The 68,144-nt window shown below is 35.9% G+C and overlaps 1 protein-coding gene across 1 annotated transcript; it reads right to left on the bottom strand.

The window, feature by feature from the left end:
* Positions 1–8,174: 8,174 nt before the first annotated feature.
* UBE2K (ubiquitin conjugating enzyme E2 K) lies at positions 8,175–65,562 on the bottom strand. The gene is made up of 7 exons (XM_036908505.2): positions 65,355–65,562; positions 30,851–30,944; positions 26,815–26,873; positions 19,183–19,265; positions 12,619–12,718; positions 9,969–10,097; positions 8,175–9,651 (listed from the first exon to the last, which is right to left on the bottom strand). The coding sequence occupies exons 1-7, from the start codon at positions 65,415–65,417 to the stop codon at positions 9,577–9,579; spliced, it is 603 nt and encodes a 200-aa protein (XP_036764400.1). The 5' UTR covers positions 65,418–65,562; the 3' UTR covers positions 8,175–9,576.
* Positions 65,563–68,144: the final 2,582 nt, after the last annotated feature.

The following is a 68,144-nucleotide window of genomic DNA, read 5'->3' as shown; positions in this document are numbered from 1 at the left end:
CTACACCTTTCTCTAGTTGGTGAGTTTTCTATTGCCAGTTCTTTCCTTGCACCCTAATTAATCTCCATGTAATTTCATACATGATTATCAGTTACTTTCTTTCATTTTGTTCATCTTCCTTGGGACTGTTTTATCCTCTGGCCCTCTCAGTACTGGATAGGCTGCTCAAGGTTGTTGCACAGCTGGCATTCTGGATTTCCCTTCATTCATTCAAACCACCAGCTCCTGTGTTCTACCTCAAGATTTTCTTTTGCACAGTTTACTCCTCCATTTTGGTGGAGTATATCATGCCAGTACTTTGCAAGAAAAGGACAATGGAAGACAAAAATTTTTAAACCTGAATATATGAAAGTATCTTTCTTCTACATTGACATCTCACCTTGGAATAGAATTATTAGAAATAATTTCACTCAAACATTTCATCATTGATTCATTGTCTCCTAGCTTCTCATATCTGTTTAGAAATCTAATGCCAATTCTTACTAGGGGTCCATTCCCCACACTCCAATCCCATTTTTTTTTTTTTTTACTTTCTCTTACTTTCTAGTATTCTCAAACAAAATATGCCTTACTATGGATCTTTCTCTATGCATTGTGCTGGGTGCTTGGTGGGCTCTTTCAAAGTGGAAAAGACTGTCCTTTACTATCCTTGACTATTTTCTTGACAGGTTGCTTCATTCCACTTCAAGAAATTCCTGTTAGATGTTAGACCTTCTGGAGTGGTCCTGTGCCTTAAAAAAACAAAATGAAAATTTGTTTTCTTTGTATTTTAAAATACTTCTTGTACTCTTTAAATTCTAAATGGTAGAACTAATTTTTAACTTGAGCCATATTTACTTTACAAAACCTACTTTTCAAATAATTCTGTTCTTTTTTCATGGATGCAGTATCTTTGAAGAATATTTCTGTTTCCTCTCCCTGCATTGTTCTTGTTTTGGTCTTGGTCATTAGTCTACTAAATGACATACTATATGTTGGGACAATCTTCAAAAATCTGCTTATTCTTGAGTTTCTTCATACTCTGTTCACTGGGTGGAGACTCAGTTTTCTCACTGGAAAATCTTCAAATATCTGAATTCCTTTGAAGGTCTTTTCTCTGAAAAGTGAGACCACTGTGTTCCTACAGAAAAGGATTCTCCTTTCTCCTGAGACTTAACTGTCAATATTCAAGAGGTAAGAATTGCCTATACAGAATTTCAACTGATCTTCATTTTTAATCTATGACTAGTAATCTGAGTCCAAATACTTGTTTCAAATTTTCAAGGAAGCAATTCTTCTGTGGTAAAAGGATAGAAAAAACCTAGCTACCTACCTAATGGGGTAAAAAGGCAAAGATTTCAACCAATCTCCACTCCCAGCCTAACATGCCATCCCCATATTCTGCAGAATCTGTTTTCTCCCTTTTCTCAGTTTGAGTTTTAAGGAGCAAATCAGCTTACTTCTAAATAAGCACTCCTTCTGCAGATGATTAGATCTGAACTTCCTCTACTCTTCTATTCAGTGTCTACCCATCTACTTCCCATCTTCCAGAAGTATTTTGATATTTTGTGTTCTCTTCCATTCTGTCCCTATAGATTTCTGCCTTTAAAAAATATATCATTTCAGTGAAGTATTGGAGACTGCTACTATTAAAACATTTGTGGTACCCATCATGTTTAATCAAAAATCAGCTTGATTTGTAATAGAGAATAATCTACACATCGAACAAAGCAACTGATATGTAAAATGGTAGCCCTACTAGATGGCCTATTTATAACCATTCAAAATATTTATATAAATAATTTTTAATGAACTGTCACTTTTAAAAGGTGAATACTAACAATTATACAGTATTAGCTTAACTGTAGAAACAGTGTATCAAAGAACACTCCTAAATACTAAGTAAATTCTCTGAAGCAGCACTAGAACTTAAGACTTCCTGAAATGGGTATTCTCATCACTTAAACTGCTTTTAAAAATAAAAGCAGAAATGACACACACACACAAAAATCTAAATAGCTGTGGAAAGTAATGAAGAGTATAATCCTTTGTTAGAGAAGCAGGCTCCTCAAAGGCCCAGGGAAGAAAGTATTAATCTACTGAATTACAGTGAAAGCACTGGGGACACAAGGTAGGCCTGGTGATCTGAATAAATCAAAAGGATTATCACTTAGGGCCAAGGTTTTTGGTTGCACTCCCTACATGGATCTCTTCCACACAGCACTTTTTCCCTTCCTACCCTGTCCTCCACAAGTTCACAACCTTGATCTTCTTTTACTACATCTTACATTTCCTTTCTTTCATACTCTCCATCACTTCATCTTTTAATTACTACTCCAATCTAGGTATCAATCTCATTTTTTTCCTTATCCCTACCTCAGTTCCAAGGAAATTTCTGCCTCAGTGAGTAGGTGCACCCTACTTATGCACATCCTATCACCGCCTTTCTCAATGCTTCTGTGCATGCAATAGTTTTCCTTCAACGTAAATTCCATTACTGATCTTCCTCAACTTAAAACAAAGTAATGTCCCCATAAATTCATCCGGAGTTGAAAATACTGTTATGTAGAAAATGTATTTAATACATCTGCCTATTAAACATCACAGCTTAGCCTAGCCTACCTTAAACATGCTCAGAACACTTACATTAGCCTACAGTTGGGCAAAATCATCTAACAAAAGCCTATTTCACAATAAGGGGTTGAATATCGTAATTTATTGAATGCTGTACTGAAAATGAAAACCAAATGGTTATATGGGTACAGAATGGTTATATCAGTTATTTACCCTCCTGATCACATGGCTGACTATGGCTTGCTGCTATTAACCAGCATCACAAGAGGGTATCATACCGCACATTGCTAGCCTGGGAAAAGTTCAAAATTCAAAATTTGGAAGTACAGTTTCCTACTGAATATCACGGTCACATCATCAAGTTAAAAAAATCATAGGTCAAACATCTTAAATTGGGGACTTCTGTATTAAACAAAGATAAAGAATAGGGATAAAAATAGGGAGTCATGAGGTACAACCTCTAAGTGATGGAACACAATTGTAATGAACTTACTGTTACAAATGAAGCCTAGGGTTACTTGAGATAAGCATATTATTTAGTGACCTGGAGGTGATCTAAAACAAAACAAATCAGAGGGATTTAAAGGCTATTGTCTGATTAGGAAGAGGATCATTATTTTCCACTATGAACCCTCCACTACTAATTTTTAAAAGTGTGCATTATTTGGAAAAACTTTTTTTTTCAAATGAAAACCAGCCATGCTAATAATCTCTCAGCAGACTATTATCCTGAATTTCCTTTAAAAGCTTTTGTACTTTACCTCTATGATACCTTAATAAGAGTACACCTCTCCTCATGTAACACAGAAGTATGACATAATACAATTTAAAAATAAGTAAAATGCTTAGAGCCAAATAAACTTTGTAGTTTAGGAAATAATTTTCTATGGGTTCTATTAATCACAAACACTTTTACTTACTCTATTATTCCCAAAACAGGAAAGTGTTTCGTGCATGCAAAGCAACTTTAGCAGAACCGTAAATACAGTGAAGCTAGTTTACCAAAACATGCTGTTCAATTCATACCGTAAGGACTAGCCTGGGTACACTTTTCTTGGGGTGAAGCCCTAACTCCCACCTAAACTGGTTTTACTTTTCATGACTGCAAATGTTCCCTCCACATTTCCTATTTTTAAGGAAAACAGGAATAGCATTTTAGGCCTCAAAATACTACCAAGTTTAGTAGACACATACAAATAAATATCATGGTATTTATATTAATAATAACCTATAACTGAGTATCCAACTCATTTAACAACTCATTCTTCTATTTAAAAAAGGGATTGAGACTGGAAGGTACCCTTTTCTCTTCAAATTCTGTAATTCTATGAATATGGTTAGGAGATACCAGTAAAATGTCATTACTCTTGTTCCTCAATATTGCTTAGGAGATCATTTATCAATATAATTGTCAATAACAATGAATATCTATAGCAAAGGTATATATTTACATATTAAAAGTGAAGAACTGAGGAATAAATACAGTAACTAAAAAGCTGAAAGTTAGTTATGTAAATAAAGAAAAGACACTACTAGTTGCCCTTAAGTTAGGTATATTCTATACAAGCAGCAAAGCTTTTATGCTCTAAGGGAGAAACAAAGTACAAGGTATATTGACTCAGTAAGAAATAAAATATACTTTTTCAAAATTTTGTCCAATTTTATGCAGTGTTCACCTTGTTTTACCTATGTATATAAAAAGAACACGCTCTATATTATAAACTGAATATTCAAACAGCTTGGCTTTGAATTTGGTTCAGTATCTTATTAAAAGGTAATTTAAATAGGCAGATTAAGAATGATAACATCGTGTTTTAATGACTAACTCAAGTTAAATGGAGTAAAATGAACATTACAACATGAATACATAGGTCGATAGTATATTATAGGGCAGTATTAGCGAATTCATGTTATTCACTGAAAATCTTTAATCCTCGATGATTAAAACAAAATGTACCAAGTATACTACCCTTTAAATCTGACCATCTTTTCCTAGGAATTGGCATGAGAGCTCACTTAAATTCCATGTTATCCTTTATTTTTAATACATAAAGATCCAGCTTGCTCCATGAAAAGAGCACTTCACACTGATTTTCCAGTCAGAAGCAATCATCTCCATGCTATAGAAACTCATAAGCCTGCTGAAAGCTGGTTATGAATGCTCTAGAGACACAAAAATGGCAATCAGTTTTGTCATGTAAAATAACTAGTACAAATCCTAACCAATACAGCCTCTTCTAGTTATTAATGGAGGAAGCAGTAATCCAAGGATAGTAACCTAGGACTTCCTGAAAGAATTCAGAAATTTTTTTTACATTCTGTAACAGGCCCTTTCTGTAAAAATGTATGTGCATATATGAAATCAGAATAAACAGTATTACCTTCAATATCAACTAGCTCTCGATTACTCTAAATTTTGGATTAGACCCTAGACAAGTAATGTTCTATTTTCAAACTAAAAAACTTTAAAACAATTTCACTGCATTTTTCAAATTCCAAGACCGCATTTTTCAAATTTCAAATTTCAAGGAATAATTTATTGCACTTACATGTTCATAATTATTAAAGTACTGTGGAGGCTTCACTGCCTGTCCATAGAAGAGTACCCAGAAAGAAGATGTAAACCATTGTCAGGGGAAAACATGCATGCATTTATTTTTAAGAATTCCCAGTAAGGGGGGAAAAAAAATTCAACATCTTTAAAAATGTGTTTATTTTTTAAAAAATCAGTTGTGTACAAAAGTGTTTCGTAGTTTTTAATTCTCAAGACAAATACCCAACCCTCCACCCACAGCCCACCCTGCTTCAGTGGTCTTTCTGGTGACCCACCCATTTTCCCCTTACAGGAAGTTAATGGCTCAGAATAGGCCCTCCTACAGAATTTATCACTAACAGACTGTTTAGAATAGAGATCTAGAGAAGCTAACAAGCAAGGTTCTTTCTCAGTGAGGTTAATGAGAATCCCTATAATGGCAGTAGACTTCCAGCAGACACCACAACAAAGCACCATCAATTGCTGAAAGCTAAAAAATAGATATTATTTTCAATAGTATTTCATTTTCTATTGGAAAAGCCTTTAAATTACATTATTAAATAAGTCTCTTCCCCCCAAAGAAATAGTCTAGCTTTTATTATGATGCCTGTAAAAAGTAGGTAACAGCGAGCACACAAGGATCATTTAACAGCACAGTGCATTGATTTGTATCCACTCAACTCCTAGAACCAAAGTGATAAGCTGTGCCACACCTGATTGTAGCAGCATGGTTGAAATAACCAAGCAAAAGGTGACACATTCACAACTTATTTAGGTGATGATCACAGGTTTATGAGGGTAGTCAGTTCAATAAAGCGGCAAGAGAACAAAAGGGACAAGGGAGATAGTGATATTCCCCTACCCTTATGCCACAAGATTTTTGATCCATATTGCAACAGTGCAAATAGAGTATGTAACATTAACATGTAGACACTGCAGAAAAGTAACATTTGGGGAAAAGGCTCTTTATCAGTAAATACTTCAAGTTGCTTTTCCCCAGTGATAGCAAATAACTGATGTTAAGCATTTATTTTAAACTGGTAGTGAAAGCATGGAAATTAAAAATTTTTTAATCAATGGTTTGCACCCCGGTATTGAAATTTCTTGAACTAGAAAAAGTGATTAATACAGCATCATTTTGTAAAAGTCAATGAAATCAAGTTAACTGTAAACAAACGGCTTCCTTTTTCATAACCAGACATTATTTCTATGTACAAGAAAGTGTACCTGGCTCCAAATCTTCCCTGCCCAAATCCATCTTAAATCTTTAACAAAAAAGATGATTTCTTGTATTGCTACAAGGATTGTGGAAACATTATCATATCCCTATTGCAATTTTAAAAGCTCAAATCAGATATATACTTATAGCCAAGATTTGCTTTTCACATTGATAAACTTATTAAGCAGCTGAAACAGTAACATGATATGCTGCATTCTGTAGTGCATAAATAAGCAATATCCACTTTAACTGCCAATTCTTTTCTACAGATATGTAAAAATTTTGCATAGGTTTAAGCGTCACCAACAATCACAAATGTGACTTTCCCAAAAGAAAAAAAAAGTCAGTCTTACTTTCATTTCAGATTACTCACTCTCCTCAAAAGCAAAATACTCAGAATCCAAACATACACACACACACACACACACACACATACATACATACATACTTGAAGGTGTTATTGTATTTAATTAAGTAAACCATAGTCACAATTCCAAACATTTTGGAGTGCCAACTCAGAGCATCTAATTTAGTGCCAAGTTCCTCAAATATTTATATGCTACTTAACTGTATACTTATTTGGGTCCCAAATTGCTACCCCTTCATTCAGCAATCTGTACTGAAATACTATACCACTAAATATTTGTTCTTTTAAAAGTCAGGCACATACTCAAGAAACACACCTGATTACAATAAAAGCTTATTGGAGTATCAGTGACTTCCAGAAAATCTGCCTACCCTAAATGAGGTATCACTATATATATTTTAAGAATAATTTTTGAGGCCTTTAAAACTGAAAAATCAGAAAACATTGAGAATTATAGAAATAACTTCCATCAGGACACCTTTTCCCTAGACCTGCACTTTTAGTGTCTCTTTTTCCCCAAACATGTAAGACCTGAGGGAAAAAGCATCTGCCTTAATTTCTATATTTGAGGAAATAAATCTATCTGTAGAGAAGTGAGGAAACAAAAACAAGATAGTGGGAAATATACCAGGAAAGGGAAGAGGGATTATCACATGAAGTGTACATGAGGTAAACACAGTTTTGAAATGAAAAATCCATTACAGAGAACCTCTCATACCAAAAATTATACTTTTCAATTTTCTGGGCACTGGAGATGTTGAACTATAGTTAGATAAGTAGATACCCTATGAGACTAATGTACATAAAAATCAAAGGCAAGGTATGGCTGCCCCCAAGAGCTAAGTATATAATGCTTGACCTTTAGTAACTTCTGAGCTCTTGCTCTCCTTTGTTTAACCACAGGACAATTATATATATTATATACCCTGACAAATTCAAATAGCAAATGGGGTACATGTGTCTGATATTTAAGATAATCCAAATATTACTAATATTTACCAAGCTGCCCTCTACTAAAAAAAAGAGAAAATTAATTCTAACCAACAATGTAACAAAAATGTCCACATTTTCACACAATCCCAGCCTTACTTCAAAATATAAAGTACAAAGTTTTAGCTATTTAAAATAAATAAAGAAAAATCTTGTTTCCTTTGGCATCTTTAGAAAGTTAACTAAACTACAACAATTAAAAGGAGATGATTGTATAAAGGAATTTATGTTTAAGCAAACATATGGGGAAAAAAAACAGCAACTTGTGTTGAGAATGCAGAATCAACTATAAGAGTTTACTACTGATTAGGAAAGCCTTACAAGTTTTTGGAAGAGCCTTCACATCTTTAATGTTACAATATATTTAATAATGGTTCTTTTATTGCTTCTAAAGATAATTGAAAAGTCAAATGAAATTATGCTGAATTTGTAGCTCAAAATTATTTTCCAAACACTTAATGATTATAATTTTGGATTAATTAACACTTGAAGAAAGAAACCTTTTATAAATATGACTTTGAATATACACCTTACTTTAATTCATTCTGATCCCATTACATTTTTGTTATTTTTGCATTGGTCTTGAAAATTTATAAGAACTGTATTTCTATGTATAGAAACTGCCTGCATAAGCCCATCTCAACTTTAGTAAAATGGTCACATTAGTGTTTGAGCTTGCAAAACTAGGAAGTTTCAAACTTTTGAACTTAAAATGAAATGTAACTTTAATACGAATAGAAAGTCTGACTATGTACAAGAGAAGGTTAAGTTTTCAATTCTCATATTATCAGAAACATCATAAAGAAAGCTAGATTTATAACACACATCTATCCCTATGTGCATCTGGAGTATGTACAGTAAAACACCAACACAGCTTTCATGGGTCAATAGGGGGAAATGCAAGCAAGAGTGACTTTCAAAGTATATGATAAAGCAATCACCATAAAGGCAAAATCAGTCTTAAAAAAAACTGCTAACAGATGATTTCACCCTTGCAAGTTCTCAAAGAAAAATTTCATCAGTTTAAAAATAGAAAGATGTCAAATTCACTGAAAAATTAAGTTGGGTTCTGTCATTAAGTCTTGGGAATACTGCAACATCAAATATTTACTGTTTTTGCAAAAGAAACAAAATTGGCAGCTCCATTTTTACTTGCTTAATTAGGAAAGCTCTAAGAGTGAAAAGCTGTGACAAAACATTCCAAATGGCCAACCGAAAAATGGAGCAAGGGATACGGTCCCTTGGCACATTTTCCCACCAAATATAGAGAAATTTACTATTAGAATATTAGCTATGTGTGATAAGAGGGGAAAAATACACATGGTGTCCCAGTCTGTTGACAAGGACTAAAAGGCTCTGAACAGGTCACCATCTTCAATTCTGGATAAATCTCATTTGAGAATTATCAAATGCTTAAAATGGTGGTCTTTTCAGCTACCCTTCCTAAGAAGTCAAGTATACAAGCATGCAAGTAAATTCACAGGCACAGAGGATCCATGTTAAAAACAGTTAAGGTAGCTGTGATGCAACACCAACAATATGAATGGTCCTGACACACTCAAAACATTATCCTAATTATTCAATGAAATCCTGAAGCAAACTCTTGCTAGTCTTGGTACACTGCTAAACACTAAAGTAGCATGTTTTTTCCATGGTTTTAGCTTAGCAAGGAATTTTTACACTATTAAGTAAGAAAAAAAAATTAAAGTATTTCCCCTTTTTAAATTTACACAGATGTTTAATTAGCTTTATTTACAGAGCAGTATTTTTTTTTTTCAGTCTCCAATGGTGCCTAGGTAACATCATTAGGCAAGAATGCCAGTTAAAAGAAATCTATGCAGAATCCTAAAAATAACAGATGTTGATGCTCCTCAAGAAGGGGCAAGCTTGATTATATCAGCAGCTCTCTATGCCTCAGTTACTCAGAAGCAGTTCTGTTGCAGTCTCTACATCCCAGGATTTTGAAGACAAGGCCACTATTACTGCATTCTGCAGAGGAGAAAAGGGAACAAAAAAAATCACATCTCAAGGAAATATCTTTGAAATACTGAAACACTGTCTATAGAATGAAAAATCGTTCTTCATTTTTTTCTTGAAGCTGCCTTGCAACTGCAGTATATAAAAACCTTCTAAAACAAATGACTGATATCAGCGAAAGGAAAAGAAAAAAATCCCTGATTTTAACAAAATTTGTTTATCAAAATGAGATTTAAGAGTATTTTTGAACCACTTTTGTCAGTCAATGATTTCCAGCACTTACTTAAAATCAGTAAATATATCAAATCAACATGCTTTTATGTACTTACCCTATCAAAGCCCATAGCACATAGGTTTTCTATTTTTTTGGTGTATTCTGGACTAGAAACTGGTGCTCCAGCATACACATGTGCCCAAAGTCGAGCTGTCTGTTTGAACATTTCAGGATTTTGTTTGTACTACATGGGGGGAAAAATTGACATGAAAATGCAGTTGTAATATTCAATATACTAACTCAGATTTTAACTGCCTAAGAACCTGCTTTTTCTAATTAAAACTAATTTACATTTAAAATGTGACTGATTCACTTTCTGCTGCAAACTATGCCACTTGGGGTAAGACTGTTTAACCTGGAGCTATGATTCACAAGTTGTACTGACAAAAGAAAAACAAAGAAAAGTAGCATTTATCAACTTTAATCACCAATTTCAACAAATGTTAAATAGCAGAAAACTAATACTAAGTAAACTGATGTATTTAAAGATGTTTCTAAACAATATGCAGTGGCAAACATTATACAACTAAACAGAATTTCTAACTTCTAAAATTATGTGGGTATTAACTAATAAATGTAATCAACATTTTTATTAACCACTGCTCAAGCTAGAATACAACTAGGTTTTGCTGTTTTGCTATAGCTGTACCAGTATACGATTCAAGAAAACCCCACATGCAAAGTTCTATCAGTGCACATGTTCTGAGATGATTATGAATGCACCATTACAGTACTTTTAAAAAAGCAGGGCTTCCCATATGCATAGGAAGGAGGTAAATTTATTCTCAAATATTCTGGGACCACCATTACTTAATAAAGCAAAATATAAATTTAAAATAACTATTCAATTCACTTTAATATTTCTTTTTAAAGTATTTTATACATACTGAATATTTTAAGACTGATAAGCTTCTATTATATATTAAAATGATAAATCTAGCTTCTACCATTAATTCTTAACAAGTCAAATTACTGAATTGATTTTAGAGCTAAAAAGACACCTCTGAGTCTAACCTTAACCTCTGAGGCTCAAAACTCTAAAGGCTAAAGCTAAGACTCAAGTTATGCGTCTGTCCACCAAAAACAAATGAATAGCACATTTTTATAGCATGTAAAACCATCATTCTAAGCACTGAGACAAAAATTAATAGCATATATTAATAAGTATATACATACAACAAGGAGTATACAGCTTTTCAAGGGAAAGGAAGAAGTTTGTTAAGAGGCAAAGTTTCCTCAAGCAGAAGAAACACAGCAGATTGGATAAAAATGGTGATAGAAATTGAGTGCCATCCAGAAAAAGCACGAATCTGAGGAACAGTAAGAATTTAGGAGATGAAGTTGGGTTTTTAAACAGTTCAAATCATATACAAACTCTGCAAACTAAAGAATTTGGACTTACAATGTAGGTGATAGTAGAGCTACGTGTAAAGTAGATACGTACTTTATAAAGCTAACTGGTTATCAGGGTAGAAGATGGGGGAAGGAGGAGGCTGAGGAAGGGAGCACTATACTATTGTAACAGGAGGAATGAGATATTTTTTAAATGTGAACTAAGGCAATCAGAGAAGTATGATGGAGATTCTGGGAATGTTATCAGTAAGGGAAAAGGAAATAGAAAACTTGATTGGGTATTTAATTTGTGTGATTTGGATATTTAACTAAATTGATGTTATTACAGAAGAATGGACAGGTTCACAGGGCTTGAGATTTTGCATTTAGTTTTGGAAATGTTCTGCTGAGGTATTCACAGAACATTCATATACGAGCTATTCAGTTTCACATAAGCCCAGGAAAGGTCAAGCTTGAACATGTTATATCATCAGTGTGGATATGATCATCCAAATGAGTATAGATAATGGAAATAAAAGGAACAATGCCAGAACCAAGTAACTACATTTAAAAAGGAGAAGGAAAAAGATGGAAGTGTAGGATCTGAGAAGGAACAACTACCACTATAAAGACGGGAAAAGAAAAGATTAGTTAATCTCAGAAATCTAGAGAAGAAACAATTTCAAGGTGGAAAAAAAAAAAAAAGAATGCTCAGTAAATGTTACTGGCTTAAAATAAGGATTAGCAAACTTTCTTCAGGACCAGATAATAATTATTTCAGGCTTTCAGATCACACCATCTCTGTCACAACTATTCACTTCTGCCACTTATAACTAGAAAGTAAACAAATGGGTATGGCTGCGTTCCAATAAAACATTATTTACAAAAAAAGTCAGTCTGGCTGTAATTTGCTGACCTCTGCTTTAGATATGGGAACTGAAAAATATTCCATTTGGCAATTATTAAAGGCCTTGGTAACCTTTACCACACCACTTCAGTGCCACAGTAGGAGCTGGTTAAAATTATTGCCAAAGAGGGATTACCAGTGAAAGGAGGGACACAGATGGATACACATGATAAAGCACAAGTACTAAAAAGTTAATCATAGGTCTAAATGGTAAATAGGTGTATGGGTGTTCACCGTGCAATTCTTTCGACATTGTGTGCTTGAAAATGTATTGAATTAAACTACATGTTACAAATCAATAAACTGGCTTCACTATTACATCTGATAAAATCATCATACCACAAGAAAGGAAATCATTTCCAAGTTCAGTTTCTGTGGAAGTATATTCATGTGTTAACATTGCAAACCACTAAAGGAGAGGCTCATAGGTAAATGTAAGAAAGTCTTTAAAGAGCAGCTATCTTACCTGATTTGCTACTACTGCATCTTGTGGGTCATCTGGTTCTGCAGCTGCCAGTAGTGCTTGCAATGACAATAATACCGTGCGGAGAGTCATTGCTGCTGCCCTAAAATGCAAGATAGGGAAATATTCAATTTAAGAATGCTCTGTATGATAAAAGCAAAGTGGATGCTTTCTGGAAAACAAATAAACATAAATACTGAGTTAAAAATCATCTAGATTTATCTTAATCATGTTATTATGTATCTGCCTATCGTTATTTTTTTTGCTTAAAATATATCACTTAATTCATGCTTCTAAATGTTTATAAAGCAAATATTTATCTCAAACACGGTATCTACCTAACCAGTGAGGATTCTTAGCATTTCTGTTAAAAATTTGTTTTGACCAATAGAGAAATATTTGTAAATATAATAAGCATAATAGTGAAATATTTAAAATGTGAAAAATACTAAACAATATGCTCATTTTTATCATACAAATCAGATAGTTCTAAGCCAGTCTTTTTCAACTGGGTTCCTCATTTCAACCAAAGAATAGAGAAAATTACTGAGTAACAATTTTGTCAGTCTTTCCCAGGATGGTACATAAATACTACCATCCTAGATGCTTAGAAGATAAGTTAATTTATTGCCAACAATGGCTATTTTAAAAGCAGTCTCTCTCACAAAGTGTGGTTTCCCCAACCAGTAACATCAACATCACCTGAGAACACGTAAGAAAAGAAAAATCTCAGCCTCATCCCAGACCTACTGAGCCAGAAACTCCAGGGTAGTGTAACAGGTATTTCAAGTGATTCAGATGTAAGCTAATGTTTGTGAGATACTGATTGGGTGCATTACAGCTTAAGCTAATTGAGAAAGGCTGTTCTAAACCACTGAAATAAAATCAGTATCACATCTTAGGTCTATATTTTATATACTAGGGAAAAAAAATTCACTACTTTAGATAAAGTTCTTCATCTAAAATACTATCAGAGTAAGACTTTTTATTGATTGATTTATTCTTTTAGAGGAGCTCCAGGAGTAGGAAAAATTTGGCTTTGATGCTTAAAAATTAGCTGAAATGCTAAACTAGCATTAAAAAGAATAGGATTTTAAAAGCTTTTTAATCTATTATAGTTTTATTAAATGGAAATTTCTAATTCTGAAATAGGCCTGGGCTAACGAAGTTGTTTTTCTAGACTAAGGTTCTAAATTTCCTAAGAGCTGACACAAGTTATCTTCAACCAATAGCTATAACATTATTAGAATGGACAATATTCTTTTAAGACAGGAAGCAAGGCATACAAATGCAAATTTAGTCCTTTTAAATATTCACACTAGTTCTGCCATTATCACTATAACAAGGTGAAATCTTTCTTAGAAGTCCACTACTCTAATTTCATTTTATGTTTGGGTAATTTTAAAGAGAATGTTTAAAGGCACATGCACATCAAAAGCTGCCTAGATGTATCATCATGAAGCTGACTTAACTCAAAAAAGAACAAAAACGCAAAATATTACAGAATCAGAATATACAAGGTTAGCTAGCTATTCTAATAAACCAGTGGACTTAACAAGCATCCTAACTTAAAGATCCAAGACATAATTTTAAACAAAATCTTAGGTCATATAATTTTTAATAGTCATTTCTTTCAAAGAAATTTATCTGAATACTGAAGAAAAATCTTCAAAGAAAACATTTCATACTCAAGCAATTATTAAACTCACAAAATTATTTTAACTTCAAATAAAAACATGAAAGCATTATAATAAAAGCCATCTAAATCTTATAAATCTTAGCGAAACCTAACATCCTAGAACTAGTTTTCTATACATCTCATGAAGGCAATGAACATTTTTCTTTAAAAATTCAGCTCTCCAAAGAATGAAGCTGGACCTCTGCCTTATACCAATTCAAAATGAATCAAAGACCCAAACCTAAGAGCTAAAAACTTACTAACACTCTTAGAAGGAAAGCTTCCTGAAATTGGAGTTGGCAATGATTTCTTGGATATGACATCAAAATCACAGGCAACAGAAGAAAAAACAGAGAATAAGTCTACATCAAATTTAAGTACATCAAAGTTAAAATTTCCTGTGTAAAGAGAATGGTTAGAAAAAATAAAACTTTCTGTGCAAAGGACACAATAAAGTGAAAGGCAACCTACAGAGTGGGACAAAGTATGTGTACATCATGTATCTCATAAGGGTTAGTATCTGGAATACATAAAGAACTCTTACAACTCAACCACAAAAAACAAACCAATTAAACAATTAGAAAGGACTTAAACAAGCATTTCTCCAAAGATACACAAATAGCTGATAAGCACATGAAAAGATGCTTATTTAACATCACTAATCATTAGCAAAATGTAAATCAAATGAGATACCACCTTACACCTATAAGAATGGCTATTAGCAAAAGAAAAAATAAGAGTTGCTGGCAAGCATGCGGAGTAATAAGAATCCTTGGGCATTGTTGGTGGGAACGCAAAATAGAGCAATCACTACAGAAACCAACATTGTATAATTCCTCAAAAATATTAAACACAATTTCCACATAATGTAGCAAATCCACTTTTGGATATATACCTAAAATAACTGAAAGCAAACAAATATTTGGACATCCATGTTACAAGAAGCATTACTCACATTAGCGAAAAGGTGGAAGCAACCCAAGTTTCTGTCAACTGATGAACAAAAAGTGGTACATACATACAATGGAATATTATTTAGCCTTAAAAAGAAGAAAAATCTGAGACATGCTACATCATGGATGAATTCTAATGACATTATGTTAAGTGATACCAGAAACAAAAAGACAAAATATGTTAAGATTCATGAGGTACCTGGAGTAAACTTATAGATACAGAACATAGAATGGGGGTTGTCATGGGATGGTGGCAGGGCAGAGGACTTTCTGAGCACTGAAAACACTCCATATACCATAAAGATGAATACATTTATTTGTCACACCCTTAAAATGTACAACACCAAGAGAACAAACCATAACATAAACTATGGATTTTGGTTGAATGGGATGTGTCAATGAAGCTTGATTAGCTATAGCAAAATCTTAATAATATCACATAGGTAGCTTTATATATATGTGTATCAACAAGGCAATAAACATTTTTCTTAGAAACTTGATCTCAAATCAATAAGCACAGTTAATATGGCTAAATATTCATACAGACTCTATAGGGCCTTTAACATATAGAACAAGCATGAGAATTGTTTGTATTGTTGACCAAGTTTCCTGTTAAGGATCTTCTAGACCACTAATAAATAATCGATGCTTACCGAAAACACTGAATGCTATTCAGGAGAATAGGAGCTCTTTTGTTATAATATTTTATTAAGGTATAATAAGCAAAGTAAACTGCTGTACAGCTAGATGTATTTTTATATATGCATATACTCCATGTGACCACAACCTACATTAAAATACTAAATATTTCCAGCACTCAAAAAGCCTCAGTCTTGCCCCCTCCCATTCACACCCTCACCTACCTCTACTACTGCCCTAATTTCAATTACAAATTAGTTTTGGCTCATCTTGAATTTAATAAAAACAGAACCGCATAGTATATACTCCTTTGTGTCTGGCTTTTTGTCACTCAACATGTCTATGAGAAAAATCCACATTATTTGGGTCAATATACCTTTTTTTACTGCTTATACAGTGTTCCACTAAATGATTATACCGTTATATATCCATTATCTTGCTGACAGGCATTTAGATTATTTCCTGTTTAATAAATCTGCTATGCATATTCTTGCACAAAACTTTTGATAGACATAAGCATTCATTTCTCTTGGTACATACCTAGGAGTGTAAATGCTAGGCCATACTGAAGTTGTATGTTTAGCTTTGATAGACAGTGATGGCTGAACCGAACCATATTCCTTACCAGCACTGCATGAGAACCACATACAAGTGTGTAGTGGTATGTTATTGTGATTTTAATCTGCACTTCCCTGATGACTAATGATGCTGAGCATAGCTTAGTGACCATCTAGATACTTTCTTAGCACCCGTTTGTGTCTTTCAGAAGGGCAGTATCATTGAGTGCAATTTGTATGTGCTATCATTTTCTTCCCCAGGTAAATAGACATGTTTAGTCTTAACAGGTGTCAGTGGAAAACATTAGAAAATAGTTTCCACATAGGGTAAGTTAAAGAGTTAAGAAATAAATCATACTAACATAACTTGTTAAAATATTGGAGATAAATCACCACACACATTTTAATAAGAGACCAAGATTAACAAACTGTTTTACAGGATACCTGTCCCAGATAATTCAGTGTTTATTCAATTTGTTTTTCCTAAGATTACTACCCTGTAGTTTTATCAAGTTCCAGTTTTGAAGCCTAAACATTCATGCTTAAACATGGATATCCACTGACTGTCAACTGTATGTCAATAAAGCTTGTGAGGAGAGAGGTAGGGACAAACCCATGGATATCCAATCTCACCAATTTTATCTGATATGCCTTTGATATCTTTTGATATTTCAGTTGTATCTATATAGATAAATAGATAAAAAACAAGATTAAATTCAGCAATTTCACCTGCCTTAGGAAACTGCAAAGTGTTTAGGTATAAAATTTCAAGTTCTCTCCCTATATATTTATACCAAAATCTTTCAACTACCTATAGGAAGATAATCAGAAGTGGTAGTGCTGCTGGCTTAACTCTAAGCAAAAAGGGAAGTTAAGTGGAAGATTTTAGTCTAGAGTTTTACTTGTTTTTAAAGAGGGGTGACAGGGGAGGGAGTATCATTATGGCTGCTGAGAATAGCCTGAGTAGGGCAAAGTCAGAAGCAGGAAGGCAGGCTACTGCACCCATCCAGGCAAGAGTTAATGTGAGTTGGACCTAGGTGGTGGTAGTATAACGGCTGATAAGATTTCGGAGGTTTGCAATAGCATCTGTATACAGGACACAGGACACGAGAGAAAGAAGAACCAGGGATCGCAATAAGATTTTGACCTGAACAACTGTAAGGACGTAGTTGCTAATAACTTAGATGTAGTTGCCAGTAAGCAGGTTTTGGGTCGGGGAAATGTCAGTTCAGTTTTCAACATGTTTCAGTTTGAGATGTTCATTACATACTCAAGTATAAATGTTAAACAGTCAGGGAGGTGAGTCTGGAGTTCAGCAAAGATAAATTCGTGAGTTGCTAATACATAAACAGTGAAATTATGCCATCAGATGAGCTCACCAAGGAAGTGAGTATAGATAAATGGAAAGGAGCAGAGGTCAAGATTTAACCCTGGGGCATTCTCACATGCAAAGTTCCCAGAGATGTGGGAAGAACTAATTAAGGAATGTAGGAGTGGGCATAGGAAGGGGAAAACACAACTAATACCCTGGAAACCAAGTGTAAAAAGTACAGTATCTCTAATACAAAAAACATTCGTTAGTATCACTGAATGACAGAGTTATAAGGGGCCTTGGAGATGGCTTTATAAATAAAAACACTGAGGCCTGAAAACTCAATAAATGTGTAAAGTCACAAATCAAAAGAATGACAGAAGATAAAGTTAAGTCTGTTTCACATTGTTCAATGTTAACAGTATGATACATAGAGCAGGAAACTAGTTCCCAAGATATCTACTGAGGAAGAGGCTTTACTCCAATGTGTTATTAGAATGCAAAAGGAAACCAAATCAAACCAGCAAATCTTGTCTGTCTTTCCAGTTACTTAAATAAATTAAATCACCTATATACTAAATGTTGTTCCTGTTTCACCTTGTTCAGGTTCCATTCTTTCCCTCTCTTAACAGATCAAACACATAATTTACCACTGTTTCCTCCCACCCCAATATTTATTTATACCTCAGGTTAGCTTTTCCATATTGTTAGAATATGCCAGGCTCTAGTCTAAGAATTACATAAAGCAACCTCATTTAATCCTCTCAAAAAGTCCTATGAAGTAAGCATGTTAAACCCCATTTTTTCAAATGAGAAAACTAAGGCATGAAGACTGGGTAATTTGCTCAAAACCACACAGCTAATAAATGGCAGAGCTGGGATTTGAACCTGGTGGCTCCAGGTTAAGAACTCTCAAATCATTACACTAAGATCAAATCAGACCAAAAAAAAAATTTTTTTTGAAAGCACCCTTTTATAAAGGGCTCTGCAAATGAAGATATCACCTACAAAGGCACTTCCTATAATCTGAGAATGTTAACTGTGTTCAACACAACTTTTAACATTTTTTTTGTATACTTCCATCCAAGTCATAACTGATTGCTTCAATAAATTTTTTAGTCCTTTACAAATCTTTCAACATAGCAAAGAATCAAATTTACCAAAATAACAAATGAAATCTAAGATTTTTCAAGATGTAAAGCTAGCATATGACATTATCTAATAAGTCACTATTTAAATATAGATTATGATTTTAATTATAATACATTTTCATTTATGTACTTAAAAGAAGCTTCATAAATTTTTTAAATTATTGCCCAAATAAGAGAGGTATATGCTTATGTTTTGAGGCAACTACACATTTAACACTCTAAATATAATCTTGGAATTCATATGAGAGAGGGGGAAGGTGAATTCAAAATCTCTTACCATTGATCTTTCAGGATATCCAAACAAATAGCCCCTGTGACGGAACTAATATTAGGATGCCATATTTTAGTGATAAACCGGACCTAGAATATAAAGCACACTTGAGTTTTTAAGTAACAGAAATAAAACATATATAGTTTAAGTAGAATTACAGGAAAATGAAATCCTCAGATTAAAAAAAATGTCCATACTTACATTAAATCATTTTGCCTAGGTGAAAGGAGGGGTGTAGAAGACAAAGCATTCAGTAAGCTGAATGTTGTCACTGACATTCTTTTTAAACCTTTTAAATAGCTGATAAGCACATGAAAAGATGCTTATTTAACATCACCTTTAAAGAAACCCAACAATTACTAGGTGTTTAGAATTTACCTAACATAATGTTAGATGTTATGAGAAATACAACTAGGACTAAATAATAACAGTAAATATACTATTATATATAATATATAGAACATTATATAGTATATGTAATAATACATAGTACCTTACTTGCAATGATAATATAAAAATAAATAACGGACTAAAATCAATTTAAATAAATAAAGTAGTAAATAAAATCAAAATACAGATAGTAAATAGCAACTTGTTTAGTGTGATACGTAGAGCACAAATAGGTCTGAAGGAAAAAGTAAGCAAGATCAGTACAAAGAAGCACAAGTAGTAAGTGGCTACAAGACTGCTCCTAATTTTTCTAGAGCAAGTTTTTTCTCAAATTCTTTTTTTAAAATAATTCAACAACTATTTGAAGGCCTATCATTATGTGCCAGGCATGGAGGAGACACTGAGGCTGAGAGTTCAAGAAATTTATCCAAAATTAAATAAAAGTTAGCAATAGAACAAAATGCAAACTCACACAATCTCATTTCAGATTGTCTCTCTAAACCTCACTATTGTGAGTTAGCATGGAAAAATAAGACACCAACAAAATGAAAATGCTAACTCTGTCAGTTCACCATGAAATGAAATGTAGTTCATTGGTTCTTACTTATGAGCTTTTGGAGAATCTTTTTAAAATTATTGTTGTTATTCCAACACATGGTAAATCACCTGAGTTAAAATTCTTTAACACTTAATGGATTAATTATTATAAGCCAAGCAATGTTCTAAGTACTTTTCAAAATATAAGTTATTAATATATGCTCCAAATCTAAGCTATTTAAAAGAAGCTAAACTGCTTGCACTTCTCTCCTTGTACTTGGTTTGTACATACTACCTGTCTCTACATTCTTATCTACTCATTCAAATTTACTTAAATGCCATCTGAAAAAGCGCTTTGTCACCAATTACTTCAAAACACCTAAATTAATGGATACTTTCTACTCCTTGAACCCTTTTTATTCTTAAAATGTATTACTGCTTTCAATGATACCTATTTCTCTCCAACCCCAGAACCACTATCTCATTAAAGGAGTCTTACTATTTTCAACTGGGTTACTGAACATACTACTGACTTTACTGCCTTCAGTTTTGTTCCTTCTACTCTATTCCCCACACTGAAACAAAAGAAGGCCTTTTACAACAAATCTGATTCCGGCACTACTCTACTTAAGGCCTTTTAATGACTTCTCATTTTAAGATCACATTCTTAAACTGGCCCTAGCCTACCCCTCAAATCTCACTTCAGCCCCATATTCCCTGAACTTGGCGAACAAGTCATACCATAAAAAATTTTTTTTTGCCCTGTTTCTTCTCTCAAGAACACATCTCAATGCCTTCTTCTGGCTAACTCCTACTTAACTTTCAGGTCAGCTTCAATATCACTTCTTCCTCATTTGTCCCCATAGCAGCCTATACTTACCTATGTCATAGAGTATTGGTCACATTTCTATAACCTCTTCCTTATTTGTCTGGTCTTCCCTGAAAGGCACAGTATCTGTCCTGCTTGCTAGAGCACCCAAGTATCTAAAGTGCCTCATACTGAATGAATACGCAATTAATATTATAACAAACCTGTTATTATAGGGCTAAACCATAACCCTCTCAAATACAGTGCAGGTAAAGTTAAGATTAACAAATAGGGTTTATGTACAACAAACATTTCTTCATAACATATAACCACAATATTCACACATCTTAATTATTCCCCATTTCTTGAGTTCAAGGCATTAAGATACAAAATAATCATATGCCACAATTTTAATAACTCAAGGATATTATTTTTTGTGACTTACTTTAAAACAGAAGTTGGATGAAAACTCTCAACAAAATTAGAAACCAATTTTAAATTACTACTGAAGATGTCAGAAGGTTTATGTTTTAGGCTAGTTATCTAAAGTTGTGTGAACTATATCTTGCTTTTTAAAGAGTCTTTAATGCATGATTCTATACAGACTCTCATAAAAACAAATATGCATATATGAAAGACCATGCAAAGTATTAAACTATTCCTTACTTTGTACTATAATCAAGTTATGAATAAATAACTTTGAATTTGCAGATAATCTAGTTAAGATACTAATTTTCAAGAGGAAAACTATTATCCACCAGTACTGTCCTATATATATATAAGTGTCTTGAGTTTTTTTTGTGTGGTCTACCACTCTTTATCTCCTTTTCCTCTCTTGTTATTCTTTGTCACCAACTACCTCCTCTCTTAGATTCATGTCACTTATTTCTCTTTCTGAAGCCTTAAATAACACCATGATATTCATATGTACCCCAGAATTTTCTCCTGTTACTCTATACCAAATTCATATCCACTGTATTTGTCACCTTCTCCAACAGTGCTCCCATTCCTATTCCACATCAACAAAAAAACAGAATCCAAAGAATCTTGAAGAGTTTAAGTATAAAAGTAACAATACAATGGTATTTATAATGACCTACCTGAGTCACATTTGACTAATTCAAAACAGATGTGGAATGGTTTTAGTAGTAAAACATTAATAACAATTTAAGCCCCCTTATTTTCAGAAATCAAACTATTACTAGAGCCATCTGGATAGATTCAGAACACTCATTAGCTTTAATGCACACCCAAAGAATAAAAGCAATAATCTTAATACCATGTATACAGTGTTACCATACCAATAAAGGAACGGAACTATTCTTAGTTGTCGATACTGGCACACCAACATCAGTAATCTTATCTCCTCCTTCAGGGTGCATCCTATGTTCATTCACTCTTCAGTTCAACGAACATTTTACACCTTCTTCATGGTAAAAATGAGATCATATTTCCATTGGGAATTTCCAGTCTCAAGCTTGAACTTAAGATGTTACAATATTAACCCAGCTTTAACTAACTTTTTTCCAAAAAAAAAAAAAAAACTGCTATTTTTTTCAAGCATGCATGTGCATATGGGCAGACTCATTAAAGGCTATTAGCATTGTTATCTATACTCCATTTCACATATAAAATGTTTATATGCCAAGGAAAAACTGGAAAATTCACAACCTAACCTCTAGTACAAAATTGCACAAATCATTGAGATAAGAGTTTTCCTAATAAAATGGGTTTTCCATTAAAATAGACTACAATTAATTCTAGAAATAACATTATAGGCATTGAATCACATTCCTTCTATATTATATTCAACTAATTCAAAGCTTATCTTCTCTGTGTAGAAGTAAATCTTCTGCTAGTCAAGTAAATAATCTATTGCTGAATAATAAACAGAAAATACTCCATGGTCACGTTCAGATAAATCAATGTTTAAGTTTTTTCAATCTTGTGTAATTTTAGCTGCACAGTACTAAAAGAATATCACCAGTTAACTTCGATACTTTACCTCCAAAGGCTTAAAATTAAACCTCAGCCTACATATTAAACATGTGAACATAAGTCAGCAAGACTTACACAATCCCCATTCTTTCCATTATATTTACCAATCAGTGAAAAGTGAAATCAATATAATACATATCTAGAACATATTTATCCTAGGTTCACTAACATTTATTACAAAAGCTAATGCCATTAAATGGGATGAGTACTGTATTTAGAATACTAAATTCCAACTGTGCCTGACTGAAGCTAATGGGAGACAATGTGGGTCGACTGAGAGAAGAGATTTTTAAATCTTGAAGCTACCTCAATATGGTACAGCTAGAATTAGGATAGCAGTGTCCTAGAGCAACATGAGCTAATAATGAGTAAAAGCACTAGACGGACCTCAGTTCTTATAATTTCAGTCTATTTTTCTCACTGTACTAGAAAAAGAGAGAAGGAATTAATAAAAGTGATTTGAGAATTAAGTGAAGTAATATATAAAGTGCCTAAAACAGCATCAGGACTGTGCACTTTGGAACTATACATACAGACTATGAAAGGAAATATACAGTGAGATCATAATGCACCTATTTAAAGTGCACAACCTCATGATTTTCACTATAGAGTTGTGCAACCATCACCACAAACTAATTTTTTACCTCAAAAAGAAACCACATAACCATTAGCAGTCAATCCTCACTCTTCTTTACTCCCTCAGTCCTAAGCAACCACCAATGTATTTTTTATCTCTATGGATTTGCTTCTTCCAATGTTTCATATCAAAGAAATCATACAAGGTGTGGCCTTTTGTTCTCTAAGTTCATCTATCTCGTACACATATCAGTACTTCCTTAGTTTTATAACCAAATAATATTCTATGATATGGATATACCACGTTTCATTTATCCGTCCAGTTGATGGGCATTTAGGTCACTTCCAGTTTTTGGCTATTAATAGTAGTGGTGGTATGAACATTTTTGTGTATATTGTTATATGGACATACGTTTTCATTTCTGTTGATACCTTGAAGTAGAATTGCTAGATCATAAGGTAACTCAACATACACCATTTTGACCAAACTATTTTCCAAGGCAGCTCCAACATTTTTACATTTCCACCAGCAATGTACGAGTTTCAATTTATAGAGGAAATTTAAGTGTCAATGCTACTGTATTTGAAAATGGTTAGAGAGAAACCAACAGACTACTTCAAGAAAGGCCCTTTAGGGTGGCAGTCACTGATTAATGCTAGCTACTATTTACAGAGTGCTTACTCTGTGCAGGCACTGTTGTATTAATTTCATTAAATCTCATCTACCATAAATTATTGAATATATTATTTTATGTGCCAATGATAAAGAAAAAAACTGCCAATTAAAGTATGAGAAGTCATGCATTGAAAGATGTATCCTGATTTCAGAGATGTTAAAAATGTGAAAAAATGTGAAAATTCACAGAATTATTCAACTACCATTTGTTACATGGATTAATTCCTTAATCTTTACAATCCTATGAAAGGATTTTACAGGTGAGGAAACTGAGGCACACAGCAGCTAGCTTGCCTAAAACTAAAAAGCCAGTTAAACGGCAGAAGTTAAGATTTGAACTGTGGCTGACTGCTCTTGTTCTTGGTAAGAGTCATATTCACTGTTTCCAAGGTTACACCCTCACTCCTCCCTCGTCAGGATTAAGAAAGTAGAGCACAGTGGGCCTTATGGGATCCAGGTTTTGTCTAACCTCTAAGCTTCAGTTCCCTCATTTATTAAGACTTTTATAAATTTCAGGAAAGGCATGTAAAATTCTTAACACAAAACACTGACAGCTGTTACTATGATTATTTAATAGAAAAATGTAGTGATTGAGAGCAGTCTCTCTTGAGGTTTTTTCTTTTTCTTCCTCATTCTTATGAGGTCATCCTTATCTCTAAAATGTTTTATAAATCTTTTAAGTTCAGGGTATTCTACATTTAAAGTACCCTATGTGACTATTCATTCTAATGATAACACTGACAACCTAGATGAATCCAGTGAGAGTAACCAGGATGAGGATGAAAATTAAGTCACAGGTACATGATGAAAGCGTAATAGTCATCATCGCAAAAAATGTTTTCTTTTTTAATACTGTATAACTTTCTCAAACACAAACTACTTTTATGAGAAAACAAACAAAAAAAACCAACCAGGCTTAAAAGATGGAAACCACTAAAATGTCCATTGACAGCTGAATAGATAAACAAAATGTGGTATATATGTACAATGGAATCAATTTAGCCTTAAAAAGGAATGAAATCCTGACATATGCTGTAATATGGATGGAACCTTGAAGACATTATGTGAAGTGGAATAAGCCATATACAAAACAACCATTATTATATGATTGCACTTAAATAAGTACCTTATTTAAGTCAAATTTATAGAGAGAAAGTAGAGCAGTGGTTACCAGGAACTGGAGACATGGGATAAAAGGGAGTTGCTGCTTTAAAGGAAAAATAAAAAAGTCTGGAGCTGGACTGGATGGGGATAGCTTCACAACAACGCATATGTACTTAACTGCCCACTGAACTGCACACTTAGAAATGGCTAAAATGGCAAATTTTATGTCATGTATTTCTTATCACAATTTAAAAAATTAACAAGGCTTATCAGAAAATAGATATATATAAGCAACAGAATAAAAGGCACCCCAAACTGGTAGATGACCCCAATTCACCCTGGAACTTCCATTATTGCCATGTCTGTTCTTAAATGGGAATGACCAATAGGTTGAATGAATGAATTTCAGAACATTTTCTGAATGACTACTACCATATGCTCAAGGTACACCATATTTGTTAGGAGCCACAGAAAATACAGAGGTGTATAAGGCATGGTCCTTCACACTTTGGGAGTATAATAGCCAGTGAAAGATACACACACCCAAATACACTAATTGGAACGGTATTCATGTTGCTACCAAATAAATGATAGAAAATACATTGTGAGAGCAGAGGGAGAAGCAGTTTGTGGACACAGCTTAATGGAGAAAATGATACTTTTCTTACCTAGATCTCAAAAGACAGCTAAAATTTTAAATGACAGAGATAATAATGTTTCAAGTGAAAATGACAGAAAAATATGAAAGAGTAAGTATCATCTACAAAGAGCAAATAATCTAGGCTGGAAAATGACACCCACATTGTGGTTGGGGGAATAGAAGACTAAGATGAAAAAGAGTAACATTAGGTTGTAGGAAGTTTTAAGTGCCCAGCTAAGGAGTTCAGACTTTATTTACAAGGAAAGAAAAGAAGTATGATCAAAATTGCATTTTAGGAAAATAGCAGTACAAAGAACAAATAGTAGTGGCAAAGACGGAAAGGTAATTAAATAGACAAAATAGGAAATTAAAGACCTAAATGAAAGCAGACATCACAAGATATAAAGCTGTTGGTCAAAAATTAAGTTTAGGTTAGTTCCCATTGTTATATATGATCCTAAGATATTCCATTTCCTCTTTTAACATTCACCACAGTTGCAATTATTTGTTCATTTTTTTTCCTGCAAGAATATGAGCTCCATGAAAGCGAAGACCGTGTAAGTCTTATTTATTGCTGTATCAAATAAATGGATGAATTCTCAATACATTCTTCTCTAAAAAAACATGCTTCTCTGAGGCAAGTAAGAAGTTGTATAAGGTTCCTCTAAACTGACAGATGCAAATCCTATTCCTCTCAAGAGCCATTTACTGGCTGCCTCTGAGTAGCTTGCTTTTCATTCCAAGTCCAGAAGAAAATCATCTGCCATTACCTGAAATCTTTTCCACACTGAATTTACATAGTAAGCAACTCAGAAAGCTGTCATTTTAATAAACACTGAAATATGTATTAATTAAATGGGCCAAGAAATATATTTTGGAAGTTCATGCACAAAAATAGGCTTACAATACCTTAGGGGGGTTAAATGGATATGTTTCTGGTATTTTTATCTCTAGTTGGTATCTTCCTCCTAAAAAATGGGGAAAACAGAAAGTTAAAATGCTGCTCACTTTAAATATGTGAAGTCAAATACAGTTCTAGAACTTTTTGAAACATGTAGTATATTTAATAACAAGTTTGTTTTAAAGTTGAAACCCAAAAGGAAATAATCAAAAGCACTGGTTTTTAATTGAAAGTTTATTTAACGCATAAAGAATACACACTGTATACAACTGGATAAATGAATACACTAAATCCAGAGAATCCAATGCCAAATACTTCACTGGGATAATTAAGTAGTATAGTTTTTCACTGTCTTTGTTTCCTCCAGTCCACACTGATAAAAGTTGCTAAATAACAGAAAAAATTGAAAGAAAAAAAAAGAAGAAGGGCAGGCAGGGAGGTTTCAAGGCATAGATGGTAGAGAAAACAGATATATAGATTATGTCATAAACTGGAAAAAAAAAACTTACTTCTATCTGGTTCTGTCAAACACAGAAATGTCCTAACCTTTTAACTTGTGCCCTAAATTAAATGGTAGCACTTCTTTTTAAATTCTCTTCCTCTATATGTGTTTACAAAATACAGAACTTTACAAAGAGGTTGTTGTAACTAGTAAAATATAACAGAAGACAAAGTTCTGTTTTGATTTGAAGCTACTGTGAGCAGCTAACAGCTAAACTGGTATTTTAAGTTTATCAACTTCCCACAACTGGGGTATTCAAGGGGAAGATAATTGCTTCTCAGAAAACTCCAAAGGGAAAAGTCTTGCACTAGACGAAAGGTTGGACTTGAATTGTAAGAACCTCCCAATTCTAAGATTTTATAGCCAATTAATGTGGAATATTTGCTATTCCAAAATACAGCAAATAAAACCATGCTACCAAAATATTTACAAACTATGCCTTGGCATTTGCTTCAAAATAATCAAGTGAAGGGATGGATTAGATCAAAGACAGGCTCTGAGTTGATAATTACTAAAGCTGGCTGATGAGTAGACGGAAGATTCCATACCATTTGCCTTTGTTGGTATGGATATGAAATTTTCCAAAGTAAAAGTGTGCACTGCACTAAGAGCATTATTAATTTCAAAACGCCATACATTCAACTCTCAGTATATCCTGGATTCTCTCAAATCTACCTCCTCCACTGTTAGGAATAGAGGAATGTGGATTTTGGAGAAAAACTAAGAGCAATTCATTTGGTACCACTTTGTTCAAGTCCTTTTTGATTCATTAGTGACTGATGCATAAGTTTGAACTAGATTGAACCACGGGGCATATGGCAGTCGTGAAATAAAAATGAAAGCTGTCAAAACAAAAGAAAAAAAACAAAAACAAGACAGTAAGAGAAGAGTAAGGAAATTTTGACTATAGAGATAACTTTATGTTCTGAGTTATAGATGCTAGCTTTAAATATAAGGTTAATAAATTTGGCTTAAGTAATATGTAGGTTCTTTTTCTTTTCAACAATCTTACTCTTATCTGATTAAATTCTGGCTGCTATCTCTCAATCTTTTATATAAAGTCCTTCCTTCTTCAATGCCCAAAACAATCTCTTAGGAGCATATGTGAGAACCCAGAGATATTATACAAATAATGCTTGACCCTTAAGTCCCCCAAATCTTACTTCCAGTCCATATACAATTAATATGCTCTGTCTTGCACTATTATCTGACAACTTCCAGTGACATATAACCACTATAGCATTAGTCATAGCATTAGTTGATATATATCAGAGCAAAACAACTAAGGGAGTTTTATGACAACTACATTATGCATATTATAACAGCCTGCACTAAAAAGCATTTACTTCTTGAAGAATAACTTTTAATATTAAAAATTTATAATCTTTAAATTTAACTTAATCAAAAGGGAAGATGAGGAACAGATGAGATTTTTTAAAGTATCAACAATTCCATAAATTCAAAACAACTTTTAGGAAGAAAGGCTCAAGAACTAAATTGTTCCTTTGCCACTGAATTATTAGGGTAAAAGAAGTAAACTGAGTCAAGTAACATGTGCAATACAGTAATGTTTCAATGGGTGGTCTACTTCTCAATCTGATTTTAACAACATAACACAGCTGCCTCATTACTTAATGATGGTTATAAATAGCTTAATATTCCATATGTAAACTTTTGCCTTAGCTATTGAGATTAAAAAAAACAAAAAAACCCCTCAAAAACTAGCAAAAGACCTGCAGTTAAGTATTATAAAAATATTTTACCCATATTCATATTCAAAAAAGTATCTAAGTTTATGCCACTGAATGGTGCTTTCCCAACAAAATGAACTTCTCTTCAAATAGTTTTATGATAAAAAGAATACAATTTAAGTTAATCTATCTCAAATATATACCCCAAAAGCATATTAAGACTAATCTTATCAAACATTAATTTCTTATTTAGTGGCAGCAGCAGAAATAAACACTTAAAAATGACCAAACTTGTTTCTAATTAGTAACAACAGTATATTTTTAAGTTAATCATCCTATAGATAAGTGTGTATTACCCAATTTTAAAAAATACATTGACCTTTATTAAAGGTTGCCAAGAAGGTAATGAACATTTTGCATTCCAAATTAGGCCAAGAGGTATCCTGCTTCAGTATCAATTTGCTGGAAGAGCTCTAGAATGATAATGCTACTTACTGCCTCACTGTCTTTTAAAAATACATCTAAACAATCTAAAGAAGTAAGTCAAGAATATTTATGCCTGCCTTCAAGAAGAAGCTAATATATCATTACACATATCATCGGCTATTAAGAACTTGTTTTTTACAAGATAACTAAAGATCTCTTCTCCATCTAATGACTGTCAAAAGGACCAGGTAAATAGCATCCATGAAAGCATCCAGACAAAAGCCTGGCATTCAGGAAGCACTCAAACATAAAAATTTTAAAAATTAAATGATGTCTAGAAATGGCTCATATGAATTATAAAACAGAAAGTAAAATTTTATCTTTTAAGATATGGTAGGATATGCTAATGACTTTGTAGGAACTTTATTCAGTCAATCCTAATTTATTCAAAAGCAGAAACTGATCAGAAACATAGGCTTTGAAGTCAAAGGCTATTAGGACTCAAATCTCAGCTGTGGCACCTACATATTTGACCTTAAACAAGTTACTTAATTTCTGTGAATTTAAGTTTCTTCATCTATGAAATAGTGAGTAATAACTGTACTTACCTCATATGTTGCATAAAGATTCAATGAGAAAATACATGTAAAGCTCTAATAAATAACTCAATGTTACTACTTACTAAAAATTTGTTATATGATTTCTATTAGACAAATATTTGAATGCCTAATATGTTAGAAACTTGGTTATGCTACATAACCAAAAAACACAGTAAGTGAAAATCTGCCAGGTGAGGAAATAAAAAGCTACAAAGCTTCTTTTTGTATCTTACCACTCAATTCCATGGTCTAACATAGCTATAGACTTAGTCTGTGAAAATGAAGTTCAGCAAAGCTGCCTTTCTTTTCTTTATGCCTTGAAATGACCACTCAAAAATTTTTCTGAATAAAGAAAACTAAATATTTGGAATATAGCCTGTATGAAGACATGTGAGTGAATGAAATGCTAAATGACATACAAGGAAGAGGTTCTTTTAAAAAAATAATAACAAGCATTTTATCAGTCAGAAATTTAGGACAAGGTTTGTTTGTTATACATACCATTTATGAAGGATAACTGAGAGTCTATTAGTCCATATAATTTAGAGGCTTGATATGCTAGATGTTTTATGCTGTTAAAATTCTAACCTATATAACCTGTAACTTGGCTCTAGTAAATCTATTTTGCGAAAGAAAAAAATCAGCTACAATTCAGTAAGAAAAATGAGTCTAGGTTAGTATCTAAATTTATTATTCAAAAATGGCTGTATATCCTAAGCCAAATGAAGTTCCCTTCCATGTAGTTTACAGATGCTTAAGATTATTCTATTTAATGTTTCGGACAAGTTCTAATACCCACAATATTTTATACAGAAAAAGTACTTGCCTTCATATGGTGTGTCTGGAGGTCCTGCTATTTCTCCTCTTAATTCTGTAAAATTCTCATCTACAAGATCTACTTTAATTTGGTTTTTGCTCGTCTTAAAAATAAACAGAAAATAAATGTTAGTTATATCAGCAAGAAAAAGCCTATTTTAAAGTATCACCTATAAAAAATTTTGAATCCCCCCTTTCATAAATGTATCTCCTCTCATAAAATAGTATGTGTTTTTAAGGACTTAATTAGCCACTTTAAAGAATATTTAAAACAAAAAAACTAAAAAATTTTCGCTTCTATGCTTTTAATGAAATAATACCACTTTGAACAATACTACAATGGCTTTCAGGAATGTTTAAAGAAAAATAGTAGACATCTATTTTATATTTACCAACTTCATGTACATTAGGTCCAAAGTAATAAATCTATTCATCTGTAGGTGAGCGCTGCTGTATTATACCCCCAAGCTGAATAGGTTCTATCCCTATAAAACAGAAAATTCAGGGTCCCTAAAAGCCAGTCAGGCTATAAGCTCTCAGGATGGTGAAAAGCTCTAAGCATCTAATTAACTTCCCTTTACGTGAAAATTCCTGAAGCCTAAACACCTCACTAAAATCTTCAAATGCCTTCTTCTATTTGTTTTTCTGTTTATTTCAGTGGCAACTACCTACTTTTTCTACACAGATTATTTTAAATTTGTCTACATCTGTTTATTTTGTACTTTACACATCTTAAAATACTTTCTTTCATATCACTTCCATCTCTCAATCCATTTTTCTGAGTCAACGGTGACCTTAAATGATTCAGAAAACCCTCCAGTGAGATTCACGTTAACGTTTACAGGTAGCTGTTTGCAAATGGGCTCTTAAAAACTATTTTCTAACCTATACTAGTATCTTATTTATCTATATTCTTAAAATAGAAAATCCTCCCCTTTTTTCAATTTTTAAAAACAGAAATCCTTAATATACAAGGTATGTTTTCATTTTTTGCTTAAGATCTCATACTTTTACCTAAGTAACACAACATTATCTCCTCTTACGGAAGAAAAGCCATGCAATATTTCACGAGTAAATTTTTGCTTTTGAACCAGCCTTCTTAAGCTTGCTTATTACTTGGATGGAACAGTGTAAGAATTACTGTTTTTAGGTCTTTGGCTCCCTTCCCCAACAGAAAAACCCCAACAGAAAAAACAGAGAAGATACTATTTTTATTTTTTCTATACTAAACAGTTTTAATACAGAATGAATGCTAAGCACAGAAAAAAATATATAACTTAAAAACCAAATCTTAAAGATCTCATGATTCCTAATTAATCTTACCTTTTAAATAAGAATGCAGGATTAGAAAACTTATTCAGAATAAAAACATTTTAAATTGTATTGATTTATTTCATAACCTTTTTTTAAACATCTGGGATTAAAGTATTTTATATTTTTCTGAAGATTATTTAAGCCCAAATTAAAATTAATTATAAATATCCATGAGAAACTTCTAGTATCCTAAAAAAATCATTATCATCCTTGGTAATTGTGGTAGAGTATGAAATATGCATTTTAGAAATTAAAAACTTTTTTCCAGTATGCACAGAAATGAACAATGTTAAAATGGAAATCTGAAGCTTCAGACTTTCACTGAACAAATTAAGAAGCTACAAGTTTAACTACAAGATTCCATTTTCCCCCTAAGGCTTCTAAGTAATCAGTAAAGAGTAATTGGATCTTGAAAATCATCAATGTGTTCAAAGTTCTCTAGAGCTTCTCACAATACCTCCTTCCCAAAAAGTAGATAACCTTAAAAATGTCAGAATACTGAAAGACAGCATTTGACTAAACTTTTGGGAAGGCAGAAGATAACAGAAATTAGTAAAGCTGACTTCCAGATTGCCACCAACTGCCTGGTTAGTAAATTACTAATGCTAAACAAACAATTACTGATTTTTATATCTCTGTCCTAATCACATTCAAACTATATTTCAGAGAAAAAAGGACCTTTTTTTCCCCATTCTAGAGAAAGAACATTATTAGTGTGCAAAAATTTTACTAAATCAGCTTAAGAAAATCCAATCACCATGATGAATTCCATTATAAAGAAGCTTTTTATATGGTCTAGTGCAGGGTCTTTACCTACACACAGATAACCAAAGATAAAAGAAAATGTAAAGTTAAAGACAGATGTTTCACAGCTTTATCTTCTATCATACAACATCCATCCCTTATTACCTCCACAGTTTAACTCAAACATCTAGTTATTCTGCAATCAAAAACTGCAATCCAGTGGCCCCACACACTAATTTACAATCCCATTTAAGACTCAAGAATGTAAGGAAGACATGGAAAATTATAAAAAATGACAGTATTTAAAAAAGAATGCTTTGGAGTCAGATATGAGTTGAATCCTAGTTCTGCCACTTACTGTGGTGCTAATTAGGTAAGTCACTTAACATCTAACTCGATTTTGTTATTGTAAAATGAGAGTATACTATCTCAGAATTAAAGGATGATCTGGGTAGAATCAGAATAACCTTCCCCAACCAGTATTAGTTACAAAACCTTTGATTTTCAAAGGCCTATTTCATTGATTTCACAGTTCTGTTTCCAGTCTAAGAATAGAAATGTAACTACTAGTATTTTTTATTTTATTTTTTGATTATTATTTAATTTGTTACTCATTTTAATACCTGAAACAACCAGAGAGGCTAAAGCTTCTGGATGAAGCCTTGAAGAACTGTGTTACCACTGCACAGTATTTTTTGTGAGGACTGCTACAAAGTTGCTTTTCTACACTTTCTTCTCCCAACTCAGCTAAATACAGAGTGAGACCTCTGCTAGTCTTGGTTTTTCTGTTACCTTGTGCCTCCAAATGCATTTCTAAGATGAAGAGAAGCTACAAGCCATCAACAAAACGAAAAGACAACCTACTGAATGGGAGAATATATTTGCAAATGACATACCTGATAAGGAACTAATATCCAAAATATATTAAAAAACACAACTCAATACCAAAAAAAACACAAAAAACACAACTAATCCAATTAAGAACAGGCAGTGGACCTCAATGACATTTTTCCAAAGAAGACATACAGACTGCTGACAGACATGTAAAAAGATGCCCATCATCACTAATCATCAGGAAAATACAAATCAAAAAGCCAAATGAGATACCACTTCCCACCAGTAAGAATAACTGATACTAAAAAACAAGAAATAACAAATGTTGGTGAGGACATGGAGAAAAGGGTACCCTTGTACACTGTTGGTGGGAGTGGGAATGTACATTGGTGTAGTGACAATGAAAGAAGTACGGAGGTTTCTTAAAAATATATATATATATGACCCCAAAGTTCCACTTCTGGGAATTTACCCAAGAGAACAAAATCACTAATTTGAAAAGATATATGCACCCCTATGCTTGTTGCAGCATTATTTACAACAGTCAAGATAAGGAAGCAACCTGAGAGTCCACTGAGGCAACATGGATGGACCTACAGGATATTATGCTAAGTGACATAAGCCAGACAGAGAAACAATGATTTCACTTATATGTGGAATCTGAAAAACAAAACAAATGACTAAAATTTAAAACGGAAATAGACTCATAAACACAGAGAATGGATTTCTGGTTACCATGAGGGTATGGAGGTGGGGAGTAGATGAAATTGGTAAAGGGGATACAGAGGTATGAACTTCATATTATAAATGAATCAGAGGAACAGAAGTACAGCATGGGGACTATAGCCAATATTTTAATATCTTTGTATGGTGACAGATGATAACCACACTTACCATAGGGAGCATTCAGTAACACATATAACTTGTCAAATCACTATGTTGTACATCTGAAACCAATATAATACTGTTTATCAACTATATTTCAATTTTAAAAATTTTTAAAGAAAAGCTACAGCTCCTAGTAAGCATGTTTTAAAAATACTATTTTAAGATATATGTAAAGTATGCAAAATAGCACACAGTGCTGAAGCTAATTTGGATGTGGCAAATGAACATCATTGCAAATAAGCAACAGTGCAGAATGTAAAGCGATTCTAATAGACTTCCAAGGCCAAGTCTTTAGTGAATTGATCTTACCACTAAATTCTTTAAAATAATTCCTGGGGTCTACTATATGCCAGAAAGCAATCTCAAATGTTACTGAACAAAACTGAGTCCCTGCTCACACGGAGCTTACATTCTGCTGGGAAAAAGAAACTGAAAGATTTTATCATATAAAAGCTAAGTATAGAATATATTGTTGTTTAACCTATTTATACTTACCATGTGACCTTAAGCAAGTTTATTAACTGCTCTGTACCACAGTTTCATCCTCTGTCACTTTGGGGTTATAACAGTACTTACCACATAAAGTTCATGGGGTAATATAATGAGTTAATATAGTATATAGAACAATGCCTGTCACACAGTAAATGCTGAATGTATAGTAGTCAATATTGTAATATGCTCCCTTTTGACAATGATGTTGGAACAGAAAACTTCTAACTAAAGTAAACATTGCAATTTTTAAAGGATAATTTATCACAGTAGTCTCACTTCTATTTATTCTGGAAACTTCATCCTATAAAAAATAATCTAGAGGAGCCAAGATGGTGGCATGAGTAGGTCAGTGGAAATCTCCTCCCAAAACCATATATATTTCTGAAGATACAACAAATACAACTATTCCTAAAAGAGAGACCAGAAGATACAGTACAACAGCAAGGCTACATCTACACCTGCGAGAACCCAGCTCCTCGCGAAGGGGGTAAGATACAAGCCGCAGCCCGGCAAGAACTGAGCGCGGCCCCCACCCCAGCTCCCAGCAGGAGGAGAGGAGTCAGAACAGGGAGGGAGTGGGAGCCCAGGACTGCTAAATACCCAGCCCTAGTCATCTGCACCGGGAGCGCACAGTGTGTGGTGTTCTGGATACTAGGGAAACGGAACAGTAAAACCTGCGAGCGGATTCCCACAGGAAGGGGAACCTGACACAAAAGAAAAGGAAGTGTTTTTTGAAAGTCTTAAAGGGACAGGAGCCTCACAGCTGGACGGAAGAGTCTGGCACACTCAGCCCAGCAGCTGGGAATCCCGAGGAACTACAGGCACACTAGCCCCCTGGGCGTCAACACAGCTCTGAGACCCCTCACGACGATAAACTGCCTCCCGGCCACTCTCCCTGCAGCACGGCCCCGCCATAGCAGAGCAGCAGCCTGAGACAGGCCACGCCCACAGCAGCCGCACAGAGCAACCTCCGCAGCCACCAAGGCCAGACTCAGAGGTTCCACTGGCACGCAGCTGCCCAGCACAAGCCGTTAGGGGTCGCTGTTCTCATAGGAAGGGAAGGCGACAGGCAAGCAGGAAGGAACTTTGTTCTCTCAGCTGACACACGCGTTAACTGCCTACAACTACCTCTATCACCATGAAAAGGCAGAAGAATTTGATACAGACAATAACCCACACATCCCCTGAGAGGAAAACTGGAGAGATAGATTAAACTAATCTTCCTGAAAAAGAATTCGAAATAAAGGTCATAACCATGCTGATGGAGCTGCAGAGAAAAATGCAAGAGCTAACGAATAAAGTTAGGAGGGAGAATACAAAAATAAAACAACCTCTGGAAGGACCCAAAAGCAGAATGAATGAGGTGCAAGAGGCCATTAATAGAATAGAAATCAGAGAAGAGGAATGCAGAGAAGCTGACACAGAGAGAGATAAAAGCATCTCCAAGAATGAAATAATATTAAGAGAACTGTGTGACCAAACCAAACAGAACAACATCAACATTACAGGGGTACCATAAGAAGATGAGAGGGAAAAAGGGGTAGAAAGTGTCTTTGAAGAAATAATTGCTGAAAACTTCCCCAAACTGAGGGAGGAAATAGTCACTCAAACCACAGAAGCACACATAACACCAAACACAAGGGACCCAAGGAAAACAACACCAAGACACATAATTAAAATGGCAAAGAATAGGGAATCAGAAGATGGCAGCGTGAGTAGAGCGGCAGAAATCTCCTCCCAAAACCACATATATCCATGAAAATATAACAAAGAAAACTCTTTCTAGAATAAAGACCAGAGGACACAGGACAATATCCAGACCACATCCGCACCTGAGAGAACCCAGCGCCTTGCGAAAGGGGTAAGATACAAGCCCTGGCTGGCGGGAGCCCAGCGCCCATCCCAACTCCCGGCGGGAGAAGAATAGGCAGAGTGGGAGGGAGACAGAGCCCAGGACTGCCGAACACCCAGCCCCAGCCATCTGGGCCAGAGTGCAGACACAGTGCGTGCGCAGGGGGCCCTGGATACTAGGGGAATAGGGCAGCAAGAATAGTGAGCGGGCACTGGAGGCGGGGCGCTGGAGGACATAAGAAAAGCGAGCGAACAATTTTTCTTATTCTGTTTTGTTTTGGCAAGTGCATTTTGGAAGTCTTAAAGGGATAGGGACCCCAATACTAGGGAAACAGGGAAGCAAGACCGGTGAACAGATGCCTGAGGCGGGCGCCGGAGAATAAAGAAAAACGAGCGGCCACCCTTTTTTTTTTTTTTTGTGGTCGTTGTTTTGTTTTGGCGGGTCCTTTTTGGAAGTCTTAAAGGGGCAGGGCGGGACACTTAATCCAGAGGTAGGGAATCAGGGATCTCTGGGCACACAAACCCCTGGGATGCAGGGAGAAGGGAGGCCCCTTATGGAGATAAATAGCCTCCGAGCCGCTCCCCCTCCAACGCGACTCCACCACTGTGGAGCAGCTGCCCGAGCCAGGCCACGCCCACAGCAACAGTGGACATAAACTCCATAGCAGCAGGGCAGGAAGCAGAAACCCTGTCTGCGAGCAGCCGCCCAGCACAAGCCACTAGAGGTCGCTGTTCTCCCAGGAGAGGAGGGCCACAAACCAACAAGAAGGGAAGTTCTTCCAGCCGTCACTTGTCCCACCTCTGCAAACTATTCCTATCACCATGAAAAGGCAAAGCTACAGGCACACGAAGATCACAGAGACAACACCAGAGAAGGAGACAGACCTAACCAGTCTTCCTGACAAAGAATTCAAAATAAGAATCATAAACATGCTGCCAGAGATGCAGAGAAATACGCAAGAGAAATGGGATGAAGTCTGGAGGGAGATCACAGATGCCAGAAAGGAGATTACAGAAATGAAACAAACTCTGGAAGGGTTTATAAGCAGAATGGATAGGATGCAAGAGGCCATTGATGGAATTGAAACCAGAGAACAGGAACGCATAGAAGCTGACACAGAGAGAGATAAAAGGATTTCCAGGAATGAAGCAACATTAAGAGAACTTTGTGACCAATCCAAAAGGAACAATAACTGTATTTTAGGGGTTCCAGAAGAAGAAGAGAGAAGAAAAGAGATGGAAACTATCTTAGAAGAAATAATTGCTGAAAACTTCCCCAAACTGGAGGAGGAAATAATCGAACACACCACGGAAATACAAAGAACCCCCAACAGAAAGGATCCAAGGAGGACAACACCAAGACACATAATAATTAAAATGGCAAAGATCAAGGACAAGGAAAGAGTTTTAAAGGCAGCTAGAGAGAAAAAGGTCACCTATAAAGGAAAACCCATCAGGCTAACATCAGACTTCTCAACAGAAACCATACAGGCCAGAAGAAAATGGCATGATATATTTAATACAATGAAACAGAAGGGCCTTGAACCAAGGATACTGTATCCAGCACGACTATCATTCAAATATGACGGTGGGATTAAACAATTCCCAGACAAACAAAAGCTGAGGGAATTTGCTTCCCACAAACCACCTCTACAGCACATCTTACAGGGACTGTTCTAAATGGGAGCACTCCTAGAAAGAGCAAAGCAAAAAAACACCCAACATATAAAGAATCGAGGAGGAGGAATAAGAAGGGAGAGTAGAAAAGAATCTCCAGACAGTGTATATAACAGCTCAATAAGCGAGCTAAGTTAGGCAGTAAGATACTAAAGAGGCTAACCTTGAACCTTTGGTAACCACGAATTTAAAGCCTGCAATGGCAATAAGTACATATCTTTCAATAGACACCCTAAATGGACTGAATGCACCAATCAAAACACACAGAGGAATAGAATGGATAAAAAAGCAAGACCCATCTATATGGAGCTTACAAGAAACTCACCTCAAACCCAAAGACATGTACAGACTAAAAATCAAGGGATGGAAAAACATATTTCAAGCAAACAACAGTGAGAAGAAAGCAGGGGTTGCAATACTAATATCAGACAAAATAGACTTCAAAACAAAGAAAGTAACAAGAGATAAAGAAGGACACTACATAATGATAAAGGGCTCAGTCCAACAAGAGGATATAACCATTATAAATATATATGCACCAAACACAGGAGCACCAGCATATGTGAAACAAATACTAACAGAACTAAAGGGGGATATAGACTGCAATGCATTCATTCTAGGAGACTTCAACACACCACTCACCCCAAAGGACAGATCCACCGGGCAGAAAATAAGTAAGGACACGGAAGCACTGAACAACAAAGTAGAGCAGATGGACCTAATAGACATCTATAGAACTCTACATCCAAAAGCAGGGGGATATACATTCTTCTCAAGTGCACATGGAACATTCTCCAGAATAGACCACATACTAGGCCACAAAAAGAGCCTCAGAAAATTCCAAAAGATTGAAATCCTACCAACCAACTTGTCAGACCACAAAGGCATAAAACTAGAAATAAACTGTACAAAGAAAGCAAAGAGGCTCACAAACACATGGAGGCTTAACAACACGCTCCTAAATAATCAATGGATCAATGACCAAATCAAAATGGAGATCCAGCAATATATGGAAACAAATGACAACAACAACACTAAGCCCCAACTTCTCTGGGACACAGAAAAAGCAGTCTTAAGAGGAAAGTATATAGCAATCCAAGCATATTTTAAAAAGGAAGAACAATCCCAAATGAATGGTCTAATGTCACAATTCTCAAAATTGGAAAAAGAAGAACAAATGAGGCCTAAGGTCAGCAGGAGGGACATAATAAAGATCAGAGAAGAAATAAATAAAATTGAGAAGAATAAAACAGTAGCAAAAATCAATGAAACCAAGAGCTGGTTCTTTGAGAAAATAAACAAAATACATAAGCCTCTAGCCAGACTTATTAAGAAGAGAAGAGAGTCAACACAAATCAACAGTATCAGAAACGAGAAAGGAAAAATCACGACGGAACCCACAGAAATACAAAGAATTATTAGAGAATACTATGAAAACCTATATGCTAACAAGCTGGGAAACCTAGGAGAAATGGACAACTTCCTAGAAAAATACAACCTTCCAAGACTGACCCAGAAAGAAACAGAAAATCTAAACAGACCAATTACCAGCAACGAAATTGAAGCGGTAATCAAAAAACTACCCAAGAACAAAACCCCTAGGCCAGATGGATTTACCTCGGAATTTTATCAGACATACAGGGAAGACATAATACCCATTCTCCTCAGAGTTTTCCAAAAAATAGAGGAGGAGGGGATACTCCCAAACTCATTCTATGAAGCTAACATCACCCTACTACCAAAACAGGTAAAGACCCCACCAAAAAAGAAAACTACAGACCAATATCCCTGATGAACGTAGATGCAAAAATACTCAACAAAATATTAGGAGACTGAATTCAAAAATACATCAAAAGGATCATACACCATGACCAAGTGGGATTCATCCCAGGGATGCAAGGATGGTACAACATTCGAAAGTCCATCAACATCACCCACCACAACAACAAAAAGAAAGACAAAAACCACATGATCATCTCCATAGATGCTGAAAAAGCATTTGACAAAGTTCAACATCCATTCATGATAAAAACTCTCAGCAAAATGGGAATAGAGGGCAAGTACCTCAACATAATAAAGGCCATCTATGATAAACCCACAGCCAACATTATGTTGAACAGCGAGAAGCTGAAAGCATTTCCTCTGAGATCGGGAAGTAGACAGGGATGCCCACTCTCCCCACTGTTATTTAACATAGTACAGAAGGTCCTAGCCACGGCAATCAGACAAAACAAAGAAATACAAGGAATCCAGATTGGTAAAGAAGAAGTTAAACTGTCACTATTTGCAGATGACATGATAATGTACATAAAAAACCCTAAAGACTCCACCCCAAAACTACTAGAACTGATATCAGAATACAGCAAAGTTGCAGGATACAAAATCAATACACAGGAATCTGTGGCTTTCCTATACAATAACAATGAACCAACAGAAAGAGAAATCAGGAAAACAACTCCATTCACAGTTGCATAAAAAAAAAAAACAACCTAGGAATAAACCTAACCAAAGAAGTGAAAGACTTATACTCTGAAAACTACAAGTCACTCCTAAGAGAAATTAAAGGGGACACTAACAAATGGAAACTCATCACATGCTCGTAGCTAGGAAGAATTAATATCGTCAAAATGGCCATCCTGCCCAAAGCAATATACAGATTTGATGCAATCCCTATGAAACTACCAGCAACATTCTTCAATGAACTGGAACAAATAATTCAAAAATTCATATGGAAACACCAAAGACCCCGAATAGCCAAAGCAATCCTGAGAAAGAAGAATAAAGTACGGGGGATCTCACTCCCCAACTTCAAGCTCTACTATAAAGCCATAGTAATCAAGACAATTTGGTACTGGCACAAGAGCAGAGCCACAGACCAATGGAACAGACTAGAGAATCCAGACATTAACCCAGACATATATGGTGAATTAATATTTGATAAAGGAGCCATGGACATACAATGGGGAAATGACAGTCTCTTCAACAGATGGTGCTGGCAAAACTGGACAGCTACATGTAGGAGATTGAAACTGGACCATTGTCTAACCCCATATACAAAAGTAAACTCAAAATGGATCAAAGACCTGAATGTAAGTCATAAAACCATTAAACTCTTGGAAGAAAACATAGGCAAAAACCTCTTAGACATAAACATGAGTGACCTCTTCTTGAATATATCTCCCTGGGCAAGGAAAACAACAGGAAAAATAAATAAGTGGGACTATATTAAGCTGAAAAGCTTCTGTACAGCAAAAAACACCATCAATAGAACAAAAAGGAACCCTACAGTATGGGAGAATATATTTGAAAATGACACATCCGATAAAGGCTTGATGTCCGGAATACATAAAGAGCTCACACGCCTCAATAAACAAAAAACAAATAACCCACTTAAAAAATGGGCAGAGGAAGTGAACAGACAGTTCTCCAAAAAAGAAATACAGATGGCCAACAGACACATGAAAAGATGCTCCACATCGCGAATGATCAGAGAAATGCAAATTAAAACTACAATGAGGTATCACCTCACACCAGTAAGGATGGCTGCCATCCAAAAGACAGAGAACAACAAATGTTGGCGAGGCTGTGGAGAAAGGGGAACCCTCCTACACTGCTGGTGGGAATGTAAGTTAGTTCAACCATTGTGGAAAGCAGTATGGAGGCACATCAAAATGCTCAAAACACACCTACCATTTGACCCAGGAATTGCACTCCTAGGAATTTACCCTAAGAATGCAGCAATCAAGTATGAGAAAGATCAGTGCACCCCTATGTTTATCGCAGCACTATTTACAGTAGCCAAGAATTGGAAGCAACCTAAATGTCCATCAATAGATGAATGGATAAAGAAGATGTGGTACATATACCCAATGGAATACTACTCAGCCATAAGAAAAGGGCAAATCCTACCATTTGCAGCAACATGGATGGAGCTGGAGGGTATTATGCTCAGTGAAACAAGCCAAGCAGAGAAAGAGAAATACCAAATGATTTCACTTATCTGTGGAATATAAGAACAAAGGAAAAACTGAAGGAAGAAAACAGCAGCAGAATCACAGAACTCAAGAATGGACTAACATGTACCAAAGGGAAAGGGACTGGGGAGGATGGGTGGGTAGGGAGGGATGGGGGGGGCGAAGTAGGGAGGTATTAAGATTAGCATGCATGGGGGGGTGGGAGAAAAGGGAGGGCTGTACAACACAGAGAAGGCAAGTAGTGATTCTATAACATTTTTCTATGCTGATGGACAGTGACTGTAAAGGGGTTTATAGGGGGGACCTGGTATAGGGGAGAGCCTAGTAAACATAATATTCGTCATGTAAGTGTAGATTAGTGATACCAAAAAAAAAAAAAAAGGCAGTTCCTGTGTGGTAACCTCCAATGAGTTCTACACAAGGGTATAAAGGGCATATAAAAGTGTAGGCAAAGGGTCTGTTTGTGTTTATACAGAGGATCAAAGCCTAATTTGGCTACCCCAAAAATGAACTAAGATACGATATGAAAAACAATCTTCAACATCAGCACTCTCTGGAGGACTCATGCCAGATGATCATCAAAAAACCCCAACAAAGATCCACGCACTGCTACAGGTGTAGATGCACTCATCCCACCAGTTCCTGGACTTGCCATGGGAATGAGGAAGGAGATATCTAAGCTGGCCTGTGCATACAGTAAAACAACAAATTTGACTGGATCTATACTGTTGGAACTCAATCAAGAATTAGGAGAAGTACAAATTGTAGCGCTCCAAAATCTTACAACTACAGACTATTTACTGTTAAAAGAACATAAGGGATGTGAACATTCCCCAGGAATGGGTTGTTTTAATTTGTCTGATTTCTCTCAGACTGTTCAAGTTCAGTTGGACAATATCCACCATATCATAGATAAGTTTTCACAAATGCCTAAGGTGCCTAACTGGTTTTCTTGGTTTCACTGGAGATGGCTGGTAATTACAGGTATGCTTTGGTTATGTAACTATACTCCTATTATGTTAATGTGTGTGCACAATTTAAGTAGTAGCTTAAAACCTATACATGCTGAAGTTACTCTACAAGAAGATATGTCAAAGAAATAATCAATCTTCCCATGTTTTCTTCCGCCTGCTACTTCTATAGCTTTTCTTCTTCCTTCCTAATTACAACCCTTAAATAGAATTCGTGCCTCATATCAAATTTACCGAGTATCATAATTCTTCCAAGTGGTAAAGATACCTCAAGACAAATGCTGGGCATAGAAGCCACAGGGCATAAATATGCAAAGAAGTAAAAAGCTAAACATTTCAAACAATAAGGCTTCTCTCTCACTTACCAACTTTACATTTCCCTGTATGGCCCCAGAAGATGACTGGTTAGCCAGAGACGGGTAAGATTCCTCAAGGGAGGAACAACCTAAGACAGGCACAGTCACAGGGGGGTCATCAGGTGAGAAATTTGGTGATCAACAGAGGTGAGGCTTAGAACCTGACCCCCCCATTCTGAGAGAAATCTTCTGCATACGTGGATGTTTTATTGCCCTTGTCTAGCTTGGATTAACACATAGTCTACAGGCACACACCTGATCATCTACATTTGCTCTCTTACAACACTAAACTATGTTTTCTACCTTTATCTTGTATGTACCTACCACTTCAGCATTTTATTAAAAATAATAATAATAAAGAGAGAAATGTGGTATCCACACATAAATCAAGTATAAAAATCAAATGAGTATTCATATTTGAACTGACTGTTTATAGTTCATAATGCATGAGCAAAACCAAAAGTTTCTGTGATGACTGCCCTTGTACTGCTCACCATGTAACTTATTCACTATGTAAGAATTTGTTCTCCATGTAAGAACTTGTTCGTTATGCTTCAGAAGATTGGAGACTGACGAAAATTAGGCTTGGGGTGGATTAATGATTGTGCATTGAGCATTGACTCCCCTATACAGAATTTTATTGTTGTTAACAACCAATTGATCAAAAAATATGAAAGATGCCCTCACAACAATCAACAACAACAACAAAAGTACACACTTCCAATTGTAAAATAAATAAGTAACCGGGATGTAACGTATAGCATAAGGAATATAGTCAAAATATTGTAACAACTTGGTATGGTGATAGCTGGTACCTAGAATTATCATGTATATAAATGTTGAATCACTATGTCGTACACCTGAAACTAATGTAATGTAATACTGTGTGTCAACTACCCTGCAATAAAAAAATTATCTACAAAAAAATATAATAATAAATAAAATAAAATAAAATGGCAAAGATTAAGGACAATGACAGAGTATTAAAGGCAGCCAGAGAGGAAAAAAAAGATCACCTACAAAGGAAAACCCATCAGGCTATCATCAGACTTCTCAACAGAAACCTTACAGGCCAGAAGAGGATGGCATGATATATTCAATGCAATGAAACAGAAGGGCCTTGAACCAAGGATAGTGATCCAGCACAATTATCATTTAAATATTAAGGAGGGATTAAACAACTCCCAGACAAGCACAAGCTGAGAGAATTTGCTTCCCACAAACCACCTCTACAGGGTATTCAGGAGGGACTGCTGTAGATGGAAGCACTCCTAAGGCTAAATAGATGTGACCAGAGAAAATAAAATCACAGCAAAGAAAGCAGACTAACCAAATACTAGCTAAAGACAAAAAATAAAATCAACTACCCACAAAAGCAAAGGAAACCCAAAAGAGCACAAAATAAAACACATAGCATAGAAAGAATGGAGGAGGTGAAATAAGATGGGAGAGAAATAAAGAATCATCAAACTGTGTTTGTAATAGGTAAGTAAGCGAGTTAAGTTAGACAGTAAGATACTAAAGAAGCTAACCTTGAACCTTTGGTAACCACAAATGTAAAGACTGCAACAGCAGTAAGTACATATCTTGCAATAATCACCCTAAATGTAAATGGACTGAATGCACCAATCAAAAGAAACAGAGTAACAGAATGGATAAAAAAGCAAGACCAGTCTATATGCTGGTTACAAGAGACCCACCTCAAACACAAAGACATGCACAGACGAAAAGTCAAGGTATGGAAAAAGGTATTTCATGCAAACAACATGGAGAAAAAAGCAGGTGTTGCAGTACTAGCATCAGACAAAATAGATTTAAAAACAAAGAAAGTGACAAGAGATAGAGGACATTACATAATGATAACGGGGTCAGTCCAACAAGAGGATATAACCATTATAAATATATATGCACCCAATACAAGAAAACCAACATATGTGAAACAAATACTAATAGAATTAAAGGAAGAAATAGAATGCAATGCATTCATTTAAGAGACTTCAACACACCACTCACTCCAAAGGACAGATCCACACACCTGGAGAAAAGAGCAGACCTCACCGAACGGGGTAACGTACCAGAGCTGTGGCTCCACGGGACCCGAGCCCCTCCCCCACCCCACCTCACTGGCGGGAGGAAGCGAAAGAGAGCAGAGAGGGAGTGGAAGGCTTGGGACTGCTGAATACCTAGCTCCGGAGATCGGCGCTGGGAGCACTAACCTACATTTCATGGTGCTTTCATGAGACTCGCATGACTACCGGGTGGCAAGGTAATACAGGCAGAGTTCCTGGGAAGACTGGGATTCCAGCCGCTTGTGGAAAGCAGGGATCCATATCTGGCTGCTCTGGGACAAAAACATACCTGTGTGACTGGCCCACCGGCTCAGACAGTGGAGACAGGCACAGCAGCCAGGAGGCGGGGAACAGCTCTTTCCTCCCCCCAGGCACCAGTACCGCTCCCCTGTGACCCCAGACATTGCTTCAGGGGCTGACCACCTCCAGAGAATACAGCTTCTAGACACTAGAGGTCGCCATATACAAACATGAAATGCCAAAGGAACCTTGTCCAGAGTAAAATTATTAATACAACTCCCGAGAAAGATTTAAATGATATGGACCTCATGACTCTTCCTGAAAGGGAGTTCAAAATAAAAATCGTCAACATTCTAATGGAGGTACGGAAAGACATCCAGGAACTCAGGAATGAATTCAGGTCGGAGATCCAGTCGTTGAAGAGCACGATGGAGGGTATTAAAAGCAGGTTGGATACAGTGGAGGAGACAATAAATGAAATAGAAACTAGAGAAGAGGAAGACAAAGAAGCTGAGGCACAGAGAGAAAAAAGGATCTCTTAGAATGAAAGAATATTGAGAGAACTGTGTGACCAATCCAAGTGGAACAATATTCGCATTATAGGGATGCCAGAAGAAGAAGAGAGAGGGAAAGGGATAGAAAGTGTCTTTGAGGAGGTATTTGCTGAAAACTTCCCCAATCTCGGGAAGGAGATAGTCTCTCAGGCCATGGAGATCCACAGATCTCCCAACACAAGGGATCCAAGGAAGACAACACCAAGACACATAGTAATTAAAATGGGAGACATGAACGATAAGAACAGACTGCTAAAAGCAGTCAGAGAGAGAAATAAGATCACATACAAAGGAAAGACCATCAGGCTAACATCAGACTTCTCAGCAGAAACCTTACAGGCCAGAAGGGAGTGGCATGATGTCTTTAATGCCATGAAGGAGAAAGGCCTGGAACCAAGATTACTTTGTCTGGCAAGATTATCATTTAAATTTGAAGGAGGGATTAAACAATTTCCAGATAAGCAAAAGATGAGAGAATTTACATCTCTACAGTCTATTTTGGATGGACTGCTATAGATGGAAGTGTTCCTAACGATGAATAGCTGTCACCAGAGGTAATAAAACCACAGTAAAGAAAGTAGAACAGCTAATTCTGAAGCAAATGCAAAATTAAATTAACTATCCTCAAAGTCAATCAAGGGATAGACAAAAAGTACAGAATTTGATACCTAATATATAAAGAATGAAGGAGGAAGAAAATGGAGGAGAGGAGGAGAAATATTAAAGAACCTTTAGATTGTGTTTGTAACAGCACACTAAGTGACTTAAGTTAGACTCTTAGATAGTAAGGAAAGTAACCTGGAATCTTTGGTAACCACGGATCTAAAGCCTGAAATGGCATTAAGTACATACCTAACGATAATCACCCTAAATGTAAATGGACTGAATGCACCAATCAAAAGACATAGTCACTGAATGGATAAAAAAACAAGACCCATCTATATGCTCCTTACAAGAGACTCACCTTAAACCCAAAGACATGCACAGACTAAAAGTCAAGGGATGGAAAAACATACTTCATGCAAACAATAGGGAGAAAAACGCAGGTGTTGCACTACTAGTATCAGACAAAACAGACTTCAAAACAAATAAAGTAACAAGAGATAAAGAAGGACATTACATAATGATAAAGGGCTCAGTCCAACAAGAGGATATAACCATTATAAATATATATGCACCCAACACAGGAGCACCAGCATATATGAAACAAATACTAACAGAACTAAAGGAGGAAATAGAATGCAATGCATTCATTTTAGGAGACTTCAACACACCATTCACTCCAAAGGAGAGATCAACCACAAAGAAAATAAGTAAGGACACAGAGGCACTGAACAACACACTAGAACAGATGGACCTAATAGACATCTATAGAACTCTACACCCAAAAGCAACAGGATACACATTCTTCTCAAGTGTACATGGAACATTCTCCAGAATAGACCACATACTAGGCCACAAAAAGAGCCTCAGTAAATTCAAAAAGACTGAAATTCTACCAACCAACTTTTCAGACGACAAAGGTATAAAACTAGAAATAAATTGTACAAAGAAAGCAAAAAGGCTCACAAACACATGAAGGCTTAACAACACGCTCCTAAATAGTCAATGGATCAATGACCAAATTAAAATGGAGATCCAGCAATATATGGAAATAAATGACAACAACAACACAAAGCCACAACTTCTGTGGGATGTAGCGAAAGCCGTCTTAGGAGGAAGTATATAGCAATCCAGGCATATTTAAAGAAGGAAAAACAAACCCAAATGAAGTGTCTAACATCAAAATTATCAAAACTGGAAAAAGAAGAACAAATGAGGCCTAAAGTCAGCAGAAGGAGGGACATAATAAAGATCAGAGAAGAAAAAAACAAAATTGAGAAGAATAAAACAATAGAAAAAAAAATCAATGAAACCAAGACCTGGTTCTTCGAGAAAATAAACAAAATAAAATAGCCTCTAGCCAGACTTATTAAGAAAAAAAGAGAATCAACACACATCAACAGACTCAGAAACGAGAACAGAAACATCACGACGGACCCAACAGAAATACAAAGAATTATTAGAGACTACTATGAAAACCTGTATGCTAAGAAGCTGGAAAACCAAGAAGAAATGGACAACTTCCTGGAAAAATACAACCTTTCCAAGACTGACCAAGGAATTAACACAAAATCTAAACAAACCAATTACCAGCAAAGAAATTGAAGCGGTAATCAAAAAACTACCCAAGAATAAAACCCCCGGGCCAGATGGATTTACCTCAGAATTTTATCAGACATACAGAGAAGATATAATACCCATTCTCCTTAAAATTTTCCAAAAAGTAGAAGAGGAGGGAATACTTCCAAACTCATTCGATGAAGCCAACATCACCCTAATACCAAAACCAGGCAAAGACTCCATCCAAAAAAGAAAATTACAGACCAATATCCCTGATGAACGTAGATGCAAAAATACTCAACAAAATATTAGCAAACCGAATTCAAAAATGTATCAAAAGGAACATACATCACGACCAAGTGGGATTCATCCCAGGGATGCAAGGATGGTACAACATTCAAAAATACATCAACATCATCCACCACATCAACAAAAAGAAGGACAAAAACGACATGATCATCTCCATAGATGCTGAAAAAGCATTCGACAACATTCAACATCCATTCATGATAAAAACTCTCAGCAAAATGGGTATGCAGGGCAAGTACCTCAACACAATAAAGGCCATATATGATAAACCCACAGCCAACATCATACTGAACAGCGAGAAGCTGAAAGCTTTTCCTCTGAGATCGGGAACAAGACAGGGATGCCCACTATCCCCACTGTTATTCAACATAGTACTGGAGGTCCTAGCCATGGCAATTAGACAAAACAAAGAAATACAAGGAATCCAGATTGGTAAAGAAGAAGTCAAACTGTTACTATTTGCAGATGACATGATATTGTACATAAAAAACCCTAAAGACTCCACTCCAAAACTACTAGAACTGATATCGGAATACAGCAAAGTTGCAGGTTACAAAATTAACACACAGAAATCTGTGGCTTTCCTATAAACTAACAATGAAACAACAGAAAGAGAAATCAGGAAAACAATTCCATTCACAATTGCATCAAAAAGAATAAAATACCTAGGAATAAACCTTATCAAGGAAGTGAAAGACCTATACCCTGAAAACTATAAGACACACTTAAGAGAAATTAAAGAGGACACTAGCAAACGGAAATTCATCCTATGCTCTTGGCTAGGAAGAATTAATATCGTCAAAATGGCCATCCTGCCCAAAAGAATATACAGATTTGATGCAATCCCTATCAAATTACCAACAACATTCCTCAACAACTAGAATAGTTCAAAAATTCATATGGAAACACCAAAGACCCCGAATAGCCAAAGCAGTCCTGAGAAGGAAGAATAAAGTTGGGGGGATCTCGCTCCCCAACTTCAAGCTCTACTACAAAGCCACAGTAATCAAGATAGTTTGGTACTGTCACAAGAACAGAGCCACAGACCAGTGGAAGAGAACAGAGACCCCAGATATTAACCCAAACATTTATGGTCAATTAATATATGATAAAGGAGCCATGGACATACAATGGGGAAATGACAGCCTCTTCAACAGATGGTGCTGGCAAAACTGGACAGCTACATGTAAGAGAATGAAACTGGATCACTGTCTAACCCCACACACAAAAGTAAATTCGAAACTGATCACAGACCTGAATGTAAGTCTTGAAACCATAAACCTCTTAGGAAAAAACATAGGGAAAAATCTCTTGGACATAAACACAAGCGACTTCTACATGAACATATGTCCCTGGGCAAGGGAAACAAAAGCAAAAATTAACAAGTGGGACTATATCAAGCTGAAAAGCTTCTGTACAGCAAAGGACACCACCAACGGAACAAAAAGGTATCCTATACTATGGGAGAATATATTCATAAATAACAGATCTGATAAAGGGTTGCCATCCAAAATATACAAAGAGCTCACGCACCTCAACAAACACAAAGCAAATAATCCAATTAAGAAAGGGCCAGAGTTGCCAAACAGACAGTTCTCCACAGAAGAAATTCAGATGGCCAACAAACACATGAAAAGATGCTCCACATTGTTAGTCATCAGAGAAATGCAAATTAAAACCACAATGAGATATTACCTCACACTAGTAACGATCACTATCATCCAAAAGACAAACAACAACAAACGTTGGCGAGGTTGTGGAGAAAGGGGAACCCTCCTACACTGCTGGTGGGAATGTAAATTAGTTCAACCATTTTGGAAAGCAATATGAAGGTTCCTCAGAAAGCTCAAAATAGAAATACCATTTGACCCATGAATTCCACTTCTAGGAACTTACCGTATGATTACAGCAGCCCAGTTTGAAAAAGACAGATGCACCCCTATGTTTATCACAGCCCTATTTACAACCTAAGTGTCCATCAGTAGATGAATGGATAAAGAAGATGGTACATACACACAATAGAATATTATTCAGTCATAAGAAGAAAACAAATCCTACCATTTGCAACAACATGGATGGAGCTAGAGCGTATTATGCTCAGTGAAATAAGCCAGGCGGAGAAAGACAAGTACCAAATGATTTCACTCATGTGGAGTATAAGAACAAAGGAAAACTGAAGGAACAAAAAAGCAGCCGCGGACTCATAGAACCCAAGAATGGACTAACAGTTACCAAAGGGAAAGGGACTGGAGAGGATGGGTGGGAAGGGAGGGATAAGGGGGATTAAGGGGCATTATGATTAGTACACATAACATAGGGGATCGGGCACGGGGAAGGCAGTATAGCACAGAGGAGACAAGTAGTGACTCTGTAGCACCTTATGCTGATAGACAGGGACTGTAATGGGGTATGTGGTGGGGACTTGATAATGGGGGGAATTTAGTAACCACAGTGTTGCTCATGTAATTGTATACTAATGATACAAAAAAAAACCCTGGACTTTGTCCCGATTTCTAACCAAATTCTCCACAGTTAATTCACCCTGTCTAAGCTTTAAACATACTATCTATATATAGCTATGATGCCCAAATCTCTCCAGATCTGACCTCGACTCATTAAACTGCTTGTTATTGCCTCACCTTAAAATCTAATAAGAACAAAGCAAAATTCATCTTCTCTTCCCTGATACTTCTAATGTGCTTTTTCCACTCTTTACCGTCTCAGAAAATAGCACCACCATCTATCTAGCAGCTAAAGACAAAAGTCTAGGTGTTTTTCTAGCTTCTTCACTTTTCCTCTGCACTGCGAGCAAGCTCCAGTGACTCTACCTTTAGAACATCCAAAATATTTCTACTTCTCTTTAGCCCCCTATTCAACCCTAACCCCAAGCTATAATCATCTCTTACCTAGACTACCCAGAAAAGCTTCCCAAAAGATCTTCCTGGGTTCTTTTTACCCCCACACCATAGCAAGTTGCCCAACCCATTTCTTCTCTCCTTTTTCCTTACTAACAAACTCTGACTTTAACTGGGGAGCAAGTGCTCAACTCCAAAATATTTCCTAGCTTCTCTTAAACCAAAAAGAGGTTATGACACAAGTCTTAGAAAAAAAATAAAAACAAGAGTTCACTAAATGGAGCTTCTCAGAAAGGTCGTTAAGCAGAGGGAACTCAGATGACATGTGCCTTATACCTTTCTTTTTCTGAAATTCAGACATGTTTTCTGGACCTCTGACAGCCATTTTGAGAGTTTAAGGACAAGGGCCAAACTCCTAAGAATGGTAAACTGAAAACTAGAAGTACTTTATAACACTTAAAAGCCCCTAACCATGGAACTCGGGGATTCTATCCTCCAGATTTTTCCTATTTAAAACTACTACTACTGTTTCTTTTATTATACCCAGCCAAACTCAGCCCATAACTCTCAAGTCCTTTTTGCTCACATCTTCAGTTTCAATTCATTCTCCAAAAAAGCAGCACAAGCAGTCTTTTAAAAACACAAATTTTGTCCTTTGCTTTAAGTAATGATTCCCAGAGTCACTTAAAATCCAATCTCCTTACTTTAGGCTTAGAAAGTTTATGTGATCTGGCTTCCAACTACGGTCCCAACTTCATCTTGTACCCTTCTCCCTCAACCATGGTAACGTCCTTTTGGTTGCTCCAACACAGCACATCCATTCCTACTTTAGTACTTTTACATTAACATTTCTTCTGATCTGTAATTTTCTTCCCCTAGAAACAAGGCCTTATCATTCAGATGTCAATCTAAATCTAAAATCCTAAGTAACACATTTTCTGAACAAATAATCAAAAACAACAATATCCCATAATATTATAGATGCAGTATTATATTTCTTGCATTGCATCTACACTTGTCTCCCTTACCCTACCCATCACTATATCCCCAGCACATATCATAGCACAGAGGGAGCCCTCACATATTTGTTAAATAAAGAGCTCTTGGTACTGATGACAAAAAAGACAGATGAGCCATGATGCCTACCACTGAGAAACTCAGTGTCTAGTAAGGTAAAACAGCTGAAAACATTAAAAATTACAGATCTGGGTTTAAAATCACATGAAAATTATATTCAAAGCACTGTAAAAACAAAAAAATTGTAAATATGTGTATATATGTACATACATAGAAAAAACAAGAGAAAGAAGTACCAAAATTAAGATGAATTTCTGTATATTTGAAATATAACATAGACAAAATAAAAATATTTTAAAGAAAAGAATTATCCCTTGCAGTAGGATTACAGATAACTCCTACTGAAATATAGTTCTCTGTAGTTTCCAAAGTCAATAATACACATTTGCTACTTTTATATTCACAGCAATTGGTTATTTTAGAGAGAAAAAGCAATTCAATGGTTCTACAGTATTGATTATATAATGATTACTAGCTTTCCAATTTATCTTCCCAAGTATCCATTTAAGAATTATTCCCAAGGAACTCTTTCTCTGAGATTAGGTTACCCCACTCTCACAGTTCTCCTTACTTAAACATTAGCTTCAATGTCTCACTGCTTTACCAGATCATAATTCACTCCATAACAGCATGGACCATGTCTATCTTATTAACAACATAGGTGGCATTCAATAAGTATTTGTTGAATAAATTAAGAAAAAGGTGTTATAAAGAGTAAACCATAGGGATACAGAAGATGTCATACATAATACTAAATAGATGACCCTTGAGATCTTTAAAGGGAAAAACTACAAAATAAAGCAAAAAAAGATTCCCTTCCTACTATCTTATTTCCCATTTTCTGGCTTGTACATTTTAATACCGCAATTCAGGATCTGACTATACTACTGACACTTACATAGACCAAAAACCCAACTTCACCTGGAGCTCCACGTTTACCAATGTATTCAAGTCTTCCCAGACCCAGAAATAAGATAAAAGGTATTACTTTCATAGTGGCTGGGGATGAGCTCCCAGAAGCTTAAGAGAATTCTTAAACTCATTCAGGAAAACAAGTGCCTCCTGCTTACCAGGCAGTGTGCTACGCAATGGAGAATCACAAACCAGTAAGATAGGTCTCCAATGACTCACACTCACAGTTCCTATGGGCAGATGGAGATAAAGCACCTAGGTAAACATCTAAGGATATAATCAAAGTATGATCAAGTCCCCAGATACAAAAAATGTCTGACATACATAACCACCTAAAATCTCATCCAAATACCTATGGCTTAATAATACCGAACAAATAACCTAGTAATACCAATCTCAGATATATACCCAAAATTCTTGCACATGTACACAAGCAAGAACGTGGAAATAACAGAATGTCCAATAGATAGATGCATAAACTTCAGTATAGTCTATTTTTTAAAAAGGGAACTACTGCAGAATGACTTAGGAAAAATGAAACAGAAAATGTTTTATGAAAATGGCTGAAAAGCAACAGTATCAGATAACCCACAATTGAGTATGCCAATCCCAAATAGGATGGTTCACACAAATCAAAGCAACCTAAAAGTAAAGCACATACAGTCACTCAAGAGAAAAGGCTACATATAAGAGCCATGCATTTGTAATCACCAGAAAAATCCACAATCAAACACAGGCTGAAAATAATTAACACGGTAACATAGGCTTGCCCCAAACCTATGTAAAAAGCATATTTGGCAGCAGTTCCAAAAAGTTGACACCTGTCAAAGTTTTTTTTGGCATACTTTAAATATTATTAAGCCTACTACATTCCAGGCACCATGCAAGATACTGAAGAGAAAAAGCTGAATAAGAATCCTCAAGGATTCTAGCTGGAATGATCTAGCTGGAACATATACATATAGCCAATTACCAATACTAAAATAACAGCTTTAATAAAATCCTGTAGAAGTGACACTGTCGAACAGAGGTAAACTGCATTCCAGAAAGGCTTATCATGAGTGGCATTTTAGGATAAGTAAGTTTCAAAAGGCAAAGAAAGGAGGTAAGAGCTTTTTCAGGCAGACAGAACAACTAAATGGCAAGCAATTTAGCATAGCTAAAGGTGTGAGGCAAAGAGTGAGGGTCCAGGGTATGTGCAGACATGCAACTGTGTTAAGACTTGACAAGAACAGGTCAGAAACATAGGCCAGAACAACAGTATAAAGGTTTTGACTTTATGCAATAGGCAGTAGAGCATTTAAAGGAAAATGAAAAGATTGTATTTTAAAAACTAAATTCAGTGACCAGAACCAAGAAGGTTGAATAGAGGGTGAGGAGACTCAAGGCAGAGGAGAAAGTGTGAATAAGCAAACTGTTTTAATATAAATAGTCCATCTGAGATATGAAGACCTGACCTAGGGTGATTAACAAATTGAATGCAAAAGAGAAAGATTCTAGAGATAAATGAAGGACGGGGGATGAAATCAGTGAGGACGGGGGATGAAATCAGTAACTTACAAAGGGCAGTAACAGAGGTTAAAGGAAAACCAGACAAGCAGTTATCAGAGCAACCAAAAGAGGAAAGGTCTGTAATGGAAATGGATATACTTAAGAAAAGTGTACAACATGGGTGGTTGCTGAGCAGTAACTCTGCACTTGACAATTAGGAAGATATTTGTAATGCCTGAAGGAGTAGTTTCAATAAGATATGGTAGAGATAGAAGCCTGAATACAGAAGTTAAGGAATGAATTAACTTTTAAGAACCAAATATATGAGAACACCTTTATGATGCTCAAAGCAGGAAAAGGTTTTTTCAACAAAACAGAAAGCACACTGTACAGGAGAAGATAGAAAAATGTGACTACTTTACAATTAAATTTTGGTAAGAGAAAAGATATGACAAAATTAAGGGAAATAAACCAGTCATAAAAGGACAAAAAATGCATATAACAAACAGACTTGTCAAATTCATAGAAAGTAGGATTGTGAATGTCAGGGCTGACCATCAGAGAAATAGGGAGTTAGTGTGTAATGGGTACAGAGTTTCAGTTTTAGAAGAATTCTGGAGATGGATGGTAGTAATGTTTCTAAGACAATATGAATTTACTTCATGCCACTGAAATTGTATACCTAAAAATATACAAGATGGCAAGTTTTGTTATGTGTATTTCACAACTTCAAAAAAAACAGCATAAAAAAGATAAGACCAAGTTAAAAATCAAGGCACATAATGGAAATCAACAAAATTATGTAAATAGAGAATTCCTGCAAATCAGAAAGAAAAACACAGACCACTCAGTTTTAAAAATAGGTAAGGAATGCAAACACTAAATTTGCAAAAGAAAGTCTAAGTGGCCAAAAAAGACACAAAAATATGCTTAGTATCGCTAATGACTTGGGTAATTAAAATAAGTCACATTTCACATCCATCAAACTGACAAAAATCTAAGTCTTACAAATGTCAGACCACTAGAACTTATGGAGTGTAAATGGAAGACAATCATCAAGAGAACCATCAAGCAGTAACGAGTCATGCAGAAGATGCAAATACTGTCAGATCCTGCAATTCCAATTCATAGAAAAAAACTATTAGGTGCCCAAGAAAACACTTATAATAATGTTCAATGTATCCTTTTTTTATAATAGCTAAAAGTTGAAACTACATGCCATTAGTAGTAAAATGAACAAAAGAACTAATGAACTATATAAAGTACTGAAGCAATATGCACTGCCATAGATAAATCTCAAAAAAAAATGATGCTGAGAGTTGTAGGAAATATAAAATATTACAATGATCTGTAAAAAATTTTTTAAAACCTTTAGAAACATTGAAGTACTATGCTTATCAAGAGTAAAAACAAAAATTTGAATGGGAAGAATATACCCCAACTTCAGCAGAGTGGTTACTTCAAAAAAGGAAGAATGGAAGAGGGAAAAGTGAGTGTCATATGTATGTTCTGTTTTACTGGTGGGGGGGGGGGAAGGGAAGGAACCAAAGGGTACTTCGCCCAGCAGAAAAGGGTTAAGATCTGTTGAACCTGGATTACAGGAATAAAGGTGTTTATATATATTATTTTCTAAACTTGTAAATGTAAAATATTTCATAATTCTAAAAACATCTTTAAAAATAATGAGCATAAAACAAGCAGGAGATATGACTATACACCAGGTCAGAGATCTGGTTTCAAACCCCTGTTCTATCAACAGGTTACTCAATACTGAGAGAGTTACTTAATTTCAAAGCTACAACTTCCTTATCTGTAAAACTAGTAATATCAATCACATAAGGCTACCATTTATATATACATACAAAGTCAAACAGTAAGCATTCAACTACAGGTAATTATTTTTGATTTGCAGTAAAAGCAAAGAACTAAAGTGAGAAAAGGGACAAGAGCTCTAAATGAAAGAGAGTTCGCTTAGCTTTTCAGAATTACTAAGAGAACACCATTACATCAGATGAGCATGACCGCCACTTTCTAAGCTTCCAAAACCAAATTGTAAAATAGGGATTTTGCAAAGGAACTCAAGATTACATACCATAGGTCCCTGCTCCAGTTCAAGGAAACTAGAGCCGAATCATGAAATCCAAAATAATCCTGTACCTCTGCATTTTCTAAAAGGCTTCCAAATAATTTACTATTTTTTCACTTAGAAAGGTGACATTTGAACACAAACTTTTCAACAATTTATAATTGTCTCCTAAAGAAAGATTCACCAACACCTTGACAACAAAACCCACACACATTCTTTTGAATTCCCCTTGGCCACCAGCCCCACAGACTGCACACAGAAGACAAAGCCTTTACTTGAAGCAAATTTACAGAGAGCTATCACTAAACCATTGAGAGAAACCTTTATGATCAAAGAACAATCAGTAGAATATGAAAGTATAGTTAATTTTGACATCTTAATAGCTATCCATTTACTAAATGTCTACTGTGTCCCATGCATTGCTCTAAGCACTGAAAGGACTCTCTTAATCTTCCTACATTTTACAGATACGAAAAGAGACAGTGTTACTAAGGTACTAAGTAGAAAAGCTAGGACACAAAACAAACGTATTCCAAAACCCACACTTAATCACTCAGCTAAATTTCCCATACCATGCTTAAGGAGCTAAATATCTTTGCCTCCTGGCAAATTTAAGTTCTCACACCAAGAGAGAAAAGGAAAACACACTTAAATGCAATACTCAATACTACACTGTCATTCATTGTTGTACTAAAGTTTCATTAGCATTCAGCTTTTACAGTATTATTTACAAAAAAGTTCCATAAAGCAATCATATAATAGTGGAGTGAAGTAGTATGCAAAGAGCCTGGGTTCACCATTAACCAGATCTGTGTCACAAACAGTTTCTCCAGGCCTCAGTTTCCTTATCTTACAGATGAGGAATTGGACCTAGACCTAAGGTCTCTTTTAACTCTAATATTTAATGAATTTTAACATATTTTCTAAGACACCATTAATATATTTTAAGATTTTGAAAGGCATCTTGAAAAAAAATTTTCAAAATTAAACAATTATTTAGTATACACTCTTTATGTGCATTCTTTTACTCAAACATAAGAAAGTAAAAAGGGGTTAGGGACAGGGGAGGTTCCTATGTTGCTGATAAAATTCCATTTCTTAATTTAGGAATTGGTTACACATTATTGTTTGTATATTTTACTTCGATGTGAAAAAGGTGCTGCTCTAATTCCACAATTATGTTTTATCAGAGCTATGCAACCCTTCTGTTCTAAATAGGTAAATGTTTCTGCTTCGTAGGTCCAATTCAGGTGCTGATAGAAGAAATCATTTATTTATAAATTACAGTATCTTGTAATTCCTTTGGGGCTGTCTTCTGAAACTTGAGGTCAGTCTTAATTTTCCTTTGGAACCTAGCTCTATACACATTCCCTCAGAACTCCCACAGCATTTACTCTCTGCATCTAACATTTTTATCTATCTCCAACGAGGTAAATCTTTAGGACTGTAGTCAATATAGTCAATAAATGCGGCAATGGGTAAACTACGCTTAACTCCTTTTGGCTTCCCAGACCCGATTCCAATGTGTGTGTTGGGGTAGGGTGAGTCTTCCCACATGCACACTACCAAGCAATTCTCAAACACCAACAGGGTGTCTGAGAACTGAACTCAATCTGCCCCGAGACAGCACCAGATTCCCAGGTTAAGGACTCCATCCTACAAGACTGCCCTCCAACCCCAACTCCAGATGCCAGTTTCAAGCCCCATGCACCTAACCTGTGCTTCTAACTACCAGCTACAGATTGGAGGTTCCAACAACCTTCCCCTGTGGTTCAATTACTTTGCTACAGCAGCTCACAGAAACTCAGGAAAACACTTAGTTTACCAGTTTAATAAGGTATACCATAAAGGATTCAAGTTAACAGCCAGATGAAGAGATACACAGGGCTAGGTCCCAAATAAAGGAGCTTCTATCCTTGTGGAGCTTGGGACCTGGCTCAGTGGCACGTGGAGCCATTCTGGTTTCCCAAGCTTAGAAGCTCTCTCTCCAACACAGAAGCAAGATCCCAGAAAGCAGAGAGCAATAAGCTCTTCTCAGGGGTTTTGTGAGGGCTTCACTGCATAGTCATGATTGGCTAAATTACTGGGCCACTGGCCAATTCAGCCTCCATCCCTGCCTTCCTGGGGGTCCAAAAGTCTCTCATTAACATGACAAGACACCCACCTTTAAGACTCTGCAGTGTTTTCAGGAACTGTGGATGATGGACAAATATATCTGGGAAATACATATTTGGTCATATGAACAACCAAATATCTATTTATGACTCATTTTATTGCAACTGATAACATATTTACTGGGAAATAAGAATATATATTCTTTACAAAGGGTTGACATAGTAGGGGAACCCATATGTATAAAAATCTGTGCCTGATGGACAGAGATCAAAATCTTTATAACAGTAAAGTAAAACAATGGACCTCAAATAATATTACTTGGACAATCCTCGGGGTTATTTAAACCCAATATGTTAACTATAAGCTTTCATTGCTCAACCCATACCCAGAGCCCCATAAGGCTCACTATTTAAGTAAGTTTTGCAGAACTGTAACTTATATAACTGTAAAAACAAACTTTTCTATTCTTAAAACATTGTTCAAATCCTGGATACATTAGTTTTCAGCAGGGAATTTCACCTTTTTCTTTAAATCAAAATAGAAAGTTTAAAAGAAAAAGATGATCATTAATTATAAAGGTAAAACAAAAACAGTATTTCAAAGCTAGTAGTAGCCATGGTAATTTTTTGTACCTTTACTATCCATTCATCTTTTAGATAAATTTTACTACCATCTTACATAGTTAGTAGTCTCAAATATTCTTCTAAAAAGTTTTGTCTACAGCAGTGGTTTTCAAAATCTGGCAGTCTGGAAACACTTCACTTGATACAACTGGCAGGGAAGAAAAGGCAAGAAGCAGGAGTGGATGGCTGTGCAAATGGCATCTAGTGACAGAAGTCAGGGATACTGCTAAACACCCTATGACACACAGGAGAGCCACCCACAAAAAAGAATTCATTATCTGCCCAAATGTCAATAGCACCAAAGTTGAGAAACCATGGTCTACAGAAATCAAGAGACTTTCTTTTAAAGATTTGTAACTAGTTCTACAGAAAATCATCCAGATAAAATAAAGTTAATGATGATACAAAAATCCACTTAAATACATAAGAAAACTTAAAACTTATATAACAGTTTTCATGAAACCAATTTGTTAATGCCATAGACTTAAATATACCCTATGAGAATAATAGAAGATGTTAACAAAGAGCGGCTACAAATGAAAAAACTACAGGTACCATATTGCACAAGAACAAGCAAGAGTATGTGCACAGATTTAAGGGCATTTTACTTCACTGACGTTCAAATTTAAAAATATTCTGCATAAAACAAATGCAAGTAAATCTTTCATTACATGTAACACTTAATGCTACCTGTAACACTTAAACATTTTCATCTTTAAACTAACATACTAAATTGTGTTTAAATTCTTTAACTGGTAATACAAACCAGACCCAATTATTTTTAAATAATTATAATCATGCCTATCTTTGGCAAACTGTGACGTGTGGTACAATATAAATACAAGCAGATCTAGATCCAAATCCTAAAGCTGTATGTTTGCAGACAAATAAACTTCTCTGAATCTCAATTCCGCATCTAAGAAATAGGAAATCTAATTCAAAGGCCCGTTTTTGAGAATTAGCAATGATGTATAAACAAATAGTAGAAAGCCACTCTACAAATAGTGGTTAGTGTTAACAGCAATAATAACTAATGGCAATTAACAATACAACCTATAAATACATATTGGTTATATTACATCCTTACAATAAACAACATAACTTATATAACTCAACTAATAACTACAAAATGTACTTTAAATCAATTTTCCATTCCTACCCAATTTTAAAACTACTTAAAATTCACAGATTTAAAAATTAATGCCTGACACAGGATGAATTTCCAGTCACAAGAAAAAAAGGCCTACCAACAGGCACATGAAAAGATGCTCCACATCACTAAATTATCAGGGAAATGCAAATTAAAACCATAATGAGATATCACCTCACACCAGTTAGGATGGCCAACATCGTAAAGACTAGGAACAACAAATGCTGGCAAGGATGCAGAAAAAGGGGAACCCTCCTACACTGCTGGTAGGAATGTAAACTAGTTCAATCATTATGGAAAGCAATATGGAGATTCCTCAAAAAACTAAAAGTAGAAATACAATTTGACCCAGAAATTCCACTCCTAGGAATTTACCCAAAGAAAAGTAGTTCTCAGATTCAAAAAGACATATGCACCCCTCTGGTTCATTGCAGCACTATTTACAATAGCCAAGAAATGGAAGCAACCTACGTGTCCATCAATAGGTAAATGGATAAAGATGTGGTACATATACACAATGGAATACTATTCAGCCATAAGAAAGAAACAAATCTTACCATTTGCAACAACATGGATGGATCTAGAGAGTATTATGCTCAGTGAAATAAGCCAGAGAAAGACAAATACCAAATGATTTCCCTCATTTGTGGGGTATAACAACAAAACAAAACTGAAGGAGCAAAACAGCAGCCCACTCAGAGACTCCAAGAAGGGACTAGTGGTTACCAAAGGAGGGAGGGTGGGAGAGGGCAGGTGGGGAGGGAGGATGAAGGGGATTGAGGGGGATTATAAGTACACATGGTATAGGGAGGATCAAGGGGAAGACAGTGTAGCACAGAAAAGACAAGTAGTGACTCTGTGGCTTCTTACTACACTGATGGACAGTTACTGCAATGGGGTATCGGGGGGACTAAAAAATATGGGTGAATGTAGTAACCACATTGTTTTTCATGTGAAACCTTCATAAGAGTGTATATCAATGATAACTTAATTTTTAAAAATTCTAAAAATTTAAGAATTTTTTTAAAGGCCTAGATGGTACCCTTATGATTTTACTTATTTTAAGCAAGTAACATATTTGTATGACTCAAAATTCAAAAGGAATCTTTTGATGCCTGTTTCCCCAGACACTCAATTCCCCTACACAAAAGTAAAAAATTTTACTACTTTTTCATTAACCCTTTCACCAACACAAATATTTCCCGGCTACTTTCCCCTACCCACTGTAACACAATGGTGTTCTCCTCCACACTATCCATTCTACACCTTGCTTTTCAAGTTGATTTATCTTGGAAGTTTTATTTTAATTAGCAAAACACTCCAAGAATGGCAACTTACAACTTATGGCCATAATTCAGCAAACAGCTATCTTTATAAAGGCACTTAACACCCCGCCCTCAAAAAAGTGCTTAAGTCAACCAGTATTCTTAGTAAACACAAGCATATGAAATAAACTTTGGTAAACTAGAGATTTACATGGGTGACACTATGAAGTAATTGATTACTGGACCAGCCACTCGAAATACTGCATTTACACACTTAAAAAGTAAACACATTGACTATAAGTCCTTCAATGAGTTGAAAGTAATCAACATAATTCACTTAAGGATAGAACTGGGACTACTAAAATATCAATGAAATAAAATACTGTTGAAAATAAAGCTATGTATTGGCTGCATTCCAAGATTAAATTATCTGACCCTTTCCTAAATGTTCTTTGCAACCTAATTTGTGGAAGAAGTTTCCTTCCAGATTTATAAAGGTATTGTTCTTAAAAAAGTGATTTGTTTACATTTACTGTTTTTTTCCTCTAAAACGCTATTACACCTAATTGAAGTGAGGCTTTATTATTCCTTACACATAAAGAGCAGTATTATTTTAACAACATGCATTACTAGAGCAATACAGTTTCTTGTAAGCTTAAACTGAAGTACTAAGAATATTACAGTGAAAAGTCATGGCATATAAAGCAAAGAGACCCTTTGAATTACAAGAGCAGTAACTCACCAACTTTAAGTAATAGGAAATAAAGCATTATAAGTCTTATATTAAGTTTTGCACTGGTACAACTCTATTACAGAAGAAATGTTTCTGGCTGTTGGCAACAATATTAGCTGCAATCTTTCATCAGAATATATGTCAACTATCCTGGAATATATTTTATTCAGTAAAAAGTTATAATCCTTGTTTCACTGTATTATTAGTACAGACAAAATATGACACTATTTCTGCACTGTACCACAAAAATACAAAGTCATTCTTCCATTCAGTGTTTTGGCACTTGAGCAAATACAGAGGTCAGAGTTCATACACATGCTCTGTAAAACCAACTATTACTAATATACTACATTCAATAAATCCGCTAGTATTTGTCATTTTTAAATAATTTTAAAGTATTTTTTTTCTATGTCTAATTGGAAAGATACATAATCACTGTAGACCTAGTGGCATAAGCTCAAGCGCCATCAGACCTACGTCAATTACTCATCACATACTTACAATGCTTAATTTCACAGATCATTAATATTATCAAAGAACATAAAAGAATACAAACAGCATTCCGTATTGGTATGAGACAGGTTGAAAATAATAACCATTTCAGTATGACTTTCTAATCTCCCTGTTAAATCCAGGAAGGAAAAACAATCTGGCATTCTTGCTTATTTGGGTATGGAAAACTACTACTACTGACAGTTTTGACTCAAATTACTAGAACATCCTGAATATCTTTAAATAAGTGAGGCCAATACACAGTATTTAAGTTGGGATAAACCTACTCACTTAATAAGGAGATAAAACAATGTATTTAATCTGGTGAAATCCCATGTTTTTAATAGGGCTGTTTTTCAAAAGTATGAATCAAATTAACTGTGAGGGACATCATAATGAAGTTTCATGACACAACACAACAGAGTCAAAGAGACATTGTCTAAGGAGAGACTCTCTGACCCGTAACTTGTTAACAGTATTTTAAAATAAACTACTCATACACTCCATTATATTTTCCTAGCAAAAAAAAAAATGTTTAAATGCCTTTAATACACAGAACAACTTGTCTTTACTTAGTTAAAAAGCTTTAGATGTCAATACAAAAGAGGCCTAAGAATTGGGGGTAAATGGAAATGACATAATGGTCTAATTGGAATTAATTTCCCATCTCAAGTGAAAATTCCCTTATATCCCACTCAAATAAGATAGTATCCCATTATGTCTCCCCTTCTCTCCCAACACCCAACTAAGAGGGAATAACTCTGAACGTTCTTCTCCTTTCATCAATAAGTAAGGACTTTCATCTTTTCTTCCCTAAAAGGGCAGTGGAGGCCTGACAGACTGTAATTCAGAATACCCTCAAAAGTGCAGGTCTTTGAACAGCGCGGCTCTCCGGATCCAGTTACCACCTTTCCCCTTCCCCCAACCCACTTCCCGGGTTTCCTCAGGCTCGGCCTGCTACCTCCCCGCCCTACAGCCACACTTCCAGCGGGTGCCACTGCCCAGGGGTGTTCTCACCGTGCCGAGCAGTGTCCCCTTCTCCATCTGCCCCCTACACCGTGCTCCTAACCAGACCACCCGCTGCGAGACCGTCCATCCCAGGGCCCCGGGAAGGGAGGGAGGGGAAGGCGGCGGAAGGAGAGAGATACTGCTGCCTCCCCACAGGCAGGAGGGCAGCCGTGAGGAGGGCCACCAGGGTTACGAGAGACGTGGGGGTCGCCCCCGGAAGGGCCCTCCCGCCCGGGCTGAGGTGGGGGATGTCCGGGAGTTCATTTCTGACCTCCTCGCTCTTCAGCACCTCCTTGAACTCCCGCTTGATTCGCTGCACCGCGATGTTGGCCATGTCTCCGCCCGCAGCTGATTCGTACCCGCCTCCTCCGCCACCGCTACGACCACCGCCACCGCCGCCACCTCTTCCTCCACCGCCTCCTCCCTCGACGATTCACACCCAAGCACACGAACGCTGCCACTGCCAACCCGGCCGCCGAGTTCTCACTGTGGAATCACCTCCGCGCCCGGCCACCAAAATGGCGCCGGATCCGCGCATGCGCACGACGCTGATCCGGCCCAGCGGCGCAGCCGCTCTCGTTGTAGCCCCCATACGCCTCAGTGGCGAGCCCGCGACGCGACGCGACGGGCGTCTCTGCTGGAGCTACGGCCGCTTGGCTCCGCCCTGCCAACGTCTGGGGCCTGGAGGGTGCGGCTTCCGCGCTCGACAGTCCTGCCCGGTCTTCTCGGGTCCTCCTCTTTGCCTCCTCCCTTTTTCAAACCAACGTGGTAAGCTTGGGCTTCTAGTACCCGGCGTGTGACTGGAGGCTCCAGTCCAATTTAACGGAGTCATGTGGCCTCTTTCGGTTTGGAGCGCCTCCCTGACTCAGCCAGAGAGCCCGCGGGCTCAATGATACTATGAAAACACTATCCCGGAACTCAGTCTGGCCCATTTTCTCCTGGTGTAGAGCGGTCCGTTTTTGTTCTGAAGCCACTGTAGTACCACTATTTTACTACGATCATTACAGGTACTACAAATCATTGAATTAAGTATTGTCACTGTTGGGTCCCACCACAAGTATTTGAGACGGGTTCTCCATGGACATGCCTGAGATGGATTTAGAAGCCAGATGTGGATTTTTGACTTACTTAGATAATAACGAGCCTCCAAACTAAAACCGAGTGTACATCAAAATCCCTGGGAAGCTTGTTTAAAAATACTGCTGCTGGGCCCCCATCCCTAGAGTATAGGGTGGAAGTAATAATTTGCATTTCTAACGAGTTCCCAGATGACTTTTTTCCTTCTGCAGGTTCAGTGACCACACTACGAGAACCACTACACTAAGACATCTGAAAATAGTTTGTATATTGAAGTGAAAAATGGATAAATAGATGTTTCGGGAATGGGGGCAGCTTTGCTTCTGTAAGCCTAGAGCCAACAATAATGCCTGATGCTTGTAGACAATAAATACTGAATGAATAAATGAGTAAAGATAAGAATGAAATGGTTTAAGTGGAAAGTAAGTTTGAAAGGAAATTTGAAAATGGTTGCTAGGATAAGCAGTTGGCTTTGGTGCTGAGAGGTAATCTGAATACAACATTTTGGAGTAAGTAACAAAGGTATTAGAAGTTTATGTTTCACACACTTCTTTCACCTAACCACTAGTAAAGTATCCTATTAGAAAAATATCATAAATACATAGTCTCACCAAAAATTACTAAATTTGTAGCAGCAGAAAAGGAAATAGCCATTGGTAATGAAACATTCAGTGGAGGCACAAGACAAAAAAAACTCACCACAGGAACAAAGGGAATTTTTATTCCAGCTCTCCTTCATGTCAGCTCTCTTTGCCAACCTTGGTTTCCTCATCTGCCAAATAAGAAAGCTGAATTATATGATCTCTTTTAAGGTTTAACAGTTTAGAAGTCTAAAGCATCATCTGGGAACATTTCCCTCAACAGACTGACATAAATTATAAAAACCCTTCCAGCAGAGCCCCCTAGTGGTCCTCAGAGGAACCAACTATATTTGGATCATGGTACAATGAATTATTGGCATAATGTAAATCATGCAATGCTATATTTATTTATGGTGGTACATTAAAATAATTATTTTGAAGTGTGAAAAAGTTTTGAGTACTTTAAATTGATTACCTTCATTCAGTTCCCAATCTAAATTCTGGAACTTCAGAGAAACTTGAACTCTGAAATCACAGGGAGACAACTTGGAAGTACGGTAATTACTTTGGGGGAGAATTTTGGAAATTTCTAAATGCCCATAATCATTAGCCCTGAAATTCTATTAATATGAATTCATTCTAGAGTCCTTCCAGAGAATGAGGCAGCTGCATATTAACTGACGTGAAACAATTGTCAAGATACGTTTTAAGAGAAAAAAAAGCACTATGCTAAATGCAATGTGGTATCCTGAATTGGACCCTAGAACTGAAAGGGCATAACTAGTGAAATCTTAATAAATTCTGTAGTTGATAATATTTTTTAAATGTTAGTATCTTAAATTTGATATGGAACTATGATTATGTAAGATGTTAAGATCAGTAGAAGTGAGTAAAGACTATACAAGAATATCTGAAGCTTTCCTGTAAATCTACAGTTATTTTTAAAAAGTTTACTAAAAAAGTATTATATAGTCTGGCATAAAGTATTCCACAATATGTGTAAGAGAAGAAAGGAATATATAATGCTTGTGAGTCCATAAAATATCACTGGAGAAATATATAAGAAACTGACAACCATGGTTATCTCTGAGAAAGCAACTTAAGTGCCTTGAGGAAGGCAAAGTGGGAGACTTTTTTTTTATTAAAGTATCATTGATATACAATCTTATGAAGGTTTCACACGAACAATGTTGTGGTTTCAACATTCACCCATATTAAGTCCTCACCCCCCCTATTGCAGTCACTGTCCATCAGTGTAGTAAGATCCTATAGGGTCATTACTTGTCTACTCTGTGCTGTACTACTGTCCCCATGACCTACCTATATTGTGACTGCAAATTATAGTGTCCCTTATTCCTCTTCTCCCTTCCCACCCACCCTCCTCAACCTCTCCCATTTGGTAA

The sequence above is a fragment of the Manis pentadactyla genome, chromosome 5, assembly GCF_030020395.1.
Source record: "Manis pentadactyla isolate mManPen7 chromosome 5, mManPen7.hap1, whole genome shotgun sequence".
Lineage (NCBI taxonomy): Eukaryota > Metazoa > Chordata > Mammalia > Pholidota > Manidae > Manis > Manis pentadactyla.
Note: the sequence above shows the minus strand (reverse complement) of the source record. Positions and strands in the feature narration are given on the sequence as shown.

What these genes read in the sequence shown, in the direction of transcription:
- UBE2K (XM_036908505.2), bottom strand. Translation starts at nt 65,417, where the DNA reads ATGGCCAACATCGCGGTGCAGCGAATCAAGCGGGAGTTCAAGGAGGTG. An exon ending in ATCCATTTAACCCCCCTAAG is followed by an intron (nt 19,266 to 26,814) that starts GTATTGTAAGCC and finishes TTTATATTCTAG; the next exon opens with GTCCGGTTTATCACTAAAAT. An exon ending in GATATCCTGAAAGATCAATG is followed by an intron (nt 12,719 to 19,182) that starts GTAAGAGATTTT and finishes CTTGCATTTTAG; the next exon opens with GGCAGCAGCAATGACTCTCC.